The sequence below is a fragment of the Nyctibius grandis genome, chromosome 4, assembly GCF_013368605.1.
Source record: "Nyctibius grandis isolate bNycGra1 chromosome 4, bNycGra1.pri, whole genome shotgun sequence".
Classification (NCBI taxonomy): domain Eukaryota; kingdom Metazoa; phylum Chordata; class Aves; order Nyctibiiformes; family Nyctibiidae; genus Nyctibius; species Nyctibius grandis.
Genome location: NC_090661.1, coordinates 20,357,266 through 20,419,416, shown reverse-complemented (window position 1 = coordinate 20,419,416; position 62,151 = coordinate 20,357,266). Strand labels below are relative to the sequence as shown.

Sequence of the window (62,151 nt, the reverse complement as noted above, 5' to 3'; positions counted from 1 at the left end):
AGACTGGTCCTCCCGTTGCCTCTCCCTCCACGCTTAGCATTTGCCGGTATTCCCATTAAATCCATCCTTTCCCTGGTGAAGCCACTGCTCTCGTCACGGCTTTCAGACAACTCATAACACCAGCTCTCTGGCTCCCAGGGGTGGTCCCTGCCCAGAAACCACTCCAGACCCACAAGCTGCGCTCAGCTCTGGTGGGTGCCCTGGCAGCCCCTACGGCTCCTGTCCTTCCTGGCTCATAGCCCAACCAGCAGCGCTAGGAGCTGGGACAGGTGGGTGGCCATGTCTTGCCCTGTTGCTCGCTGTCTCTCTGCCAAGCCGCGGCTGCGCTCCTCATCCTCCCTGCCCACCACCCGCGACCACCAAGGGCTCAGCAGCGCCGCTGCGTGCCTCCGCAACACACCAGTGAGTCAGCACTGAAAAACTGATGCTAAGTGGAGCCTGGAGCAGATCCAAGCCAAGGGAGGGAGCAAGGCTTTGTGCTGTTGGAGGCTCTGGTCCTGGGATGCAGCGTGGGGAGAGAGGTGGGTGTGCTGTGTCTGGGAGCTTTGCGCCCTGGCCTGTGTGACAGAGGCAGTGTCAGGAGTTCGGCTGGGCCTGGGAGTCTTCCTACTCTTCGGCCCGCTGTGCTGCTCACCTGATGCTCAGATGCTGCTGGGCTCGTTGTGTGCCGCTGTGCTGCTCGTGTGCTCCTCGTGTGCTGCAAAGGGGCCGTAGCAGCGGCGGCTGGGATTTGGGGAGCAGAGCGCAGGGCACGCAGAGCGCGGGGCACGCAGCCCCCAGCCCCAGCAGCCGTGGCTGGGGCCGGTACCTTGGCTCTGCTAAACCGCAGACCCTGTACTCAACCCATAGAGACAGCAAGGCTCACCTGCCCTAGGGGGAGGGAAGCTGCACTTGGGGCCAGCCCCATCTGCCTGTCCCAGTTCCCACCAGTTGCTGGTGGGCAGGATTTGTGCTGTCACACCATCCTCTGAGCAATGCCACCCCCCTCCTACAGCACATCATGGGGTATAAACCAGCACATGGAGACAATAACAGGCTGGCAGCTGAAAGACACACGTCTGACTCCTTCCCAGACCATCTCCCAAATCCTACAACCTCAGCAGCTGAGGAAGCCTGCAGGGCGTACACCAGCATCCTCCTGGCAGTGAGGCAATCAGGCTCACCTAACAGGACATGGGCATCACGACAGCGCAGGAGAAAAGCAAACCAGAGCTGAAACAACTCAGCCAACATGTCACTGGGAGACACAGCAGCTGGTCCCATCCCACGAGTGTCCCTGCTCACTGGCAGCAGTTACAAAAAGCCCAAGATACGGATGCAGATGGCTTTGAAGGCATACACAAAGGCATGAGTCCGAGGGACTGGAGTAACTAAAGCCTGGCTTATTTAGCCCTATTCTTCCACACAATAAAACACTCTTCCTAAGACACAGAGAAAGGTTAACTGGTAGAAACTTCCATCCTTGCACCAAAACTGGTATGAGGTTCCTGGAGGTACCTGTGGATAGATCAGGTACAATATCACAAGCCCCTGGTTTGAACCACCCCACTAAGAGCCTGGGCCATGCTGGTGCCCTGGAAGCCACTGGCACCCCCACCAGAGCACTGCTCCTGGGCTATCTAAGCCTGCAGCTCACTCAGGCTGGCAGTTGCTTGGGGAAGCTGTTTCTTGGGTGGCTTTGCTTACCTTTATGGCTCCTGGTTGGCCCAAGGAGAAGTGGTACAGCAGTACCACTCAGGCTGGAAAGGTCTGCAGCAGTGCACTGGACTGTAGTCCAGAAGGGAAACCTGGTTTGCTCCTCTTTACCCAACCATGCTGCAAGTGAGGAGGATGAGGCCAGCATTTAGCCAGGGCAGCTCCGTAAAACTCTGCCCTACAGCTACCCCCCACCTCGCCGCTCAGGTCTCTGTCCAGCAATAAGCCATTGCTGCCAGCTCCTGCAAACTCAACCCAGATGGTTGCCAAAGCCTTCAGCAAGCACCATGTGCTCAGCTGTTCTGGAGTCACCATCTCTGCTGGCTTAGGAAAATGCTTCGGTGGAAGCGCTCACAGACCAAAATGCATGAGATCTGCCCCAGCACTTAATCAGCATCTTTAAGGACTTGTAAGCAATTTTGTCAGCTGATTCAGCTGTGACATCTCTGGAGCCCCAACCCCTCTGTAATAGGGTGTGGGGCGCTTGAATGATGTGGGAGAGAAAAGCTTATACATCAGTCCTCAGACATCTGGACCTGACCAGACCAGACCTCCTCAGCTATTCCATCATTTAAGTGCAGGTTCAAAGGTGGCACTCCTCCATCACAGGAGATGCAGCCTCCACAGATAATGAGTACAATGCTGCCTGAAGCCTTCTCAGAGGTGGTGTTCACACTTGCCTGAGATCCATGGCACAGCACCAAGCTCAGTCCAGCCTTGCCATGACCAGCTGAAGAGATCACGGCAGCCAAACATGAGCTGGTGTGCCCAAATATAGCAAAAAGCTTACCTCTATGGACTTCTGCAGCTTCCAGCTACGCAACTGGAGCGGCTCTTCAGCATAACTGCATGTTCTGCTCATCTAAGCTCGTGCCACAAAGGAAAACTGAGAAGGGCAACAAACTCCTTGTCATAAGGGAAACGATTGCAGTATCCGAAACCCACATCTTCCAGTGCAGGTACTTCTAGAACAAATGCACCTTAAATAACTATGGGGAAAATCAACTGAATTGATTCCAAACCCAGCAATTCCTTCTCCAGACCCACATTCACTCTAATGAAACTGTAACCCTGGTATTACTTTCAGACTCAAGATCAGCTAGCAAGCACAGAACACAAGGTGAACTCACATACTGACATCCTGCCTGTCATGACCAGCAAGTTGCTATCCTGTACCCAAATTACCAGCACCAAGTCAGCAAGTGAAAATGCCAAGTCCAAAGTAACAGCTCCACCTGGGAGAAGTGATACGATCTGGTTTTTGCCTACCCCAAAGATCAGATCAGAGCTGACATATCTTTCTGCACACTGAAGATCTGTGATGACTCTCCTGAAGCCAACCTCCTGGAACAAAGATGCAGTACTACCTTAATACACAATTAATACATGATTTCAGCAGAAGAGCTGTGGTGTCAAGTTTTTAGCACCTTCTTTTGCTCTCAACGTACCTCCAACTTTCAGCATAGACTTGAACATTGACCTGAGTCAAGGTTGCTTGTGATCTTCTAACTACAGCAAAAAGCTAACCAGTGGTGCTTCCAGCTCCTGAGATGGCCATGTTACTGACCAGCACTGTTTGATAAAGGGTCCTGGCTGCCTCGCTTCTGCTGGGTGTAATCCACAAAAGGAATGAGACTGGTCTGCAACCTGCCGGACTCAGACCACCACCTATCAGCCAGGTCCTCCTAAGATGCTTGGAGTCTCCAGTTCCAGCTCCTACCTGCCTACTGGATTTCTGAAATGCTGTCCTGTCCTAGCACTGTCTGACCACCTGCACCAAGATGAAAGGGTACCCTGGCTCCTGAAGAACTTTTAGGTCCATTTGCAGAACCCTAGTGACTCCTAGCACATCTATGTCTGCTTTAGCCATACATAAAATAGGACTATAACCAGCCACCCCAGAAAGGAGACTGTCAATATCTGGAACCACTTGAAGTGTACAACAGATCAAAGCTGTGAAGTTTCAACTAGACTCTTCCACGAGGAAGAAAAGCCTGTCTGGTGCCTGATGGTGTGCTGCTAAACACAGATACCGACTGCTGAACCGCTGATGAAACAGCTCATCTTCAGCTCCTCTCAGTGCAACAGCCATGAGGAGCGGCCCAAGGAAGCAACAGTATTTTGCAACTAGAAGACATGCAAACAAGCTACGATAACACATGTGACTTGACCAGACCATGAGCTTTACTGAGCAAGCCAGAAAACATCACCTGAAGGGGTGCAGAAACCTCTCTGAAAGGGAGATACTTGTACTTTGGCATCCTGCTCCTAACCGAACTGCTGAAGGACTTTGTATTCTGGCCAGTGTTGCTCTAGCACATCCTCACCAAGACATGCCAGCCTCTTGCAACTGCAGCTGGTGCCTGCCCTGTGACGACACCTCACCCCTTGTGCTCCCCGGAGCTCCTCAGCTTGCTTGACCATGGCTCCTGGTCCTTGACTGTGGCTTCTGGCTCCCAACCAAAAATGAGAGGATACTCTTAGCGGTTAGAGCCATCCAGAGTCCAGTCCTTGAGAGAGCCCCAAACACTGAATATTAGAGCCCCAAACACAGTGGTACTTCTCATCTGAAGGCCTCCAGATAGAGCTATCCCAGCCTTCAGCAATGGCCTGCTGAAGGCTGGGATAAGCTCTATTGCGGAAAAAGAACACCAGGTTCCTAGTGCAGTAACACCACCTGGGAAGGGCCCCCACATCAACCCCATCACTAACTGTTAAGGCTTTTAGTCATCTTTTAGAAGGACTAAGTAGCCCTGCCCTCTGCCCTGCCTGCACATGCTGTCAACTTAGGAACAAAACCTGTACTTCCAGGCTTCACACTTGAAACAACTTAGGTTGGGAGGTTTTCTGGGAGCCTCACCATGCAACACCAGACTCAGCATCTTCAGCACTTCTCCAGCATGGGGACAGGCACTGCTGCAAACAGCACATCCAGCTAAAGGCAGGGCAGCTCTTCCCCCGGGTAAGTTCTCCCACTCGAGCTGGGATCAGCCCCTCTTCTGCAGGAACTGGGTGCCAGGCAGCTGCAGGCAGGGTGGGGGCTGTGCCCCACAGCAGTTCAGAGCATGCAGGTACAAAAAGCAAGCTGTTAGCACAAGTCCTCTCTTGCCCAGGCCAAAAGCAACGGCAGCAACTCCAGGCAGCACTGGAGTTTAATTCTGCTGCTGCCTGGCATGACGGAGGATGAGGAGCGGGACAGGAGGCTGCCCACATAGATGCTGGGAACCCTCAGGTGGGCTGTGGCTTTGTGCCAGGGGTGACTGGGGTCTGTACTGGGTTTCTGTACCGGTTTTGCTGTGTGAGGCATGTGAATCAGGCACTGCCCTCGCCACTCCCAACCCCTGCCAGCCTCGGCCGAACCCGGCGCCTCTTCAGGCCTGGGCTAGCCCGTGCAGAACAGCTCCCTGCTGGACTCCGCTGGATCACCTTCCCCCTTTGATGCTCTTAATTCTGGATGCCAGCTAAATTAGTTTCTGCAATAGCTTGGGAGAGGGAAAGGCAGCAAGCACCAAGCCGCCTGCTGCACTGAGTGCAACGCCTTGTCTTGGCTCTGCAAGTGAAAGGCACGCAGGAGAAGCCGGTCAGACCCCAGGCAAAAATCCCACAGCAGCAGGGCTGAGCGAAGACAGGCTTCCCAACAGATCAGCCCTTATCCAAAACACTCTTACCCACTCTAAGCCCAAGGACTGGAAGTCTGAATCCTTTAGTCTTAGTTATTGAGCAGCCAGACAGCTGTCTGCAGTGCCGGAGAGCCCTTCTGCTACGTGCTCACCGGTAATTAAGCCGTGCACAGGGCAGATGAGGATTTGCATACTATTATACACGCTGACAGACTGGAGCAGCCCAAGGTATATGTGCTATGCAAGTGTTAGCACTAGCTAGGTGCTGGAGGGGAGCAGAAAGGCCTAATTCTGCCTCTGGAACACATAACCATTTGGGAGGTGCTGTGCCAGAAAGAGCTGCCTGTAAAAAAATCAAGGAAGCAACAAACTGGCACCAGCTGAGGTGAACCCAGCTCTCAGATCTCCTCCCCAATGCTTCTTCCCTTCCAGGTATCGCATCTGAGGCCATAAAAAAAATCCCACCAGGACTAGGTTGAAGGCAAAGCACCCAGAGGAGCGCCGAGGACAGGCTTGGACTGGTTGCACTCTTCCACCCCACCAAAACTTGGGGCCAGCAAAGAGTTTCAGGTGGGCTGGGGGAGACAGGGACATGACAATGACTTGCTGGAGACAAAGACAGCTCATTCCCTCAAGGATACTCCACCCTGATCTCCTTCATGGTCTACAGCATGACCGCAGTCCATGGAGAGCAAATCTCAGTGCCCTTCCCTCCCTGCCATCCCACCAGCGATCCTCCTGGAGAACCAGCAGCAGCACCCTCTGGAAGGAGGACACAGCCATCAAGACGGTTTGTTGAGACCATCAAATAATAATTTACTGTGATTCAATCTGTGGCTTTGTACAGTTGCCAGGGCAGGAGGAGGCCAAAGGAGGAGGGGATGGGGAAAGAAAAAAAAGAAAAAAAGTCGTTTGCCGCAGGCTTGGGTGAAGTGTGAGATAGTCCTTGGAGGGGCTCATGCTCCCCCTGTCCTCTTCCTCCTCCTCCCCTATACTCCTCCCCTGAATCCATTTGCTTCTTCCTTCGCTTCACCTCTGTCCTTGCGCTCTGCACAGTGGGAACCTCTCCAAAACACGGTCCTGTCAGCTGAAACCAGAAGAGGACACTCATTAGCACCCATTTGCCATCAGAACCAGCAGAGGCTGTTTCCATTACCCAGCCCTCACATTTCGGGATGACCCTGCTAATGCCCACAGAGGGAAAGCAAAGGGCTACACAGGTCTTGGAGCTCTGGACCTGGCTCAGCAAAGTATCTGCATGTGTGCTGAAAGGAACAAGCAAATGGCCTGTGGAGTGACAGGTGAGCCTCAGGCATCTCACCAGACCTTCTGCCTCTGCCCAAACCTTGTTGTGGGAAGGGACACTGTTTGGCGAGATCTTTCTCCCTCCTCCAGGGATGATGGCAACCACAAAGTGAGTCCAGGACAAATGCAGACAAATATTCCTGGCTCCCTGGCCACACATCCATCCTTCTCCTGCCCAAACCCCAGTATGTCCTTGCCTTGCTTCTCCTTTTGTGCCCTGATGTTCTTCCCTCTCTGCTCTTGCCCACTGCAGCTAGAATAAGATGGGTTGTCTGGTTTCCAGTTTCTGCCTGAGCAGAAAAGGATGTGGGCAACTCACAGGGCATGCTCTCTTAACAGAGGGGAGTGTTTCCAAAAAACTCCTTCCCACCCCTTCTTGCCCCTCTTTTTGAAGGCACTGCCCATACTGGTGCTCACCACCAGGCTGTGGTGGGGACTGGGCTCCTGGCAGCCAGTGTAGGGGAGCAGCAGCGTCTGCTGAGCCCATGCCGTCAGCTGTGAGCCAGAGCAGGAAACCAGCCCCAAGCTCACATCCCCATCCGGAGGAAATGCTCCCGAACATCTGGAGGACCTGAACATCTGGAAAACCTCCCTTAGCAGTGATAAGTGTGCTGGGCACAGCATTCAGCTCGGCCCCCAGGAGACCTCATGCACCTCGGCTGGGAGCGGAGGGGTGGGGTGCTCGGGTGTTTTTTTGCTCATAGGAAGCAAACGCTGCCAGCGTTTCTTTTTTTTTTTTTTTTTTTTTTTTTTTTACAGGGAAGAGCTCTGCTGCGCTCACAGCCTTTGGCTCAAAAAGCGATGGAGGAAAACCAGCTGCCCACCTCCACCTTCAGCGAGACCCTCTTAGCATCATCTCTGGACACGATGTGCTTCTCTTTAGGACTCCAGCAGTTGTGTAAAGGGGTGAAGGGCCAGTCTGGGTGCTTGGGAGACTCCCCAAAGACATTAAGGGCAATGTTCGTGCAGGCTTTTCTCCCACACCCCAGTCCCACATGTCCTCAGATGTACACCTCCCTGGTGCACTCATCCTCAATTGCCCCTCTCTCCACTTCTGCCACGGAAGGAGCTGGCTACACAGCCAGATGGTCCCAGGCGTTTGGCTTAAGGCCACCCAGCTCACGCAGGGACACCAATAGGAGCTCTCCCTCACCGCTATCCAGCAGGATTGCAATGATCTAAATAAACTCATCATTAAAAAAAAAACAAGGAAAGAAAAAGAAAAACAACAGGCAAGTGAACACGGACAATCTGAAAAACACTGTTTCTGGCTTCAGCACGCACAATTTATAAAAGCAAAACAGCCCCCTTATGGCTAATTCTCAACATTGCATCAGTTCCAAATACCCCAAGGGATGTATCTAATGGAGAAAACTCTTCTGAGGAACACAGGACTTTCACAGTGAGACAGGTCTGCTCTGAAGCTTTAGGACAAGGCAATTTACACAAGTGCATAAGGAGGCAATGTGCTCACCCAGCTCTTCATCTGAAACTCTTCTAGGGCCAGTCTGGTGAGTGTGCAGCGAACCAAACACCTTCAACACCAGCTTAACTCCTCTTTCAGAGGGGCAGCATGGGAAGGAGCTTTCCCGGGGAAAGCACAACAAAACACGTATTTTTTTTATTCAGTTCTGTAAGATTTTGTTACATAAAATGAGGGGGAAAAATAAACAACCCTTTCCTCCTACACACTTCCTCAGGAAAGTAGGAATTTTGACTTACCTATGTTTTGACAGAAAAATGCTACTTCAGTCAAAAAAGTGTTCCATTAAAAAATACCCACTGCTGAAATTGTTTCTGCTGCATTTGTTCACAGACGAGTGCATCTGCAGTCGCCTCCTGCCCTGCTTCCAAGATGACCCCACTGCACCCCATCTCCTGCTTCCAAAACTCACCATGGTCACGATATCACACATTTACAGTTCATGCAGCCAGCACCGCTCTCATCTGGGGGATTCAGCTTGCGCAGCTTGTGCTGACGGATCTCCCGCACCAAGGTGTAGAAGGCATCTTCGACGCCCTGGAAGAAAAGCATCGCTTGAAGCAGCTGCCCAATTAGAGAGGGGATCGTTTAGAGAAGGGAGGGCTCTGCTCCCCAGCACGGTGTCCCTAGCGTTGTCTTCCAACAGTGCGGATTGCAGAGTTAAAGGCACGAAACCAAGCTGGGAAGACTAACGGATCCTAGCGTGGCCCCTGAACAGAGAGCGAGATTGAATGAGCAACTGCGAGGCCAAGGAGCTTTTAAGTCCTTGAGATTCATCAGCTTTCAGCAGCCTGAACGAGGTCTACCACCCAAGAGAAAATCCACCACTAGACCACTGAAGGTATCGGCTGCTCCATTTCCACCTTTGTTCTCTGGGAGCCCCACAGGGTCCTCCCAGCACTGGTATATTCTGCCTGTAGGTCTGCCAAAATAGACCATGGATGAGGTTAGCCAAGTCGCCTGAGCTTAGCTGACCTGCAGTGACTATGGGGGTTATTCCAGAGCCTTGGAGAAAGCCCTGAGAAGGCATCTTCCCTTCACTGCTGCCAGAGCATGAATTACACACTTCTCCAGATTGGAGGCTCAAGCCTGGACAGGGGAGGGAACATCCTGATGGAACATTTAGCCTTGAGGAAGCAACTAACCCCAGCCCAGCAACTTGCACCCATCTGTCCGCAAGGTGGTGTCTGCCCATTCCTGCCTCTCTAGGACAGCACTGGAGAAAAGAGAAAAATAAGATTTTGTTTAAAACCCTCCTCCTACCTGTCTGGTTTTGGCAGACGTTTCTATGTAGGGGATCCCATAATTCCGTGCCAGGTCCTGCGCTTGCCGGGTCTCCACTGTCCGGGCTGGTAGATCACATTTATTTCCCACTAGCACCATGGGAACATCATCTGAGTCTTTCACCCTCTTGATCTGCTCCCTGCAAGAGTAAGAGGTGCCAAAGTGAAGGGAAAAGAGGCATCAGGGGCAGCTCCAGGACACTCCCCACAAAGAATTGTCAAGAATTAACAGTTATGCTTCGTTCCTGCCAAGTGCCTTGTGTTGGGCTTTCAGGAGAACGTAAATGACAACAGCACATGAGTAAACAGCAAAATAGCTGGGGCACTTTTGGTAACGAAAACTAAACATACTTCTGCTCTTTAAATGCAACTGTTTACAAAACGCAACTTGAAATTATTACAATCTATATTAAGACATAAGCTTAAGATAGTTTAAGCTAAATAAAAATGAATACTCAAGCAGTTCCCTGTGTTATTTCCAACATTTTAGATCAAGTAATCCCCTTGAATGGGGATAAAAAAAAAATCACCTGCAACCAGAATTTGCTGAGCTGATAAAGCAGCTTTTGGCAGCTATAACCTTTTCTGCAGATGTACAGGCAGTATTTGCTTCCTTTCAGTTTAGTTCAGGTCACTCAAAGTTGAGAAACCAACTGGGAAGCAAAAAAGCTGTAATGCTCTCTTCTTCATTCCAACCTCGGATTTAAAACTAGGTGGGCGAGGACGAGATCTACCACTTCTAAAAAATCTTAAAGGCCATTATGACCACAAACAATCCATTCAATTCCCTCCTGATATATAACAACTTCCTTTACTTAATAAATCATTTAACTTCAGATGCAAAACAGCTTTTTTTTTTTACTTGCTCATGCATCCAGAACATTTAACATGGTTTTTATTTAACTAATAAAAGCATTATTTCAAATGCTGATTTCTGCATTTTAATTGAATTCAAATTTCCATCCAAAAGCAGCTGGACATGTACCACATATAAAAAAATCAATCATCTTTTTTTAATGTAGTAGAACATTGAAATGAAGTCTGCCTATATGTATGATATGCCATAAAGCCACTTAAATGTTCCATGTAACATCCTGATCAGCAAACTAAGTACTAAATTTAGTGCATGGGCTACACTTAGCTGAAAAGAGATACCTCCTAATGGTTACTAACCAGGGAGAGCCAGCGTTTCTCTGGGGAGTATTTTTTTTAAAAGTGCAAACACAAAGAGCACAGGCAAAACGAGATGAAAGCCGGTGATTTACATCATGATTAAAACCGGGGCTTGAAATTGAGCCATCCTGCGAGTGATTCACAGGCACCAGCCCCAGCACAAGGATGAATGCTGATGAATCCCTCAGGTGCTTTAGGAAAATCCCACCCTTTGTCCTCCAGTTCAGCTAAAACAAGCCACATTAGTCCAACCGTACAGTTATTACGCTGAACACGCCTGCTAGCCAAAGACTGAGACATCTCGACAGCTCGGAGCCGCACCTCTGACTACAGATCAAAGTAGGGCTGTGCCTGTGCTCGGAGCTACAGGATTATCTGGGACCCAGGTTTATGATGAGGGACTGAGGGACACGGTCCCTTGGTGGGCACTGGACAGAGCAGGGACAGGCAGAGCCATCTCTTGCATCCTCTGAAACTGCCTCCCATCACAGCCAAGCCTCAAAAAAAGGCATAAAGCAGAGGATCCCTCCCTAAGCTAGCATCAGAGTAACAAGGGAAGACTCCTGCTGCATTTGTGTCATCTACTTGGCTCTCCAGCTCTGCAGGGGTGATGGCAGCAGGAGGGAGAAGCAGGATGGGTAACCTGGGTGCAGCCAAAGCAGGACCACACTGGGATGGGGTCCCTGCTCTGCCACTGCGCCCCAGTACTTTCTCTCGGGCAAGTCACCTCACTGGGGCTCTGACTCTCCTCCTGCTCTGTCTTTGCCCTGGTTGAAACCAAGCTCCATCGGGCCAGGACTGCCTCTCCCCACGTGCGTGCAGCCGGCAGACTGCAGCCTCGCTGCAATGGCTGCCCGCAGGGGAAGCAGCCCTCCCTGCCCTTCCCAGCCTCCTCTCCCAGCTCCGGGCCCAGCAGAAGTCGCTGAGATCGATTGCACTAACAAAGCAATTCCATTAATTAGTGAGGGGAGGGAGGGGGTCACAGAGGATCAGCTCTCTCTTTAGTCACCATAAACACTTAAACATTACATTACCAAGTCCCCAAAGGCCACAAGCAATCCCTTCGGATGGGTTTTATTGGAGTCACTGACATTAGCCGTCTGCTCCGTCTCTTCCCTGGGGAATGGCCACTTGAGCTAATTGTCTTTGCTGGCAGCCAGCGCTTCCACTGCGGGGCCTGATCTAAAAGGGAGGGCAGGAGGGTGCAGCAGCAAGGCCTCCCCTTTGCCCAGGGCAAGAGGGAAGGGGTCCTTCCCAGGATACTGACCTGTACTGGTGAATATCTTCGAAGGACTTGGTGGTGTTGATGGCGAAGACGCAGAGGAATCCTTCCCCCGTTCTCATGTACTGGTCTCTCATGGCACTGTACTCCTCTTGCCCTGCGGTATCCAAGATGTCTAACAAGCAGGTCTCTCCATCGATGACGACTTGCTTTCTGTAGGAATCCTGCAGGTCAGGAGAGGGAAAGAAAGGGAGGAGGATGTGTTATGGGAGAGCTTGAGTCCGGCCAAGCAAAGGGATGCAAGTGAGTGCATCCCTGGAAAGATGACAGGTCATGCTCTGCCCGGGTTTAGGTCCCATTAAATATCCAACTCAATCAGTTTCAAAAATGGGAGGGAAAGGAAAAAGAAGAAAAAGAATGGAAAAAAAAGGAAAAAGGGAGCAGCTGAGCAGGTTTCCCCTTCTCTGGCGGAGCCACAGAGAACATAGCCCCTGGCTTGCTCTCCCCATTCCCAGCCCTGCCTCTGGCAGACCAGGGGTAGCTTTGTCTCTACCACACCGCATAGCCTTCAACAACTATTTTCCTAAGCTTTATTTAGTCCCGGCTAATCCCTTCTGCTGCCACCCTGCCCGGGTGCTGGAAGGGGAGACCCAGGAAAGGCAGCTCCAGCCAGCCAGGCTTCCAGCCACTGTCTGCAATCTGTAGGGCTGGAAGGTGTTTAAGATCACCCGGAAATCCAGCACATCCAATGCATCTCAGATCAGGCACGAGGGGCAATTTGCCACCCGTAGGGCTGCAAACTGGGCTTGATGGTAAACCTCTTCTTCAAACATGAGAAGAAAAATTATATCACGCTGTGAGGAGGGTGTTTCCCACAACCAGTCTGTGCCTACAGGGCTCCAGAAGACGTAAGGACTATCCAGGCAGGTCCTTTGAAGTTGGGGGTTTTCCATGCAGCAGAGGCAATCACAACTTATCGCCGATGTGAGAAGGCCTGGAAATCACCCAGAGCATCCCTCAAAAGGTTTCATTTTCAAGGCAGGCTCCTCAAAGCACTGCTCCTCCCCACCACGCCTCTCCCCCATGCCCGGTCTCATCAGCAGGGATGCTGCTGGAGCAGCCCCTGCATGGAGGAACAGCCTTATCCCTCTCCAATAGCCATCCCCTGGGTACAGTGCAGCATCCTCAACTCTCAGCAAGAGAAGAAAGCCAAACCCAAAGGCATGGAAAAGGTGCGAGTCAGCAATATGACCACAACAGCGCTTTGCAGCCACTCGCAGAGGCTACAGCTGCAGTTTAAAATTAATTCAAATGTCTGCTGCTCTTCCAACGACCACAACAATGTTATCAGATGAGCTTTGCAGGTCTGCAGACAAACAGCCGACGCAGCAAAGGTCACCGACAGGACCAGCAGCGGCACGGAAAGGGAATAGGGCCAACGCAGCCTCCACCCTTTGGTTCATTACAACAACAACATCATCTACTGGGGCTAATTAAAGTCTTTCCTCACCTTACAGAGGGCCACGAAATCACAGGAGATGAGATCTGCTCTTCCACGACCTTCTCAGCCATGCCTTCCCAAAAAGGAGACTGCTGACCCACTGGGAATAAGAGTGGAGTGAGGGGCTGGCTTCCAGCCAACCGCTCTGAAGGCTCAACCCAACTGGCAGCCTGCCCTGCAGGGGTGCGCTCCCATTTCTAATACATTTCTAATCAATAATGTATCTGGAGCCTCCTTGGTGCAAGGCAGAAGAGCACTGGCTCCACCTTCGGGGTCCCAGTGCCTGGCAGAGACCAGCAAAGGGGACCCCAGTGCCTGCTTTGCCCGGCAGAGCATCCTCCCACCCCTGTGCCCTGGCCTGCATCCAGCAACACATGTCAGCATATGCGTTTGCAATTACTAGCCAAGTCCCCAGTTACAGGAGGTGTCACCAGCAGACAGCACGCCTATGGAGAAGCAATCGCACACCTCAGCTCAGGTCATCAATAGGCTGCTGGTAAGACCAGCCAGCTCGCTAACACAGCGAAAGCATTAACAGTCTTCCAGAGGATGCTTTGCACCCCACTCCCCAAAGGAAGGGGACAAGCTCTCCCACCCCTGCTTTGTGTCCAGCTTCATCTTAACCCCCCCGGGATGGCGGCTCAGCCATCCCTGCCACACTGCCAGGTGACCTGGCTGCCACTGCAGGGCTAGCTGCCACCAGCCCACATGTGCAGCCACCAGCATCCTGCAGCCTCAATGCTCCTCTGCAGCCCCCCCATGTCCTATCCCACCTTCTTGCACAAGGGAAAGTGGCTGGACCTGGCTGTGAACTGCCAGGTGGCAGAAACAACGTCCGCGTGGGGTTCAGACTCAGGGTCCCAGATGGATGCTGGGAGCACCTCAGGCATGCTGGGGGACCAGGCCAAGAGGTCCATTTGTTAAATGCTATGCTCAGGATAGGACCAGAGGCTTGGGAAGCCCATTACTAGCTGCCTGCTAAAAGTTGGAAGACAAACGGAAGAATTTCTCAACACAACCTGACTCTTTACTCCATCCCCGCTCATTCACCACGGGACGCTGCCAGCGGCACACATTTCCTTGGTGCCTTGGTCCTTCTGTTCCCAAAATAAAGGTCTTTAGGCTCCTCGGCAGCCCAAGAGCAGGCGTGCAAGCGTGTGCTGTAGTGGGTCAGCCAGTGTTGAGTTACAAAGCCAGACATTTGCACTAGTGAATTGGGAGGGCAGGAGGGGAGCAGGCACTCAGTCGGGGTCTCTGTCCCAGACAGCGGACAAACTCACTTCTCTACCCCTCCTGCCCTGGGGAGCATCTACTCAGTGCACCCCAACCCGCTCGCACCCACCTCTGCAGGGCAGCCTGCACTCAGTTCATTTAAGGGACGGGTAAAGCCTTTGCTCCATGCACGTACACTCTTTTTTTCCCCCCTTTTATCCTGCTCATTTCAGCATTGCTGTGCTGTTTGTTAGCCAGCTGAACAGTCAGAGTCAGCTCCTGGGCATGATCCAAAGCAGTTTAGTCACAGGAGGGTGGTTTGTTGGTCACATTCGGATGGCTGGCAGGTAACTCTCTGTGCGTCCTAAAGCCCCATAAAATTAAGCATAATTAAAAGGAGTCACCCTGGAATCAGTGAGAAGATGGCTGGGGTGGGGGGGTATGTGGGGCACGACCAAGGGAGCTGCAAAGGCATGAGGGCTGGTGGGACCTGCAGGTGGAAAAGCACCAGGGGTGAGAGGGGTGAAGAGCAGCTCATGGCTGCTTTAGGAAGAGAAGAGCAGAGTGGGGCTGGGGGGAACAGGGGAGGAGAGCAGGCTTCTCCTGGGGCACAGCAGGAGCAGGCAGGGCAAGGAGGGTGTGCTGGGAAATGCCATGCAAGGTTTACATTCCCTGCTGCCTGTTTACATGGAGAAAATTCCCTGCAGGGTACATACAGGGGGTAGGCGGATGGAGACAAAAAAAAATGGGATGCCAAAACCCAACACGTCACTGGGTCAGAGCTGCTCCTGTCCACCCTAAGGTCCAAGAGAGGACCCATCCATGCAGATGTCTCCCCAGGGAGGCTGCTCTCCATCAGCAGCTCTTCTGCCAAAAACAACCTGGAACGGGTTTCTAAGAAAAGCGTACAATGCTACTGGTGACGAACATATGAGGGGAGAGGAGCTGGGGAAGAAGGTAACTGCATCCATAAAAGCAAGGTGCAGCACTGAGACTCAGGAGCCCTTAAATTAAATTCCAGTCTCTGCTGCAGACTTTCTAGGTGACCTTGGCCAAGTGACGTAATAGCACGTGCTTTTAAGTGCTTTCTCTCCTTCCCATCTGTAGGATTGTAAGACTATTTCTGCCTTTCTACAAAGCCTTGTCTTGGTTGTTTATTTAAGTTGTATGCTCTTCAGGGTGGGGACTACACATACAACACCTACCGGAATAGATTTCTGATCCCAGCTGGGGCCTTTTAGCCATTATGATAATAACTGCAGCAACCACAGCTGCATTTATACACATCTGGTAGAGAATCCTTTAGGACTGCAGACAGCGAGGTTATTGTCCAAGAGGCATGACAGAGCTGTAATTTGCCTTCCCAGGGTGGACTTACTCCTGGTGTAGAGCAGCTGCTGGTGCCCACATCTCCCCTGAACGAAGGTGTAAGTCATGCAGGGGGTAATTAGCATCTCACTACCAATGGTGAAAGCAGTCAGAGAATGGAATATGTTTTTAAAAAGTAAAAAAAAAAAATAATAGCGTAATGGATATTGAAGACCAGACCCCCTGCTCTGCACTGCCTGGAGGAGCACAGGGTCCCTGCCTGCTTCTCCAGGCAGGGTGCTGAGCTAGACAGGCCAGTGCTACCATCCATGCCAACTATGAGATCCATATATCAACCTTTATCTCCTTGTGATGGAGCAGATGCAGTACTCTGGGAACCACAACGGTTCAGCTGCTCGGCACGTCTCACTCAAACTGCAGGACATACACAATATAACCAAGCTCTGATAAAACCCATTTCATCAGTAAATCTCAAAACATCCTGCACGAGAAGTCAATATATTTACTCTGATTTCACAGGAGGAGAAATGGAAGCACAGGCACAAAATGGCTCTTCAAATCTTTAACCCCTCCCTACACTGTCATCTCATCAGAAAGGAGGACTTTTGTGCTGCCTCTCAGCTCCCTCCCTGGCTCTGCCGGCTTCTGCTGCCTCCCCCTCTGCCCGCTTTTGCTGCCTCCCTCACTATTTCTCTCCAGCAGACACTGCTGTCCTTCTGCAGGAGACACAAGTTCATCACTGTGACCTCCAAACACATGTGTAGCAACTCAAAATAGCTCTGCGAAGCAGAGAAACATCCCTGCTCAAGTTCAAACTTGAGACCAAGCCGAGCGTGCTCTGGGTTGGAGTCAAGGTGAAGAAGAGCAAGAGGAAAACACAGACAGACAGACCCCATGCCCAGAGCCACTTACCTCTATTGTGGGATCATACTCATCAACGAAATGGTTCTGAATGAGCTGTATCGTCAAAGCACTCTTCCCGACACCACCAGCTCCCACCACCACCAGCTTATATTCAGTCATCTTCCAGCCAACCCCAGCTCAGGACTTCCAGGAGCACCACCACCTGCAAGGAGAAACATGGCTGCCACATTAGGAGAGGGGGTCCCTCCCCATCACCGCCTGCTCTGCAGCAGTGCTGAGCAGTCATCCCCCCTTTTCTGCTGGGAAAGGCAGAAATCTGCAAAGCACAGCCTCACTCCTCAGGTATTGAGTGTTCTCAATGTCTCCTGCACATCCCAGGAGCACCCAAATGCTGCGAGATAGAGAGACCGAGGTCTGGGATCCAGCACATTGTGACACAGACACCCCTAATTCTGCAAGGCAGAGGTGAAGGGATGCACTCCTTAAGGTTTTAACAGTCTTTTAAGTTGCTTGACTTCAGTAGGGATTGAGAATGGGACAAAGTAAACCCACTTCAATGCTATTCTGGATAGCAGAGCCACCCCTCAACTCCTTGGGGTGAAAACCATCAGGGACACAATGTGCTTTTAATGTAACTTTATGAACTTGTCCATGAAATTGCCACCGCAGGGTATTCTGCTCCAGGACTACCCTGGTCTCTCATCTCAAGCTCGCAGACATACCACCCTGGTAAGCCTGGCCTGGAAACAGGGAGATAGTGGGATGGCCCATGTGCCCCAAGGGTCAAGGGCTTTCTTACCTTCTTTCCACCCAGCATACTGACTACCCTGGGAATCTGGCAGAGAAAATTACTCTTATTTCAGTCTGTCACTGTACACCCATACTGTGCCTCCAGGACCCACTGTCTTTCCTTAGCTTTTACGGTCTGATGCTCTGGGGTCTCAAATGTGAGACAGCCTCAGCTAAAACCACGAAATTTGGTCTAGAAGTACAGCACAGAACTGCAGCATCCAGCTATTTAACCTAATACTCTCCGCTAGTAATGAAGGTTACTTTAAAATGGGCAAAATAATCCATCAAACTGAATATAAAACTATGTTTATCCTGTGATATGCTGCCATCCTTCACCTGACAGTCTAGATGCAAACTTCACACGTTCCCCAAGCAAACCTCAAGAGGTAAGGGAGTGTCACTGATAATTAACAGAGGTACAGCCTGTGTAAATCATAAGTAAACCCTAAAGTAACCAATTTAAGATGTCTGATTTTCCAGAAGGGCTCATCACTGTCTCCGATTTGCCTTATTTCAAGCTGGTGATTAGATTTGAAAGCCTTGGCCAACGTGGTATGGATGTCAATGCCCACAGGAGAGGGGAAGAAGTCCCATTCCCACCAAATATGCTGTTAGCTCCATGTCTTCACCCTCAAGGCTGTGTTAAACCCCAAACCACAGGGCAGGTTTGAGATGGTGGCACATCCACACCCTCTGCCCGTCCCACTGTGCTGGCCATCACAAGAGGGAGGAGGACTTGGAAGGGGCACCCCTGCTCCCACGAGATGAAGCTGGCATGCCCCACAGGGAAGCAAGAGATGCTATCACGAAAGGTGCTAATTGGGAATGATGACTAGGGTCAGGACAAGCAAACCATGCTTCTGCAGCACCGTGTACTTGCCATGGCCTTTCAGCAGGAGAAAATTCATCCCCTGCACCTCCTCCCTTAAATTTCTGCTCCAACTCTGCTGAGAAAGAGGAACTTTAACTCAGGAAGATTACAAAACCCCAAAGGTTTAAATAGAAATCCACCCTCACTGGACTTCAAGCCCTGCCCACTGAAAGTCACCCCAGGGTCAGATACTCATCCGCAGCCGTCATCTGTGAGCTCTGGGGAAGCCACCCGAAACGCAGCGGGTAGCGGGAAGATGAGTTCACCGTTCCCCTGGCCGGTTGCCATTCGACGCAGCCTGCAACACCATTGCATGGGGATCAGACCCCCCCCTCCCCTGGACAGTTAAATCACTCCACCCTCCTCCTCAGGCTCACCAGCCTTGCTCCCGAACCCCTGGAAGCTAGTACAAACTGTGCTGGCAAAGGCCACTCTAGACCCAGTCTGCATCTGACGCCTTTGCTAACGCAGCAAAGATCTAATGGAAAGGAGGCCAGAACTTTCTGCCTTCAATCCCCACCTGACTGCAACCTTAAACCACTCAGACAGTTCAATCACCCACTCGAGCTGGGAGCAGTCAGACACAACCGCCTCTTGCCAAAGCCCTTTTCTGAACTGCTGTCTCAGTAGCAGGAAGGCAAACAAAGCTCATGCCCTTCTCAGCATCCAGGATCCTGAAGAAAGGCAAGGGAGGGGGTGCAAAAGAGCAACCAGAGTGGACACTGTCAACCTTTTCCTTCCCCAGAGGGGAAAAGGAAAGAGAAAAGGGAGAGAGACTTACAGGTTGGAAAGTTAAAGCAGTTTTAATAAAAAATAACATGGAAAAGAACAAGTATAATAAACAATGAACTACATACGAAACCGCTACTGAGCTCCCCCCCGATGACGACCACGTCCCCGCTGACGCTGCAGGGCCAGCGCGGGGCAGTCCCGGAGCACACGCGGCAGCAGGAGGGAACCGGGTTCAGAAGCAGCGGCAGGAGAGCGGGCAGGGTCCTCCCGGGATGTCGGCATAGGGGAAGAGAGCACGGCCCTCGTGGTCCCTCAGCTTTATACTGAGTACATCATGTGGGTGGGATGGAATACCCTGTTGGTCAGGTTTGGGTCACCTGTCCTGTCCACCCCTCCCCATAGGTGCGGCACTTTTACAGTCCTTTCACTTGTGGAACAAAGAGACCCAAGAGGGACCCTGGTTCCCACAGCAACAAGCCCATGTAGACAACTTCAGAAAGTGCAGTCACTTAAAAGAAACTTAACCGCAAAGTCTGTCCTAGTCCAAACCAGGACACAGAGCACAAACACGATGCCAAGCAGGACCTCTGGTTGCTGTGCCATTCTTCACTGCCGGAGCAGCTGAATATCGTTAAACTTGGTGGAAAAGTGGCGACGGTGGGGGAAATGAGGTGCAAATAATGTGATACCCCAGGTCCACACCCGAAAGTGCCACTGCTTCCCTGAAAAGTCCAACGTGCCTCTGTTCTGGCAGCCAAGGAAGAGATGCAGGCTGAAAGCAAGGCTACAGGAGACAATCTAAGTGATCACACTAATTGGCCACGTGCACATTGCTCTGCTCCATTAATGCATGTCCTCACGTATATGAACTCCTCACACACACTGCTTCTCTTGGACAAGAGAGATCCCCACCCCAGGCTTCTCATCTCTCTTGGATGGGAAGAGACAATTACCACGAGGGACAGTGACACGCTGAAACGGTGACTGAGGAGCAAACACTGACTGACCGTCTCCACCGATGCTGCTGGCCAGGAGGGGATCGCTCCTGCAGCAGAACAGCTTCACAGCTGAACGCAGAGGGGTCTTGAGGGTCTGAAGAAACTCTGCAACCAGCTCCCATCTTTCATACAGAGCAGGGAGATCTGCAACCCCTAGCAAAACACATGGTGGCTGCCAATAAAGGCCTGCAGTGGCTGCAATGGACCTTGCTCTTTATCTGATGCTGATGATGGAGCAGCTGCCACAATGATGCTCAAGGGGAACTGCACAACTGCCCAGGTCTATGGGACTGGCTAAGGCAGTGAGAAAAGCCTAGACTCAGTATGGGAAGAAGACATGAATCCTCAAGGAGGGAGTCCTCCCTCGAGACCACCCGAGTGGAAGGCACTGCTTGGCCTATCCCTTCAGAAGACCCCCAGCCCACACACCCACACCAGCCTCCTGGTCCACACTGCAGCAGGAGGCAGGAGCTGAGGCAGTCACCCATGGCAGCTTAAGGGTCTTCCCCTGCTCCAGACCCCAGCTTGAGCCGCTGAGCTCTGCTGCACAGCAGAGGGGCAACCACACACCAGCAGGCCTACACATCACCACCGCAGCCCAGAGCTTTGAGCTCTGGCTCCTCCAGAGAAATAAGGCATTCGACACTGTCTCCCACAGCATCCTCCTGGACAAACTGGCTGCCCGGGGCTTGCATGGGTGGACTCTTAAATGGGTTAAAAACTGGCTGGATGGCCGAGCCCAGAGAGCGGTGGTGAATGGGGCAAAGTCCAACTGGCGGCCGGTCACTAGCGGTGTTCCCCAGGGCTCAGTTCTGGGGCCGGTGCTGTTCAATATCTTTATAGATGATCTAGACGTAGGGATTGAGTGCACCCTCAGCAAATTTGCAGATGACACCAAGCTGGGTGGGAGTGTCGATCTGCTGGAGGGTAGGAAGGCCCTACAGAGGGATCTGGACAGGTTAGATAGATGGGCCGAGACCAACGGCATGAGGTTCAACAAGAACAAGTGCCGGGTCTTACACTTCGGCCACAACAACCCCATGCAGCTCTACAGGCTGGGGGAAGAGTGGTTAGAAAGCGGCCCGGTGGAAAGAGACCTGGGGGTGCTGATCGACAGCCGGCTAAACATGAGCCAGCAGTGTGCCCAGGTGGCCAAGAAGGCCAATGGCATCCTGGCCTCTATTAGGAATAGTGTAGCCAGCCGGTCTAGGGAAGTGATCGTCCCTCTCTACTCGGCGCTGGTGAGGCCGCACCTTGAGTACTGTGTTCAGTTCTGGGCCCCGCACTTCAAGAAAGATGTTGAGGTGTTGGAGCGAGTCCAGAGGAGGGCGACCAAGCTGGTGAAGGGTCTGGAGGGTCTGACCTATGAGGAACGGCTGAGGGAGCTGGGGTTGTTTAGCCTGGAGAAGAGGAGGCTCAGAGGTGACCTTAGTGCAGTCTACAACTACCTGAAGGGAGGTTGTAGTGAAGTGGGAGTTGGCCTCTTCTCCCGGGCAACTAGCGACAGGACAAGAGGACACATCCTCAAGCTTCGCCAGGGGAGGTTCAGGTTGGACATCAGGAAGAATTTCTTTTCAGAAAGGGTTATTAGACATTGGAACAGGCTGCCCAGGGAGGTGGTGGAGTCACCATCTCTGGATGTGTTTAAGAAAAGACTGGACATGGCACTTAGTGCCATGGTCTAGTTGACAGGGTGGTGCAAGGGCAACGGTTGGACTCGATAATCCCTGAGGTCTCTTCCAACCTGATTGATTCTGTGATTCTGTGATACAGACCCACATCTCCCTGCTCCGCATCCACCCAAGAGGCAGTGGAAATGAGGAGGGTGAAAAAGCTATTGCTCCCCATCACTCACGGCCAGCACATGGACAATTTACATACGAGAACTCTGCAACATTGGTGTTTGCTTACTCACACTGTACCTAGAAGGTGCTGGTGCCTCGGCTAACTCCACTGCTCTGCACACCATCCTCACCTTGGCAATGGCAGAAGAGATTCCGCAGCTTGCAGAGGATGGTGAGTCCAGCTCACCCAACTGTTTCATACCATCACTGCAAAACACGTCCTAATGTAGAGCGAGAGTGTGGGGAATGATGGATAGCTCTGGGTGCGAGAGCTGCCCCAATTAACATGTGCTAGAATCAATGTTCAGATGAGCTCGCTTCCTTTCCCAAAGGATCCACGATGCAAGCTCTTCACAGGGAGCGTGCAGACCCAACCACTCATCATAGGATGTGCAAATGCCACGGGAACGGGAGCCTGGCCAAAGGCTGAGGGGAAAGCAGGGATTTCCATATGGCCAAGCTTTGTTAGAGTTGGGCAGCTGGTCTTATCCCTAAGTTGACCTTACCAACACCATCTCATAGCTCCCCATCACGCTCTTTGCTCCTGAACATGGGAAGAACAAGGCTGCTCATCAATGCACACTCACTTTTCGACGTAGGGGTGGCTGTTTCTCAACGCCACGTGACCATCACCACCACTGCATGGGCTGGTTCAAGGAACAACCATCCCAAAGACAATGTTTCTGGCTCTCCTAAAAAACACCGGCATGGAAGAGAGAGTGGCGGTCCTGCCGGAGAGATGGTAACATACCGCAAGTTTTCATGCTCAGTCTGGGGACACACCAGACGGAGGTTTACAGCCTGTTGGTTGATGTGAAACCTTCTCCTGATGTGAGGATTTCCAGAGGAGGATAAACAAGGGTTTCTATTTCTCAGCAGCTAACACAGAGCCCAGACAGAGCTGACCACAAAATAACAGAGGGAAACACAAAAGCACAGCCTCCGAGTCCCACGCTGAGCAGGAACAGTGCTTCTTCCATCCTCTGGAAGCTCTTCAAGATCTGAAAGCCTGACCCAGGTCGTCGTCTGATGTTTTCCCTGCATATCCAAATTTATCATCTCTTCAGTACTCAACTGTTGCACCCCCCAAAAGCCGTGCAGGCCTATTGAACAAATAGCTGAGTGAGACAGCGAGGAAAGCCGTTCAGGAGCACCGTCCAAGAAGAGGGCTGGGATCCGCGTGCCAAGCCAACAGCCCCAGCGTGGAGCCGGAGCTGCTGCTGCTGTATTTCCTGACCTCGTGGATTTTCTCCTGTAGCGAGAGGGCTCCTGGCTCCCATTCAAAGCTGTCTAGGAAAGCCTCGCCGAGTGCTTCCGCCTGGCAGCGGCAGCTGCTCCCAGCCCAGTAGCCAGAGCCACACAGCTCCAGCAAACAAGAAACATCTGCCAGCCTTGTGCAGGAAGCTGGGAGAGCAAGCGCCCAGCCCTGGTGGGCACAAGCATCCTACCTTTGTCTTGCAGGGAGGGGATGAAGGTGTAGGTGAGGGCAGAAGGCACACCTGCTTATCTTCTCCCCTGCCTGTGCATGCTGGGCAACACGAAGGCTTTGCCCGTAGAAGTGAAGACCAAGATACTTGGCACAAGCTTTCACGGGGCTAAGGCCTAAAGCAGGTGCAGGCATCAAGGTTACAGGTGCTACCCAGACACCCAGCTGTGTCCTGCAAAGAACAACCTGACACTATTCACGGTCCCTCTTCTCTAGCACAGAGCTTCATCTGGAGGGGCACAGGTTGTTTTGGGGACCTGTGAAACCTCCAGAAACTCACTCAGCAGAGCAGAGGTGAGGAACTCAAGGGGCTTGGCCCCATCAGTACATTCCATCACACCACCACAGTTTCAAGAAAAACTCAGGCGTCAAGCAAAAGGGATTTGCAGTGGGCTTCCGATACATTCACCATGAGGGAGGTTCTGACACTCTTCCAACAGAGGATCACTGAAGGAGCTTTCTCTGTGTTCTCCCTTTCCTCCCATCGCCTTGTTTCTCCCTCAGGATGGACACCAAGCCATCTAAACAAGCCAAGAGACAGAATTTTGTGCAGAACTGCTGCACTGAGGCCAGCCACGACAGAAGTTTTACAACTGTTCATTACTGTATGTTTACCCTCTACCTGTCCATTGGGAGTCTCTGCATTTAAAGGCATCAGAAGTCAGTTTCACCTCTGCAAATCTCTTTGGACATGCCTCAGACTGCGCGCCCGTTCCTCCAAAAGCCCTGTCCACATGAACAGAGGAGCCCTTAGACCACAAACGCCGCAGTGTTTGATTTTATTTCCCTTCAGCAGAGATGCCCTGCAGGCAGAAGTGGTCTGCAGTCCTCTAGGAGAACAACGCTCATCTCGGCCTTTTACCAGCAGTCCACCACACTCACAAGTCAGGAATTCTATGTGGTGATTTTAGAACATTGACAAGGCAAACCTTGCTGGCTCAGCCCGGTGACTGTCCAGGCTCCTCCATTTGCTCATGCACAACACTGCCACCAACGTCACAAAATACAGCCTCTGGAGGGACTGAAGGAACTTCTCCAGCGGTGTGAGATGCCACCTTTTGTTTTCACTCAAGGGTCAAAATGCTGATGTTCTCTGTGGCCTGCTCAGCCTGAAAGAGATGAGGGAAACAAGGCTGGCAAAGCTGGTGCTCTGTTACGAACCACAGTCTGTCCAATGCTTCATTTTCATTTACTTGTTGCTCTTTAAATTAACAAGTGGACTGCAAATCTAACCCAACGTGCTTGCTGGCTGCATACCCGCAAACTCAGACAATGCAGCCCACAGATGAAAAAAGAGAGAGGGATGCCAAAGATTGAATAAAAGTTGCAAATGGTGGTGGCCCTGCTTTGGAGAAACAACTCTGATAATAAATGTCTTCTATTAGGGAAAAAAAAGAAAAAAGCCTAAGAAGAACAGAATAGCTTCTTCCATCCTCTGCAAGCTCTTCAAGATCTGAAGGAACAGGCAGCCTGTCCCAAGAGACTGAGCACAAAAATATTGCTCCAGAGGGAAAAAAAGAAAAAGGGTAAGGAGTGACGACATGTAGGAGTCTCAAAACACAGGCACATATTCAAGGAGAAACCTGTGAGGAAGAACAGCAGAAAGCTGTGGGCAGGTTCGAGGCACAGGCAGGTCTGGAAGAGAGGGATTGCCTCTCCACAGCAGCCATAAACATGTCCCAGCAGCAAGGTGCAAGCCACGGCTTTGCACAAGGTCTTAAACAGGCATGGACAGGTCCTTGCACCAGGCCCAGCCCTTGCACAGTTTCCAGTTGAAGCACCTCTGGCAATACAACCCCTCTGCCAGAGACTAGCCAACCATGAAGGGCTTGTGAAGTCCCTGCTCATCTTCCCTCTCCAGAAGAGATGGAAGGACAAAGGAAAACAAGGTAGTATCATCCTCACCAAAGCTGCTGCCCATTTCTGTTCCCTGGTTCCTGCTTCAGCTGTCTGATAGTTGAGTAAAAGACAAAGTTGTGCAATCACTGGCTGTTAGCAATAAGCAGGCCCAGCTATGCTGTTCTTGCTTTCCCTCTCAAAAAATAAATATTCTTAATAAAGTTCTTTGTTGCCACCTTACTCTAAGAAAAACAACTGGTAGGCAGCTATGCCTAAACCACCCAAACCAGCAAACAACCTACACAAGGTAGGAACACAATAAACCCAAAGAACAAACCAGCTACCCAAGAGCTTTCCCTCTGGATGAAGGAATTGCCCCTCCAGCCCATACAGGCCACCAAAATTACTATACTCCAAAGAAAGATTAGCAGGCCCCTTATCTCAGAAGCCTATAAACCAGGACTGCTCGTGCTCATGTCTCCAGCATCACGCATGTGGCATGGGGAGCAGCACGCCATCAGGAAACTCTGGCAGGTGCTGGGATGTGCTTGTGAATCGCAGTGGGATCTTCAACTCCCACCATCACCACTCTACCCTTCTCCCTGAAAGCAAGGAGCCTGTCCCACCAATGCAGAAGAACCAATCTTCCAAGCTAACTTCCACAGAGAGAAGTCATGCTGCTCTGCAGGTTACTTGCTGCCAGTCCATGGAAAGGTCTGAAGGAAACAGGCAAGCAAATGATACCTCCCATGCCACTGCTGACACAGACCCTTATAAACATCACAAGCAGATAGGAGAGACCACCTGGGCTAGCACCCAAGTCACTAGCTGAAAACACCAGTTGTCTGCCATCTGGCAGGGCCAGCGGTTTGAAGTAATCAAAGACAGTTTTTAAATCACGCCTGTGATTTATGATCTAATATTTAAGTGCTGTTTGAGACTTTACATGAGCAAGAGTAGCCTGTGTAAGAAAAGAGGAGACGGGAGTTTTGTCTGAAAGCCTGGTAAAGGTGGATGCATGAAGACACGAACACACCACGAAGCAGGCTGGGACAACTCGGGACAATTAAATAAAAACTGAGCTCTTATTTTGCAGTCAGGACTTAGGACCTAGTGTTGACTCTGCCAACGCAAGTAGGAAAGTGGTGCGGGGGAGGAAAAGCTCTCGCTGCTGAGATGCAGAAGACTGCAAACTGCCAGGGCTCCTCCGCTTTCATCTCCTCCCCAGCCTCCCAGGGCCGAGCAGGTGGTTCAGAGGCAGACGCTTCCCTGCCTGGGCTGGCAGCTCTCCACCTTGCCCTGGAAAAAGAGACTTCTCCCAGGCCTCCCAGCCTTTTTCAGAAAAACAAATGAAGAACATACTTTGTGCAACAGAGAGGCCAAGGAGGAGCTCAAGAGAAGAGGCAGCTTCTAACCTTTCATTGCATTAAAATCCCACCTATAAATATAAATGGAATGGGTGAAAGGCAGCATGATGTACCTTGAGCATACGAAGAGATGTACAGGTACCCAGGAAAGCTTAAAACAAGACTCACATTACAGATGATGATAACTGTAACTGCTAAAATGTGTGGTAGGCAACCACGAACCCAGGCTCTGAGCAACCTCTTGACTTGCTAGACTTGGCACCAAATTGTATTGATTTTCCCACAAGATATAAGGTGCAATGAAGTATAAACTTGGACCAGACAAGTACGGAGCGCCAGTGTAAGTGGATCTCTTTAATTACAGCTATTAACAGGGACAGAGAACATCAGGCTTTGGGGCAAATGCTGCCCAGTAATGGGGTGGGATTACAAGAGATGCTTTCTCCAGGCTGGTTTCCTAAGGTACCTGATGTCTTCTGCCTCGTCCTCTTGGTGATGAAAGGAGCAGGCGCAGGCAAGCTGCCAGGGAAAGGTACAGCCTCTCCCAGGACCCACTGGTCCTGTCATCATGCTACAGCAGGTCACAGCCACCTGGCCCTCTGCTGCAACAGCATAAGAAGGGAAAAATTCAGATCTCAACACCAAGCTGCAAGAGATGGAGCACCCAGTGCTAGAGCTGGGGGTGGTGGCCATGCATGAACAGAAACACCATCCTCCTCATTGTACAGACAGGCAAGGGGATGCAAACGAACTAAGGGACTGGCCCAAAGTCATCAGTGGATGGTAAAGCTGGGAACTAAATTCAGGCAATGTGACTTCCCATCCGAGGTCTTCGTGTGAGACAAAAAGCTCTCAGTAGAGGTTCTGGATGGGAAAGCTGTCAGTCTCCTTCTGGGTCTTTGTGTTGGGCTGTCAGAGCTGGCAGCTCCCCTCCAGCCCAGCTTCCCTGGGCAGAGATGGTTGGGGAGGAAGAGTACATCAAGTGGGAAAGCCCAGAGTGCTGTTAAGAGGCACCCTGCTCTCCAATTATCCTAATGAAATCACAACTGGGTCATGCGCACAGGTGGCTGGCAGAGAGGTGGATGCTCTAAAGCACAGATAAGCAACAGGAAACATAGGTAGGGCTGGGAGCAGAGGGGCAGGCTGAGCACCACTGCTGTTTTCCCCACTCAAAGCCCAGCTACAAGGAAGTGAGAAGCCACTGGTATAAGCTGGCCTTGTATATCACTTAAGAAAAGGCCCAGTCCCAAGCTGAGCACCACTGATGCGTATCGGGCCAAAAAAACATACCCCATGGTCAAGAAATGCATTCCCCCTATGAGATTTCCGTTCTCCTCTCCCTTCCCATCCTTCCCCTGTTACTCCCAAACAACCCTTGACAGGGAAAAATTAGGAAGCTAGTTTCAGGAAACACATCCAAGCCATTTTCACTGAGAATTTCAATGGAAATAGGTCTGGCTGTTCAGCTTCCTGCTTGCTTCAAATCCTAACACATATGTATTTTTATAGCAAATAAATGGATAAGGAAACAGGGTATTTGCAGCTGGGAAGTTTCACGGATTGTTTTGATAATGCTTTTAGTTTCTTAACTTTTTTCTTTTAATATTTAATGGGTAAGAGACTTTTTAAAACGCCAGGTTTTGGAGCAAAACAATATTACAAGAGTATTACTGAGCTCGGGTCTCTGGGAATGAAACTGTGCATGCAGCACATGTCCTGTCACAACTACAGCTCCTGCAGCAGAAAGGTCCAGAAAGTGAGACAGCGGCATTGGGATCAGGCGGAAAGAAGTGGAAGCTGTTGGCCAGCAGCAGAGAAGCAGACAAACTAGTATCTTGGGACAGCAAGAGCCCCATCTGCTCCTGCCCATGCAGCACTCACCCTCTGGATGGCTAACCAACCCTGCAGAGAAATAGGGTCCTCTTGTCTGGGGATGGCTCAAGTCCCCCTAGAAGGAGAAGAAACACAGAGGAGGAGTGAGAGGGATCCCTCTCTGCAGGGACAGCCAGCTCCAGTGGGGTTGGACTCGCATAGGCGAGGGTACCCTTCGGTCAGTACCCAATTTGACTCCCCAGCTTCCCTGGACAGCACCTAGGAGCTTGTACTGGAAGGGGAAAAGCAGAGTCAACCCCCATCCTTCCTCTCTCACATGTATACAACAGGCCGCTAATCATATCCTCCAAAGTTTTATCTTTTCCAGGGAAAGGTGGTACAGCATCTTTTTTCCCCCCTCCTTTTTCAAGACAGAGGGTAGAGCAGCACAGGTAGCAATAGTGTCATCTCCGCAGGCTAGTTGTGGATGAGGGACAGTCCATCTTGGGATGACAGAAGAAGACTGAGTTTCCTTCTTGCCTTTCCATTCCCAGTGGGACACCAATAAAGAGCATACAGTTCGTTCAAAGACAGAGCTCAAAAGAACAGCTTGAGTGACCCCAAACAGCCAAAATCAGATACTTCCAGCGTGTCTCCTTTATTAGTAAGCCATTTAATTTATGTGATCAAATATAATGATCATCCTTCTGCATTTACTTAGCCCTTGCAGCACCTTTGCAGACACACATCCTTACTTATTAGCAGAGCAGGGATGAAGGGGAAGAAGGCACCACAGCTAAAAGCTCACTTTAGCATATCTGGGAGAAGGAGATGGAGAAAACGCATTAGAAAAGCAAGTGATGGGGCGTCTTAGGGAGCCAACGACAAGGGGGCAGTGGGAAGAGGTGATAAAAGGAAGCAAGCAGGCACCTGCTGCTGGGACCCCATCCCTGCTTTCCTTCCCACCAGGACATGTTATTAGCAGGGTGACACAATGCTGTCGAAAGCATGAATATGCATCAGTCATTATGCAGCATATATTCAGGGACATGCTGCTGATTTACAGACCCAGCAGCTGCAGCACCAGCCAGCTGCAACCTAGAGGGATGGGGACACTGAGCATGGTTGGCAGAGAGGTCTGGAGAAGACCTCCAAACCCAGCCCTTCAACAGCCAAGGTGAATGAATTCGTCACGACCAGGTCTGAAGCCAGGCAGAGCCAACCAATGCATTGTGTGTGCAGTACTGAGCAACCAACACACAACACTGACGGATACAAGAGAGGTGGAAAGGCTAAGGCGCAAGATTTACGTTTGGATGAGCAGACTTTGTTAAGTTTGGGTTCTGGATTACCCAAACCTCACTTTGCTACTCGTGGTAAATCTCAGCCAAAATAGGCTTGTTAATGTGATGCTCATGTCCCCTTCCTCTGCAGCAGTCTGGATTTTAAAAAGATCCAAGCAGTGTTGCTGTGGGTGGGTTATTTAAATGCATCACTGTAACAGAGCAGATCTGCTGCAAATAAGACTGAAGATGTACGGATTACAGCTCTCCATACGGAAAAGGGAGGAATCTCCCTCTTTTGGGTCTGGAAAGACAAAGGGACACTGCACAGGGACTCATGCTGCCCGTCTTGCAAGCATCACAGCATGGAAGCAGAAGACATGCTCCTTTGACTCCGAGTAGCCCCCACGCAGGTTCATATATCCCACCCCCCAGGAACACAGAGCGTGGCAGTTCAAAGAAACAGTAACTCCACCCTGCAACAAGGAACCCACAGCAATTAAGTGACTCACTGATGGTCACACAGGAAACTTATGGTAAAGCTGGGGATTTCTGCTCCCCCACATTCAAGCTTTTGCCGCAAGACTGTGCTTCTCAACAATGGCTGCGGTTGATTATGCCAGGGAGAGGAGCACAACGCCTACTCCATCACCTCCGTCACAGCCTCCAGCATCTGCTGGCAGACCTGCACAATCAGCAGAAGCAAGGGAGGTTTCCTTCCAGAGCTTCCTTGGGTGCCCACAGCAACGATGACATGCAGGATTTGGGTGGGGTCACAGCCATCATCCACAGGCACACTAGGGCTGAAAAGAAACCACAGAAAAGCAATACAACAAGCCTGTGTGAGATATGGCTCCACCTCAACACTGAAGCCTGACAAGCTGATTAACAAATAAGCAAAGCCTCTGAGAGCAGCAGAACAGCTGAGGTCCCTCTGATAATGCCTAAAGGTTAGGTGTACCTACATCTTCTTGCAATCCCTCAACTGATCCCCAGTCCCTCAAGATGTCCCTGGTAGAGGCAACAAGGAGATCCAGATCTGGCCTTAGCACTGCTCTTGACAAGGCCATCAAGCTCCAGAGACCCTGCCCTACCTCTTTGACTCAACTTAGGTGTTCCTCTATACAGATCAACAACTGATGCAGAAAAGGGCAACGCAGGGCTCTGATCCTCACTTGGACCAGCATGACAGCACTGGCAAGTGCTCCCTCTAGTCACATTAACCAGATTTGCTTTTTTGAAAGAGGTACAGATAGGAAGCACGCTGTGCCCTGAGCTTCAGGGATGACAACTCACTGGGGAAGAGTCAATGTTCAGAGAGTGCTCATGAAGTGAATAGACAAAAAGATGCAAGGGAGCTTGGACACGAGCTCCCAACTGCGAACAGAAAGAAGAAAACCTTCAAGTCTTTAGAGAGAGCATGTCTTTAGTAGGAGGAGAAGTCAGCCAGAGACCAGCACCTGCCTACAGTTGGTACCACCCTGGCAGGTACCCAGTGACCAGACAAAGCTGGTGCTTACAACACCCACAGACAGGATTTCACCCTGTTCTTCAGCACCTGGTTTCTCCTCAGAGTACACAAAGAAAGAGACCATGCAAAGTACAGCCCAAAATGTCTGTGGCATAAGCTGGAAGAGTCACAGTTTGAGGAAGGTAAAAGAGGGCAACATGAGCCCACAAGTGCCCTTCTAGAGGAAGCATCCTTTTGTCAGGCATGGCAATGCACCTCCATCACAGATCAATCTCTGCACAGCAAACTCCCCAGGCAAACCCAACACAGCAGCAAGAAAAGGTCACACACATTGGGAGGGGGAAAAAAAAAAAAAAAAAAAAAAAAAAGAAAGAAGGGACTTTTGAACTTTGAACTGTAATTACTGTAATGTAACTTCATTAGGGCAGTGTAAGCAACATCTGGGCACGAAAGATGTTGTAGGGGATTCTCACTCAGCCCAAAACCTTCTTTTACTCTTTCCAGTGGAAACCATCTTCGGTCCCAGAGCAGGGTCTCATCCTGTCAGATGATCTGCAAACAAAAAAGGGGGCTCCTACACCAAAGTTTCCACTTTGGAGAATTTCTTTCTTTAACTCTTGTTGTCCCTGCTGTCCATACAACACTCAAATCTTTATCTTCTGAAGCCACCAACTTCCCTAACACCTTGCAGCAGCGAGGTCCGCGAGCTATAAACATCACTTCTTTTTACCGGGCTTGCATATATGGTTTCCCATTTTCTTTCCTGGTGTCCAGCCATGTCTCACTAGCCTCTCAGACTTTCTGATCCTGCTGCCCAAGCACAACTCTGCAATGCTGGGGAAGCACACTTTGCAGAGACATTTAAAAATGAAACACAGCAGCATTCATTGGATTTATTCTTGGACTTTATAAAGCTCGTGCAAACCGTTCTGTATTTGGCCTGAAAAAAAACAAAACCACAAAAGGCAAACTTAAAACTTCAAAGCTCACTTCTCCTGACAGCCCTAAGCCACTGTGCATGTGTAGTATGGACAAGGTTAAGATTTTTTAGTTTCCCAAAGGAAAGGAGAAGACAGCCCAAGATGAGGAGTCAGACCCAAACGCCTGAGTCCCAAAACTGAGATCTGACCTCGAAGTATCACCTTAAGGAAAGCATAAAAAGTACCGTCCCTGCAGTGAAGCCACTAAAGCCAAGACAGTCAACACTGGTTGAGGACCTCACTTGGTCTATTTTAATTTTCAACCTTAGCCCACTTGGAGCACTTATACCTCTCAGCATCTTAAGACAGTAGCAAGGTAGACTGAAATTTCCTGGGAAAGGAAGGGTTAAAAATACACCTTCATTCACTCGTGGAGGCACAGAGAGTGCCTACAGAGCAGCTATAAAAGTCAGCTAAAGCTGAAGAATGAAGGTGACTTGAGTTGTTTCCTCCTGCCTGAAGATCTGCCTGCCATGAGGAATTGCACATGCAGAGAACTTGCTCCTGGGATCAGCAGCTGAGTGCCTCCCCATGCCCCTCTGCTAAGAGGCACAAAGCATCCCCTCCGTTCCCCTACCACTGGCTCCTAAGGACACGCAGAGCCTCCCTAAGGAGTTTCTGAAAGGGGGGGGGGGTGACAAAAATAAGCCTGCACATGTTATATAGCAGTCTCTGGGTTCATCCATCCTAGTGGAGGTGCACGTGCCTGTTAGACAACGCCTGGGGACCACAGCGGAGGAACTGCTGCAGCAAAGATCAAGCTGGCTCATGGTTCTTTGGCTTTGGTTTAAAATAGAATAAATAAAACCAAACCTGAACCTCCCTTCAGCCCACTGGGAAAAATCCAAGCATCTGGCTTCAATCCCCCAGTGTACAATAATACAACTTCATTATTATAAGTAAAATTTATTATATTTTCTATATGCTATTAGATTGGGGGGTTCGGAAGATGTTACATGACCCACATCACTCTCCAAATCACTGACTGCTAGTAGCATTTCATGCTATCACCCTTTGCTGTCAGGTCCCCGCCACCAGCAAACCAGTCCTGACCTTTTACTCTATTGGTTACCACTGTGTTCATCATCTGCCCTCTCAAACACCAGCAAAGACACAAGAACTGAAGCTCTGATACTTAAAGCCATGCTTTCTGGAAAGGGGCTTGAAAACTGGACCTCAGGGCACCAAAAACCTCATACAACTATCTCTCCTGCTACAGCAAATACCACTAAAGGAGTTCCAAGCAGGGCTGGTGGGACACAGAGATGGATATTCACCAAAAGACTCCAGTCTATGTGCTTGCTCAGACTAGTGGCTGCATCCCTTTTCACACCTTCAGGCTTTTTTTGGTCTGCTCCTAGAAATACAAATTGCAACAGCTATGAAGTCACTGTTCAAGTGGTAGGAGCCTGGCCTTATGCATGGTCTGGGGCCCCTGTCCAGTTTTGCTCACCCATACCCACAAAATCTATCCATGATGCCTTTGCTGACCATTCAAGACTGCAAGAGTGTTGAGTAATGCTAAATGTCACAAGGCTGTTTGGGGTTTTTTTCTTCCTCCCAGTGGTTAGGAAAAAGCAAGCAAGGAAATGGACAGGTGATATGAACTGGCACTGTTAAAGATGATCCAGTCTAATCAGATGATGCAAACTTCCTAGCTCTTGTCACAACATGATCTGTCCTGTGAGCTTCGAGTTGGACTCAGAAATTACTCATAAGATATGGAAATGATCCCCCTGAGGAAACAGTCACTAGGAGCAACCAGAGAAAGTCTTCACTTTTGAACAAACAGCTCTTACAGGGTTTTGGTGGTTTTTTTTTTTCTTAAAGGGAGCAGAGAACGACCAAAGGATCTGCAGTCAGAAGCTCGACTTTATGGGTCCATTTCTCCTCAAGTCCTCAGTAGGACAAAATTCTCCTTCCTTAGAAGAACACATTCAGAGATTAAGCTTGAACTCTGAATTTTTACAGTCTTGCCAGTACTGTGAGATCTCAAACATCATCATGTGCTTTCACAGGAGCCTCACGGAGAGACAAGCCACCGGTGAGATTTTGGAAAGGGGTGATGTGCTGATAAAGCCTCCCTGCTTCATCTGGCAGCAGCGGAGCTCACCACTGCTGTTTCTCAGGGCTCCTAAGGCCTGCACAGCAGTTTCTCACTCTTGGATGTCATTCACACCTAACTGGAAATAAACTGCTGCTTGATTTCCCCCTTAAATCCTCCTATTTTCAGAAAGCAACTCCCTGAGGACCACGTGTGTCCCTACAACGAACCTTCAAGGCCATGGCGCGGTGTAGTGGGTACGGTTCCAACATAGCTCTCACTGTTCCCACACAGGAACTTCAACTGAAAAAATAAATTGAAATTAAAAAAAAAAAAACAACGAATCAAATGTTTGCAAAAAGCTTTTTTAAAAACAGAAAAAGCCCACGGAAAACCACCAGCTCATATGTCAAACCAGCCAACTTTAACCTGAAACACTACTTAAGCAAAAAGAGATGCTGCAGTGTTTTGTAGAGAGTAGATTAGCACAAGAGGAAAATTCATACTTCAACAGCAAGGCAAGCAATGAGCTCTGAAAGCTGGAGTTTGTCAACATACTCTCACAATCCATCCTTAAAAACTTGGGGTAAAGGTTGTTTTATTCTAAATTAATTCCCTCCCTCAGAGGCTGATTAAGGTCTAGGATCTGGACTCAAACCCCTACTAATCACAAATATTTTGTCATGTCATATAACGATTTTTGCCTTTCACCTGAACACCTAAGATAGGACAGAGAGGGTGTACAACCTGCATTGAAGAAAAGTGTCTTTGAAGGTAGTATTTTTTACCCAACTGGAGATCTACCATAAAGAAGCTTTTCTAAGTGGTGGCTGCCATTCCACCAGCTTCATTTCCCCTTACTTCCACATATTTTTGATCAAACTCAGGACATACTATGTCAACTCAAACCAGGAAATCTGACTTAAGCTAACAGTCAAAAATCTGATCAGATACGAAAGTTCGTGTAGTTGGCCTTACCCCCTGCACCAGAAAGACTTCCACATGGCTGCAAGGCTGAAGAAGACAGTGATGTGATCAGCTGAGATCACTGTGAAACACACAGCCCATGGCACATGTTAAGTTTTATAGGGTTACAACTCCTCCACACCACTTTAACCACATGCTGCTTTTATTCTACAGCACCAAAGGAATTACTGCTCTTGAAGAGCACCAAAAAAAAAATACAAGTTCAGAGAGTCTGGAAAACACAATGAACCACAGACTTCATGAGGTTTACTCGAAGTTTTGCTGCCATATCTAAAGATGAAGTGTGCTCTCCAGGTCTAAACTAGATACCTCTTCTTGAACTTGTACTAAAATGGAGGGAATTTACCCTCTAAAGGAGCCAATTTTCATCCAGTAGCTCAGGAGAGAATGTGCATGAATATCTTTGTGAGCTGTGTCGGTTCCTGGCACAGCTGTGACAAGCACTCTTCATACAGCCCACTTGAGATAATGCTGCCTTAGCTGAACGAGGCGGAGAAAAGATATTTATTTGCAACGCACCAGGTTCAGATTCCTCTGACAACATCCCATGGTGTGAACTTTGCTGCTCATGCACGATCTGGGTGACGATACGAAGGAGGGACGCAGGTCTAGCATCTCCCAGCCACCGCCAAGCGAGTGTGGGAATGTACCAGGGAAGGACCATGCCACTCGGCTGGGCCGGCATCCACTTCGACCAGACCCAGCTCGCAGTCTGGGTACCCACAGCACTACATATTGTCTGTACCTTGCCCGCAGCAGCCGCAACGCCAGCAGACAAAAGCTCCCACAACCTCTCCAAAGCTGAATTTGCAGCGACACGTTGCTGCTTAAGGAAAAAACCACAGCGTGCTCATTTCAAAGTAGCCAGCTGGTGAGGAACAACAACAGGGAGAGTGGAAAAAAAAAAAACCTGCCTAGCACCACTTCCCCTTCTTTCTCTCACGCAGAGTTGAGAAGCTTATATTAATTGCAACCTTATATTAATTGCAAAGCATGAGAATCTGAACAAACAGCCTCCTTGGGCAACCGGGGCCAACCCCATGCAAATATTTGCATCTATGGGATGTGTGAGTTGTGCAACTAGCAAAATATCAAGCCAGATAAGGCAGGGACCTTTCACTAGGCTCTACAGGGGCATGCTCGCAACCCCGCGATGCTGACTCAGGCTAAGACAAGTTGCTTTAATTTTCTCTCCTTCACTCTAGCCTTCACAGGGGAAATAATACCAGCTGACTTCATATCCAGTTTGAAGCCACTAGACAGTATTTGCAGAGCTGAATCAGAAACCAAAGCAGCCTTTGGTGGAATACAGGATGGAACTGGGGTTCCCTGCGATGGGTTTTGCACATGAATAACAGAGCAAGCAAGGCACTGCAGGTATTTTGCAAACCAACACGCTGCATTAACATCTCTTCCTTTCTGACTTGTTTTTGCCACGTGGAAGGATTAACAGAAGGAATTACCTTGGGTGAGCAGGCAAAAGGGGCAGGCACACGCTTGCTGTTCAGTGCCACTGATGATGCACTTACTGACCAGGCAAGAGGCTACGTGCTGCAGAAATCACAGAATCAACTAGGTTGGAAGAGACCTCAGGGATCATCGAGTCCAACCATTGCCATGACACCACCATGTCAACTAGACCACGGCACTAAGTGCCACATCCAGTCTTTTCTTAAACACCTCCAGCGATGGTGACTCCACCACCTCCCTGGGTAGCCCATTCCAATGCCTAATAACCCTTTCTGTGAAGAAATTTTTCCTAATGTCCAACCTGAACCTCCCCTGGTGAAGCTTGAGGCTGTGTCCTCTAGTCCTGTCGCTAGCTGCCTTGGAGAAGAGGCCGACCCCCACCTCACTACAACCTCCCTTCAGGTAGTTGTAGAGAGCGATAAGGTCTCCCCTCAGCCTCCTTTTCTCCAGGCTAAACAACCCCAGTTCCCTCAGACGCTCCTCGTAGGACATGCCCTCTAGACCCTTTACCAGCTTCACTGCCCTTCTCCAGACTCGCTCCAGCACCTCAATGTCTTTCTTGAAGTGAGGGACCCAGAATTGGACACAATGCCGAGAAGCTGCAAGGACTCGATGCTGAGCTAGATGCCTCTCTGCTGGGATGCTCTTCAAACACGGACGCTATTTATTGTACCAAAGTTCAGAGCGGAAGGACAATAAGGAAAGTATCAGAGCAAAATGTATGCTGTGGGTCTTAACTACAAGGTCCTGATATACCTTCCTTCCTGAATTAAAAGCCTCCTGAAGGTTTTCATACACTCTTCTCTTGCCCCCTCTGTCCCCTAGAAGCATGAGTTGGAAAGTAAAAAAGCTTGTGGTGGACACATGTAGCCGGGAAAGAGAGCAGGGAGAGCTCAGATGCATTGTGAAGCGACGAAAATACACTATATAATGAAATACAAGGTATTTTTTTTTTCCTTTTTCTGTAGCACAGTACATGTGGTTCCCACCTAGGGCCAGTCAGAAATTTTTCCCGTAATAAATTCCCTGCTATTGCAAAGTTTGAAGTGACCGTAGTGCACACAGTAGACTTCCAGAGCCTCTCCAGAGCTAGCCACCATTTTATGGGTGTCTGAACTGATAGGAATTATAGCATGAGTTTCAGTAACAAACAAAAAGTGCGGTACAAAACTGACTCTGGTTTTCTTTGGGTCCTAGGATTTAATGCTGACTACACAGGCATGAGACGGAGGGTAAAGAGCCTGGCACAGCACCCTCCTCTGCCAAGCAGGCTTGCAACCAGCTGTCAGCAAAGGGACTTGAAAGCTGAGTTCACGCGCTGCAGGCTCTTGCTGCGGACAGGTTTTTCGCTCCCAAAACACCCGCTGCATCACATTTCTGCCACCGGGCTAATTCTTCCCCAGCAAAAGACATGATGGAACAAGTGCTCCCAATCAAAGGGGAAACTCAGGCAGTCAAGAAAATCCTCCCCAGGCTACCAGGCTTTATTCCTTCCAGTCAGCTCAGCTTTGTTCTTCCCATTGTTTCAAGAACAGCTCTGGGTCTCCTCCAGCCTGCTGTCTGAAGACCACGCCAGGGTCTTCAGAGCAACCATGAAAGGTGCAGCTCAAGTGGGATACAAAACTACAGAAACTGGCTCCATCACCCCTGAAGCCCCATTACAGCATTTAATAGCACTTCAGTGTCAGGGAAAAGCTCTTTTTCCCCTAACAGAAAGGGTTTTACCCACCAAGGCTGGAACACCCAAATGTGCAGCCCTTGTGCAGAGGCACTGCAGGGCTCCTGCTGCTATCATCTGTTAATCCACAATCTGAAGTCCCCATGCCCTTGTATCAGCTCTGAATTTAGAGGTCTCATGTCCTTCCCCACTGCAATACAAGACTGCTGTTCAGGCACATGCACAAGGTCAGGAGTTCCCGAGAAGTATCCAAGTAACTCCTGACCTACGCTAGCAGCTCCTTGGCCTCAGTATGAAAGGATGAAACAGGTACAAAACTGTCCCATTCCTACCTACGCTTTCTGCCTTCACTTGGTTAAAATGCCCCTTGGTCCAGAGCTCAACGGGCTTGGAGCTCTGCCCTAGTGTCTTTGCTAGGAGAACCTCTGAGAGGTGTTTAACTCTGTCCTCCAGTTGCTGTATGGATGACATCCCTCCAGCTCTTGGCCAGCAAAGAACCAAAATGAAGAGCAGCTTCTTGAGCAAAGGAAGAGGCATAGGTTTACCAAATGAGACAGCACACAGCTAAGACAAGGACAGACTACTCAGCACTGTCTTGCTCTCTTTTGTGCTACCCCAACCTACAACACAGATGTCTCAAGGAGAGACCATCACCCAGAGCCTCTTTATCATCAATGAGAAGAGACAGGCAGAATCTGACCTGTTTCAGGCATCTATCTGCATTAGGATGAGATGAGAGTGCTTGTTTCCTCTGCTGCTTATATAGGGGGACTGAGTGTAAGCAGCTGGGATGTTAGATGTCAACGTCTGGACAGGTGAATTTCACCCTGACGTCCCCCATCTTGCACTTCACTCCTAAGCTTTTCAGAGAGGGACTATGTAACACTGCACCTAACATGAAAGCACTTCCATTCCCCAAGGCCCAAAGGTAACGCTACACTTCAAGTGGTAGATGAGAGGCACATGCCCTGAAGTATCTACCACTGAGAAAATGTCACAATGTTTCCCCTGTAGCATCCAAGTGGATCCAAGTCATTTTGGGGGCTGGCTGAAGAGAAGTCAGAGCTGCACATCTCAATCTGCCTCTGTGTCAGCACAGAAGAAAGGGAAACCTCCCAGGCACAAATGCTTTGTGCCATGAGAACAGCATTGCCCAGAGAGCCTGCAAAGCTCACTTCATGCCCATCAAGAGATGCACCAGGACAGGCAAGGAGGGATGCACGCAGCAGGGCTTGGGCAAGGACATGGGAGAGGAAAGGATATAGCACCCAGACTGCACATTTCTTCTAGCAGAGAGACTTGGGATTCACAGACCAACCTTGAGGATTCTTCTCTTTTTCATGACTTCTGACACACGATCCTTTGGGGCAGGCAACACTGGAGCTTGATGCAGACAAATGTAAAGCAATGAGTCTAGGGGCAGCAAGCCAAAGCAGATGGCATACATTAAATGGAGCTGTCATGCTGCTAGGCTGGCCAGGGGAGAGACTGAGGAGTTGTTCTAAGATTTGTGAAGCCATCAACCCTCGTGCTACAGAAAATAAGAAAATTAAGCTCAGACAGGGATTGCAGGCAGAATAACTTCCCTAACAACAGGGAATGAGGAATAAGTTATTACAAAGGGCCCTCAAATCAAATAGGGGAAAAAAAGCATGGAAGAGACTGCATGACATTTACCCACAGTGGAACTGAACTGAAGGGTTCAGAAGAAAAGAAGTTCAAATTAACTCCCTGAAAGGGTGACTTACTGGTGGCAGAGCTGCTTCTTCCACCCCAGCGTAAAATTGTTACTGAGTTTTCAGGCTCCTGCCTCAGATTTTAAACATTACCTCTTTGCATCCTAATCCCAACAGGTTCTTGTTCCCATTGCCTGCACAGAGCAAGCCACGCTGAGGAAGTGTGACTGGTGGTTGTCCACCTCCACGCATCGGCTGCCAGTCACATCCCAGTTCCACAGCACGAGGTGTTTGATTATTCCAATCTGTTTGTTGTTGGTGGGATTTTTTTTCCTTTTTCTCCTCCCCTGGGATTTATTCTGAAGTTGCTCTAAGTAGTGAATTAAATAAACTCACTCATAAAGGAGATGAAAACCTGAACTGACCTGAGAGATGCCTGTCAGCCCATGGTCACTGCAGTCAGTATAGTTCAACCAACTTCAGCAGAATTTGAACAAGACCCCGTAACCCTGTTGCAATGCAATTGCAGGGCTTGCCAAAAACTGTGTACTCAGTAGCGCACTCTAAAAAAGCCCAGCCCTCTGCTAGGCACTCAGCTTCCCACCTCTTCACAAGGAGCACACTTCAGACAACGCTCTTCTTGAAGTCCCTAAACAGGGCTACAGAAGCAACTCCATACCTCTTTCTTTTCAAATTTTACATCTTCCTCTAAAACTCGGGCAGGCTTTCCTTTGCCTTCTCAAGTGTATCCTGCAATTGCCTTGTTTTCTCTTTAAAATGGTAGAGATTGCAGGCCAGCTTTACACAGCTCAATTTGCACCCATGATCAGTGACTACAATATCCGGCCAGCTGCCCTGGGCCTTTAGAGTCCCCAGCCAGGGACTAGAAGGTACAGGGACCTGTGCCTTATGTGCTGTAATCTTCCACCTTTTCTTCTGCATCCTCTTCTTCTGCATCTGCCCTCTAAAGCTGGCCAGTACCAGAGGGTCTTCCCTACCACCTGCCCGAGAGAATCACCACCAAAACCTCCCTTGCTGCCACAGCAAGGACACGTGCAAGGACTCAGCAACAACTGTCCTGTTCAGAAGATGTGAACAGACTAGACCTCCATTAGAGTCAAAGGAGGAAGATGATGAACCTAAATTCCAGGAATTATACTTCTGCATGGACATCTTCCATCAGCAGTTTCATCTGAGCAGCCTCCCTTTACTCACCTCACATCCCGAAAGGGTTTATCATCCACTCCACAGTTGCTGTGAATTACCCCAGAGGTGACCGTATTTCAGCAAATTAAACTGTCAAAATACATTCCTTTCTACACTGTTTTTTCAAATATGTGAGCCCTGGCTGCCAGATAATTGTTTTGGAAAGATTAGATTAGGTGCCTCAGAAACTGCTTTGAGAAAAAGTAAAGGGTTTTTTTCCTTCTTGAAGAAATCTACCTTTTTTTTTTTCCCCAGGATTTTTTTTTTATCCTCAGAAACTTGGTCAATTAACTGCATCTTGTTTTTCAGATCTTTCCACCAAAAGTGCCTTGGTGCAGGTGACCAAAAGGGAGATGGCTCATTTTGCAATCATCTGCCGCCAACACAAATCAAGATCCTAAAGCCCTCTGGTTTTTAAATCAATCCCCATCCAGAGGGCTACTACATCTCTTTTCACTTGCCCAAATTTTCTTACTGTATTTCCAACCCACAACAAGCCAAGACACTCTGTTTTACCACAGGTTATCTACACATTTCTGCAGGCACAAGCCCCTCTTACAGCCTGGAAGGCTTACATGGAAAGGACGGCTATTCCAGCCCTCCACTCACATCACTTTTAAGACTGAATACCTAAAATATTTAAAAAAAACAGACAAGACAACATTCCTTGAAGTGATAAAAGGAAACAAAATCCCACCTTTTCAGGGCTCATTGCGATGAGAAAGCATTTCACTCATCAGAAAATCAGGTTAGCAACATGTCAATAGTTGGTGCTGAATCTTTTGACGCTGATCAGTTACCAAAGGAATGTGGAAGCTGATCTTGCAGTCAACGGACCAGACTAGGGCAAAAATTTGTTCTCAGCTCTTCTCCAGGCTCCTCCTGTTAACATGGATTTCCATTCCTCAGTTCCCCAGCCGTAAAACAAGAGGTCGTAATTACGCCTCTCCTTTCCCTGCCCAGCATCTGCCCTGGCTATAGGTACTGGTAGATACTCGGGGTAGGGACACGTTACCCAAAAGCAGTAAGAGTGATCATATCTACCAGCAAAACGCTGGGAAGGAGCAAGAAGAAAGAGAGACTCACAGATTAACTCACTTGCCACAGCCAGAACTCGGCACTTGGAGTGTAGTTTTTCCACTTTCTAGCAGATATGATGAGCAGCCAGGCCTGAACACTTCATGGGTTGGAAGAGGGTGGCTGCTTGGGACGTACCCCACAGGCGAAGAGGAACAGCAAACATGTAAACTGATGCGAAGCAAGTATTCTCTCTTACCCATACAGACGAACGCATTCATTGAAGAAGGAATGTGCAGCAGAGGACATCTTGTCTGGCCCCTGATAGTCATGTGCAGTAGTCGTGGGGATCAGATGACTAATTATTAAGCAAATGTTATTCAGCGTCTGAAAGCCCTAGCTTTCCTCCTTGCAGGACAACTGCCCAAATTCTTGCCTGGGATGGCAGATAGGAAATGTTCTCAAGAAGAAAAACCATGGCAGTAGTTGCTGCAATCAGACAAGAAAGGCCATTTTCCTCCTATTTGTATCCTCCCTATTTTGTAGCAGGCACAAGGAGAGAACTGCTCTCACCCCACTGAGGCATTGCCTTGTTAGACCCACACCAAAGGGCTGCTGACATGGTCTATTGCCCCATGGCAGGAGGACCGAGGTGGGCTTATGACGACACTCTGCCTAGGATCAGCCCTAAGATCCTGTGGTTGGCGGGGGAGGGGGGGGGGGGTGGTAGCAAACCAATCCTTTGGAGGCCAAAGTTAAGCTGCAGTGGTATGCCTACAAAAAGCACTTTGTTGCAGCTCTGCACTGTCACTGGTTTAAAAAACCTTATGTGCTCCAAAGCACCCTTGATCCTCAGCCACCTACCACAAGTCAGCATGGTTGGCAGGGAAACAGCAACATTTACAAGGCAGCCAGCTGGTGGACCTCCCAGTCCAACATCAAGTGATTGTCTCTATCACTGCATCTGCTCCACAGCCCCACACAGATCTTCTTCATCTGCACATCAAACCCAAGTTGCGCTCTACACAGCCCCACCTCTCTGCACAGGCTACAGCTCTGTCTTCTTGCTTTCCTTGAGTCTTGGTCAATGTTACCAGAGTTTGTGGAATGACTTTGGTCTCTGACCAACTGAGACACATAAAGGGACAGTATTTTCAGAAGACAATGCTTTTCACACTTGAAAACATCTCTAATTAGGTGCCTGACGTCTTTAGCCACTGATCCTTTGATACTGGGTGTATTGCAGGGATGGAAACACAGAACTGATCTAGCACCAGACAACACGTCTGTGTCGACTTTGCCAGCCACTCTCAGAAATATCTCCTGATGTTGCCTCTGCAGTGGCTTTCTGGGATGAATACTGTAGCTTTTGTCCCTTCTGCACAAGGAACCGTGGTACAGTTGCATGAACTGTACCAGATCCATCTTGCACAGGGATCAGCCAAGAGATTTCCACCCTCACCCATCCACCTCCCTCCTCTGCCACAGACCCAGTGAGACCCTGCACATGCCTCTGTGACTATAAGCCACACCAGCCTCCTTGCTTCTGTTGAAAAGCAGGAGCAGAAGCACTTTTCCAGATCTCAGTCTGACTCTCCCATCTGTTTCCCACCTTCACCATGGTCATGGTGGTCATTTCTTTCCAGCGAGTATGCGTTTTGAGAATGAATACCTTGATGTTTGGAAATTCATGGGGTCCACCAGAATAGCCACAGAGCTGTCAGCTGCAACTGAGTACAGCAGGATGGAGGACATACATCTGTACTCTTAGGAGTAGAGAGAGCAGATCTGACCCTCACAGACTCAAGTACAAGTCACAGCCACTGCATCCCCCAGCAGAACAGTACATGCAAATTCCTGCTCCACTTTCTGCCTCATCGTTCTGCTGGACTCCAGTAGCTACGCTGACTGACAGATGGGAGGTCACACCACCAACTGGCACAGCAATGTCCTCCCCCTGCCTAGCCCCCCAGCACTTACCCTTACACTCCCTCCTACATCAGCAGAGCAAGAAGCCAGCACACGCCTGTCGGAGCAGGTCAGGGAGCAGACCACTTGCCCAAGGCTACCTGCATGGAAAGCAGGACAAGCCCTCCAGAAAAAGCTGTCTGGCCTCATACGATATCATGCAAATCAGGAAAAGGCTGGGGGAAACAAGCTTGGGAGAAACCTTGCATGACCAAGGTTATATTATAAGGTTATATACTCAGCTTCCACACACAAGCAGGGGAGGTAAGGGGTGCACACAGGCAGGAGGTATCTCCTGCCTTCACTAGCCTTCGCTGGGTCTGCGTGCTACAAAGGAGAGAGTCGTGCTGTTCACAGCAGGAGCCTGACACAACGGGACCCAAAATGAGCCATTGCATCCACAGACAGAGATCCAAGGGGAGACAATGGAAAAGCTAGTTACAGGATTAGCACACATACAAGCTGGGGTCCAGCAAAGCCAGCTGCAGTGAAGGAGCAAGGATGTTACAGTCACTACAGAAATACAAGAGCTAGTGCCACACCAGGAGAACCGCTCTGGCTGCTGCAGCGGCTGGCTGGGGTAGGACAAGGGACAAAATACATCATTTGCAGACTCCAATTTCATACATTCAGGCTTATTCTATACACATGGTTTGGAGCAGGCTGAACAGAGCTGGATGCAAGCCACAAAACTGCTGAAGACAGCATGGAGCGTCAGAGCAGACTGAACACTGATAACTGGAGCAAACCTACATGACGGCAGCCTGTTACCCCAACAAACCATGGATGAACAGAGCTCACTTCTCAGCCAGCCTCTAAACAAGATCCCACCTTGCCTGGGGCGCAAGCGCTTGCTAGCCAGACTCTCCTTTGGAGACTTTTCACCAGTCTGCTTTTCTCAAGGGAGATGATCCCACACGCTCCCACTGCCGGCTGGCCATGCTCCGATTCAGCCTGGGCTGGCAGGATAGCCAACACTCCACCTTGCACAATGACAGCCTCCACAATGCCTTTTTCCACTGATCTCCTCCTCGCTTCTCTTCCTGCAGAGCCTTCCCCAGTGAGAACAGGGCAGCCTGGAGCAGACCCCACTGTGCACACCTGCATCTCTCATTCTGCTCCTACTGCCTGGCTTTTTAGATCTCACTCCTCTCCTTTTCCCAGTAAGAGGGTGACATTCTCTTCATTTCACAGGCCACAGTTTCTCCCTCACGTCTGCTGGTCTCTCAAGGATGTTAAACAAGCAGAAGACGTACAGGCATCTTCCCAGAGACTGCAGCAATGTTTCTTTTTTTGTATTCATCAAGTTTGTGCTCCCACACACGTGCATCTAAACTCAGCTCCACCAGCTCTTGAATTTAACTTACATAGAGCAGTCTGATCTGTAAGGGGTTTAGCTACGCAAAAGAAAAAAATCCACTTCTAGTTTGGCCCACAGCACTATATTATGCAAGCACCTGGGCTGCTGATGCCTCTGCACCATCAGAGCGCCCCTCACCCAGGACACCGCACCCTTTTAGCAGTCAGGCTGGGTATCTGCTGGGTCAATATCACTCCTGCAGAAGAGAGCTCAGTGAGGTAAGGCAACCAGCTCAGCCAAGATCAGAGACATGGGGCAGGACTCCCGGTTTCACGGTCCTGCACTTCAACCACAGTCACCTTTCAGCACAGAGATGAGCTGTTCCAAGAGCCATCGAGATGCTATCAAGGTGGGCACCACGGGCAGGTCATGCATTAAGACAGCAAGCACGGAAATACTATTCCCTCTGTAGGCATTCAGGCTATTCTGCATCACACACAGAAAGCTGTAAAATCATATTCCAGAAGTGAGAAGTTGATAATGAAGTTTTGCTTTTACTGCACCGGTCATTAAACAGTGCTGGTCTCCTGTTATAGAGAGACCAAGAAATAGGTGGCAACACACAGAATAAAACAGATCATCTTGAAGCACTTTCCTCTGGATATCTGTAATTCTAAACCAAACATCATCAGCTTCCCTCTCTTCCTGCAGTAAATAATTAACTGCAAAAGAATATTCCTCTTGGCCCCAGTCTCCCCAATCAATTTTGCTTCACAACGACGTGCCGCCTGCATTGCTCGCTGTGTCAGTGCACCCGAGTGTTACCCAAAACGTTTCACAAGACACAGAGGAGTGGTGTAACTGTTAACTTCAGTACAGCAGAGACCTTTCCTTACAGGTACGAGAGGGCATCATCACGTAACTCACAGTACTTAAAGCAGACAGCTATGACATACACAGCTTAGCTCATTCACTGCAGCAACATCACTGCAACCATCAGCAGAGGCGAATCACGCACTCTGAGCACTCACATCCCTCTCCTCTGGACTGCCTGAGCTTTACTGCCAAGGCACAGCAAATTTCCTCCCCTGAAATACAAAGTTTTCTACTCCTTTCATCGTTTTTGAGAATATCCCCCTGATAGATTTCATCCAGGGGAAAAAAATAAGTCTTCTCCATAATAGCACTTTTGTTTTTAAGAGACTTTAACCTTTCAATACCAGATCTAAGTTGAATATTGTGACTGCTCAGTCATGCACGATAACCTGTTTGCCCTCACAACCTGACACTCATACAGGCTCCAAAAGTAACAGGTAAGCCAGAAAACCTTCAGAGCACTCATTCCTTTTGCCCTGCTGAAAGATACCTCCTGGACGTAACCCCAGAGGGGAGGAAGGATGATGCCAGGAGGAAAGCAGGACTGCCCAGCAGGGAGGCTGGGCTTGGTCGGGCAGCAGATGGAAGCAGGCTCCTACAGATACACGGCCCATGAACAACGCAAGGTCTGCCATTTGATGCTAGTTGTTTTCTTGGGATACAAAATCAAATTCACTTTAAAAAAAAGGCATAAAGAGAGCACAAAAATGAGAGCTGGGAAAAACCTCCAGGATTGCAGGAACACCCTTCCTGCAACAGCCAGAAAACCTGGGGAGAGGCAGAGAAGCATTACCACCAAGCAAACATCTTCAGACTTACTTGCAGTTTGGATTTAGTTTTACATTTTTATGGGTTTAAAAGCATACCAGGTTTAGTTGAGCTGGCTATGAAGTGTTCAATAAAAATCTCCATCAGGAAGGTGGAGAAAAAGAGGAAAATTGGCTAATTTAGACTCAAAAAGCATGGAAAGAGAGGTTGAAGAAGGAGGCAGTAGAAAAGAATGAAAGGAAAACCATGACACAAAAGAAATAAAGAATAATATAGGGAAAGGAAAAATTAAATGAAACAGATACTGAGGACAGTTCAGGAAAAGATAAACCATGAAAAAGTGGAATGAAAACTGGAAGGGAAAGATAAGAGAAAGAGGAACATGTCATGGCAGAGCAGTTGAACGGCAGTTGGCAAATAGATCATTTGTTTAATCTCATCCATATTTGTCATATAATTTATTTGATTAATACTCTTTTGTGGCCTTCAATCAGCTATACAGCTGATCAAATATTTCATAAATATATTATTAGATTAATACAGGTAAAATTTAAATACGTTCAACATTTTTATCTGCTGCTTAATAAGCTCTGGTTGTAAGTTTACACTTCAAAAATGTTAAAATAGAAAGCAGATAATAAATTACAATTAGATAAAGAGCGCTTGGAGCACAATCATTTTGCTTTTTCCTACACCAACAAAAAGTACAGTGGCATAACACATCTTGAAAGACAGGAGATGAGACACTTCTACCTCTTCCCTTCACCACCCTCCCACAAGGAACCCCTCTCTACAGGCAGTATGTTTTGTCTTGGGTTTTATTTTGTTGAATATTCCCCCATATTCAAACTTTTTACTCCATAAAGCTTTTTTACCCCAAGAAAAGCCAAGCAACCTCCAAGGGCAGCCTAGCAGGAAGGTAAATTTGGGTGCACCAACAGCAGGAGGGGTGGCGGTGGGTGCTGTCTCCAGCCTGGAAGCAAAGGTTTACATGTGTGAGCTGAGCTTTGCTCCTCTTAAATGCAAGGGAAGTGAAAGATGGCCACGTGGACAAGGATGCCTCAGGACCTCTGCTCTCACAGGGAAAAGCTTCCCAAGTACCAGCAGCCTTTTCCAAACCTCCCTAGGAGAGCTAGGAAAAAAAAGGTCTATCGACAATTTTTTAGCCTGTTTTTTCCCCCCTTCTCTGGCCCAACACAATAGCAAGGGAGTCCCCTGGAGAGTCTTCAGACCACAGAGTGAAAGCCACCAAGGCAGACCATCTCCATGCACGTGGTGGCAGGTCTGCCAGGGAGCCCCATGAAGTGGCACTGGACCCGATGAGGAAGCTGTGGCCATCGCTTTCTAGGTCAACATCAGAGAAACCTGAGGTTACTCCCACTGCTGCTCTTCCTTCACCACTGACAGCAGCCAAGAACCAAGCTCACCACAGGAGAGAACCACACCAAGGGTAACTCCTTGGGACCAGAAAAGTGTCCCTCAGGTCATAAATCTTGTTTAAATATTACAGCGATATCCCAAACTGAGATAATTATTGCTAATTACAAGATCATTTTTATGTAAACATGGAGGGTATAACCATGCATACTTCATCTCGTTTTAATTAAAAGAAATAAGAGGTTCACTGGGACAAAAAAAAAGACATGCTGACAGCTCCCACCCCAAAGCAGACTTTTCTGCAGTGATAACACCCATCAGCCTCCAGACCCACTGAGGAGACTGAACAGGGAAATCAATCAGCATCGGCCTCCCTGGTGCTGAAATGAAGCAGTTGGCATGTTACTAATCACACAGGGAAAACGTTTGATGAGGAGAAGGAAAGGACCAGACACACAGAGGGGGGACACACATGGATTCAAAGTCATGGCTGTGTTACAAACACTTGGGAAAATCATATGCGAATCACCAGCTGCAAAATCAAAATACTCTGGAGCTCTGCAAGGACAGCAATTCTGCATTAGCAATTCTGACCAGGAGAAACCAACATCCACCATACAACCCCCTAGCAATTCTTTAGTTGAACCTGCCCAAAGGCTCATGTGCCTCTTCAAAACCAGTTCCTGCTCCAATCCACAAAATCTACCCGTGCCAACCAGACTGGGGCACGTTGTGACAAAGCCTCACCAGGAGTTTGTACCCCTTCTGCATCTCAGAGACCTACCCAGGAGCAACTTTGCACAGCACAGGCTAAAGAGACATGACTTAGGTCACCGAAATAGTCAATGGCTTGACTTGGGTCAAGCCATTCCTGCTGCGCCATCCTCCTTATTCCAGCCATCCTAAGCATTTCTCCAGCCGCTACAGAGTTTGCCAGTCCTCTCTGATTTTTCATCGGCTCTTTTGTCTCCAGGCACGCTCCATTGTTCGAGGCAATTAAAACGCATCCCCAACTAGGACCCATATGGGCCAAGTGAGCCACCAGATGCACCTGCTCCCACTTGGGGTGAAGGGGTTGCACCCCCAGACCCCGTGACGCCCTTGCATGGCAGGCAGGGCGCAAGCAGCCTCCCCATGCCGCAGAGCCCAGGCGGCGAGCATCCCTGCAAGGAAGGGAGGTGCTGCCAGCTCCGCAGAGCCACACGCACACAGGAACGGGGGACCTCACTCGCTTGCTCACAGATGCACGTACCTGCGCACCCCTCCGCGCCTCGCCCCTGGCCTGCTCATGCCTGGCACTGCTGGGAAGCTGGTCTCTCCTGGGTGGGTGCCGCTCTGATGGGGTGCAGCCAGAGCCCAGCAGGCACCTGCTTTGGCAAAGGGTGGGGGGTCCAGTGGTCCCCCTTGGGAGTGTCACACGGGCAGCATGGGGGATGCAAGGGGATGAGGGAAGGTGGGTGCAGGGAGGTGCAAACTGGGGGTGCAAGAAAGAGGAGGGAGAGGGGAGGGAGAGGGCTGCAGCTTCGGGACGTGGGGGGCAGTGGGACGGGAAGAGGGCTGCAGCTTGAGGCGGGGAGAAGGGCAGGAGGAGTGCAAAAGGGGGTCCAGGAGGAGGAGGAGGGCAGGGGATGGAGGGCAAGAGGGGTGCTGAGGGGATGAAGACCAAAGGGGGTGCGGAGGCTGTGGCTCGGTGGGACCCCACTCCCCCCCACCTCGGCAGCCTGCCCAGGGCGGGGGTCGGCAGGTAGCGCCCAGGCAGGAGAGTCGAGTCATGGCGCGGCCCGGCTAGCAGGTGGGTCCGCGCCACCGCCCCCAAACACCCCCGGGCTCCGCCGCCGCCCACAGGCCGGGGATCCCTCCCTCCCCACCACCTCCCCCGGGGCACGGCGGGGGGCACCCCCAGCACAGGGCGGGTAAAAACTTCCCAGGGGGGTGCAGCCGCCCCGCTAACAGGTGGTGGCGGCGCTGCCGGCCCGTCCCCGCCAAGGCAGCGAGTGCTGCCCCCCCCGACGGCGCGTCCCGCCCCCCCCAGCCCCAGCCCCGTCCCCGGCGGTCACTCACCGGCTCGCCCACCCGCCCAGGCGGGATGCGCTTCCTGGAGAGCGGGGCGCGGAAGTTTAAAGCGGGATAATAATATTATTTGTTTTTTCTTCCACCGGAGGAAAATCAAACAAGACGAGGCGCCCTCCGCACCGCTCCGCTCCTCCCCGCCCGGCCCGGCCCCGCCGGGGGCTTCAGCCGCGCGTCGGCCCGGCGGCGAGGTGAAGTTTCCACCGCGGTGGTGGAGGCGCCCCCGGTGTGCCGCGCCCGCCCCGCATTGGCACCGGGCGCCGGGGCGCTCTGCCGCCGCCGCCGCCCGGACAATATGCGTGCGGCGGGGGGGGAGCGGAGCGAAGGGGAGCGGAGCGGGAGCGCGCCCCGCCGGCGGCCGCGGCACACGCCCAGGCCCCGCGCCCCGCCCACCCGCCGCTCAACGGCCGCCCACCGCCCCCGATAGGCGGCCCCCGCCGCCACCGCCCTCCGGGTGGGCCGCGGCGCCTGTCAATCAGGCGCCACTGCCCGCCCGCCGCGGCCTGGCCGCGGGGCGGTCCCTGGGGCGGTGGCGGCGAGCGGCTGTGAGGGGGGAGGGCGCTGGGCCGCCGCGTCGCCCCGTCGCCCCGCCGCCCCGCCGTGTGACCACCGTCGCGTCCGCGCCCTTTCCCCCGGGAGCCGCGGAAATCTTGTCGTCCCCCCTATGGGCCGTGTTTCTGCTTGCCGCCCCGAGACGGCCCCTGCTCCAGAGCTCCCCGCACCCGGGGTGAGGGAAGGCCTGGCGGCCGCTGCGCTACAAGCGCCAGCCGCCGCCCGCCCGCTCCTCTCAGCCCGCCTTTCCCTGCGGCCGCAGGGGTGCTGTACCCGCGGGGGGACCGAGAGCCGCCGCGGCTTTACCCGTAGCCAGCGGGCTGGCAGCAGAAGCTGCCCCGGCACGGCGAGCGAGGTGGGAGATAACCTCAACCCTCCGGTTGTCCCGCGGCCTGCGAGCAGCCGCCCGCCTGCCTTTGGCCGGCCGCGGGCCCAGGGCTGCTGCCGTCGAAAGGGCACGGCCCTCCAGGTAACGCGGCAGGGAGAGCCCTGACCCTGCCCTCGCCTTGCAGGCAAGGCCCAGCGCCGCACGCCGCAGGTACTGCCCTGGGCTGAGCTGCCCTTCTCGGCTCCCACGGAGGCCCAGCAAACAGCACGTTTTGGGGAAGGAAGACCAGAAACTGCTGAAACGTAGTGTTTATTGCCAGGCACAGTCCCTAGCTGATAACCCGTGGGCTAAACCCAGCTCATAGCGTGCTTTTATCTGGCCCCTGGAAATGCCTTGAAAAACAGGTGACTCCAAATTATTCAGGAGCGATTTAGACAGGGCACAAAAGAAAAGGCACCTGAATTGGCTCTGTATAAGATGGCTGGGGTCCAATTAGGCTTAGCAGCAGAGGTACCGCATGAACAGAATTACTCCAACTACAGGCAAAGGTCTGAGCATGGCCAGAGGCTCTGTCTGATCCTATTTGGGTCCCACAAGGAGCACTGCTAAAACGGAGCTGGTAAACCTTGATGGACTCAAGCTCCATTCTATGGATCGAGTTCTGTCAACGCAGCACTTCCCATCCTGTCACAGCGCACCTAAGTTACCAGACATTTTCTACTATTAGGCACCATGATTCCCCTATTTGGAAAGTGGATAGTGGATTGCATAGTCACCTTGTTATCCAGGAGCATGCAGAAGTGATCGAGCTTGATGCTGAATAAAGTATGCATTCCTGGTACTGGAAAAGCACTGTTCACTCTGACGTTTTAAGCACGCTGCCACAATTTATTGTTTCCATTAGAAAAGTATCTAGTAATCTGAAAATGGATCTAGAAACCATTGTTCTAGATACTATGCTTGACACGTAATAAAAAGAAAGCTCGTGCCCTGCAGAGCTTGTAACGAGAGTAGATTAAGCGAGTTCTAAGGATACCTGTTGAGAGAGTTGTGCAGGTTTTTTCAGGTCTCATAGGCGTGTTGCACCAGCACAAACAAACCTGCCAGAGCACTTTCTAAAAGCCAGCACGCAAACAGACAGTTCCAAACAAAACAGCTGAAGCTTTAACCTACCTTGAAGCTCTTCGCTTGCTTCTGACAAGCCCTCCTGATTCTGAATGACCTCTCAGTTCTCCACAGAAGCAACGACCACAGCTCACAGAAACATAGCATCTCTCCTAAGCAAGCCAACAGTAGGAGCAGCAGCACACACAAAGGTGATGGGTTTCTTCACAGGCAGACACACGTACACATGGCGCACCGCCTCTCTGCGCTACCTGTCTCATCTTGTTTTAGCCGTTTCTGGCAAGCAGGCAGGGTACCGGAGCATGCAGAAATCTTGCTTTTTGAAGCACCCTGAAAGCAGGCTCATATCTTTCAGTACCTAGGTGGCCCAGAAGAATTTATCAGGGAGCAAGAACCAAATAGGTAGTGTAATAGACACTGCTATGGGTGAACCTCAGTTTCATGCTTCTTGGGCTTCTCAGCGACCTACAAGAACTAAGAAACACCAGAAGATGGGACCGAAACTGCCTCTTTCTTGCTCATTCTTCAGTGCCAGATCACATCAGGATATAAGATACCTGAGGAGTACTTGTTGTTCGCAGACTGCTGGAAGACGGAGGCATAATCACCTATTGGTGAGTCATAACCACACAATGCATAGGGGTAATGACACAAACTTGCGACAACACAGAGAGCAATAGGTTAAAGATGGATTCTCCCCATTTCTATTTTTGTATAAAAAAAGCAAAATATTGGGACAAGATCCTCAATTGTTGCAAAGCAGCATAGCTCCATTGTTTTTGGCACAGCTGGGCAGATTTATGCTTGCTGAGGTTGTAGCCCATTCTGTCTGTAAAAAGTCATTCTGCCTGCACAGATTCTTCCTTGCTTTCTCTAAACTGAATTTAATTCTAGGAAAATGTCTGGCCTATCTGAGGCCTCTGGAAGACAGAACCCTCTTTTTTAAACATGGGACGTGCAGTGCCACAGCAACAGCAGCACAAATGCCGCTGCAAGAAGGGAGTTCAGTCTACTAACTAACTACGCTGCTAATTCATCCCATGGTGTCTCCAGCTGGACTGGCAACAAATTCCTCCAGATACCCACCAGGCATCAGTGCAGCTCCTGTGCTTTATGGCAAACCTTAAGGCAGGCAAAGAGAAATGGAGGGCTCTAGAAATCCTGCAGTACTACTAAGTATCGCAAGCCTTGCTTGACAGGAGAGGAAGGCTAGTCAAATATTGGGCTCACTCGCATGCAAGCAATTAAAAGGAAATTGAGAGAATCTCAGAAGATCCTTACAGCCACAATAATACTGCCAAAACAAAATCTGCAGTGGTGTTGAAAAGCTGTTCTGTCATTCCCATGCCTTCAGTTTTTCCTGATTGTCTTCACCAAACTGTATGTAGCTTACAGGTGAGAGGCCATAACTCATGGACATGCTTATCCCATCATGGCTTTTTGTAACAGCACTCTAAATTCAATCTGGGAAGGTATGTCGCTGATTTTTGTAGGTGCTGTGACCCAAAAAATAACTCCTTGATATTGCCATTCCCTCTTTAACCTCTACAAGAGGGGAGTCGTAGACAAGGCGTGATCTTAGCTCTCTACTGCGTGACATACAAACATACGCCAAGAGCTTAGTTAGCAACTGAACTTGCTCATCAGCTATAGATCAAGGCTATCGCTGACATTTTTGAAACATTAATCTTTTTTAGAGTTATTTCTAGCAGAAGCACCCAGGTGATGGCCAAGTTGAGCTATTCTTTCTTTCCCCCTAAAGAAACGCAAAAGAACATGAAAAGTTCTTCTTGTGATCATGAAAATCATCAGTAAAGTAAATAACAGTAATTCTTTAGCTTCACAAGGATGCGTAGTTGAATACATCCAGATACGCATCACATATTTTTGACATACTGAAAGGTATATCAATTCTCGGCAGACACAGAGGGTAGATTAGTGATGTCAGTTGCTTTTGTTGTTCTGAGTCTCCTGTTACTTCGTCATATCTACAAGTTCACCTGACTTTTAATTATGCAGACTGCTTCCTGGTTCTTTCCATGGCTTTTGAGCTCTCCCATCTAGTCCATTTTCCTGGATGCATACTTTTTCTGTGTAACTGAAACTTCTTTAAGTGTTTGGAAGACTATATCGCTGTGCCCTCCTTAACATTGTCACTGAGAGCGTACTGAGAAAAGCAGAGATCCCTGTGAGTTTTGCCTCCCCACAGCACCATATTCTTCATTAGTTTTTAATTTATTCCTCCTGCAGACACACCAGACTCAAGAAACCTGCAGGTAATTTTCCCATACTGGATGTTTTTCTTGCTTATCTCTCCCTGAGCTTAGAGAATGAGTAGTGTCATGGCAGAAAGCAAACCAATACACAATGGATTTTTAACATTTTGAGTTTTCTAGAGAACGCAAATTGTTTCCTTTTAGTATCTGACAATGCCAACACAAGTAACTTGCCATGGAAACCAGCTTATGAAACAGAAAAAAAATTATCATCACAAGGTGCTTTGTTGCTATAGCAAGGAAAGAAGCTGAGACCTTATCCTTTTTGTTCACTGGTGGGCCATGCATTATCTAGGTAGCAGAACCTTTCAGTAGAAGTTTACGTTAGATTTGGGACAAGTCAGCTGCCTTGTGGGCCTATCTGATACTTGAATCAAAAATGAAGTGCAGTCAGAAGGAAAGAAGGAAGTGTTCAGAAGAATTGAAACAAGGCTGGATTCTCAGAAATACAAGGCCAAATCCATTTCCGCAACAAGCTGACGCAACTCTGCAGATGCCAGTAAGGGATGAACCAATTTCTTCTGAAATTAATTTGGCTTCCATTCTCTGACAGTCTCCATTCTCGCCCCCACCTTTCTTTTTTTTTTGAAGTGGAATAAATCTCTGCAGATCTGGGAGTATTTCGGAGTTACCTGGGACAGAGGATGAAATAGGCTCGCAGAGTCTGTCTTCAAACCCATTCTCTTCACAGGGATGCTTCTGGGAAGGGCAGACCCATTGCTACGCAGCTTACTTGTGCTAGTGAGAGAATTTAGAAATGGCAAAGGGAATTGGCTAAGGGCAAAGAGGGGAAACCCTCATAATTATTGCTGTGGGAGGAAATCAAAACTGAGCTTTGTTGGCTCAGAGGAGGACAATTTTGAGAACTCACATGTACAAGTAGTCACAGAAGCCAGTGGAACCACTCTGTTTAAGATAGGCTCGTTTGTAAATCTGGAGTGGGTCTAGGGTATGCGCAAAATGTTTGCTTTACTCCCAAGCTGGAAAGGATGCCTTCTGCAGGATAGTCTTGAAAAGTGAAGGAAAAACTGAAAGTTTCTTAACCCCTAGACTATTGATATGAGCTACAAGTAACACGGCTCCAACTGTGTGATGGAATTAAGTATATGCTCCCCCTTTCTATTTTAAAAACACTTTTGCCTAGTTAAAGTTTAGGCTGTTGATGTAGTAGTAACAGGCTTGAGAAACAGTGGCCTGCCTTTTGAGCTGGCTGTGGGGCCTTAGCTGAAGCTAAATTGTTGTGACTCATAGACAATCCTCTTCCAGCTTCCTGGTGAGGCTGTAGAGAAAATACTGATAGATAACAAGCCCCAGCAATAGCACGACTTGGAAAGCAGCCTTTGAGAGATGCTCTTAGTGTATCAGATAAATCTACGTGGAGATGCAAGACTAGAGTTTACTCCCAACAATGAATTGCTGTAGTGTGAGTGACTGACTATAAAAAGACTGCGGGGAAAATCTGAGTCTTCTGCAGCACAAAGAAACCATGAGATAAATGAAAGTCATCTCAAAGAAACCATGCTAAAACTATTCAACACTATAATTTAACACAGTCTCCTAGAGACTGGGAAAAGTCTGTGGGCTAATCCTTACTGCAGACTGCACCAAGAGAGACAGAGCCACAAGAGACATCACGGCTTTGAAATTCTGCAAGCATGTACCATCATCCCAAGGGCCTGAGACTCTCAGAGGTACCTAAGACTTGGAAGCAGAAGTCCAACTGAGAGACCACACAGAGATAAAAAGAAGATTGGTCAGTCCTGGTTTCAAAGGGTTTTTTAAGACAGACACTGAACTGGAGAGATGTCCTGCAGTAATCAATTAACAAAACCTTGAATTAATTAATCAACCCTCAATCAATCTACAAAATCTTCCTCTATATCATCTCTGAAAACATCACATTGCTTCAGATGACCCAGCCACTGATTGGACCCAACCACTGAGTGGGACCACTTTGTTTTTAATCCCCAGAATAATGGCATTAAGATTGGGTTAAATTCTACTAAATAGAGTGCTCAGGCCTCTTCAAACCAAACCATTTGAAACATTGCAGACGCTTCTCGGTGAGCAGAGCAAAATCATCAGACCTGGAGGATTATATAAGGCCTTTGACATGGTCCCCCATAACATCCTTCTCTCTAAATTGGAGAGATATGGATTTGATGGGTATACTGTTCGGTGGGTGAGGAATTGGTTGGATGGTCACATCCAGAGGGTAGTGGTCAATGGCTCAATATCCAGATGGAGAACAGTGACAAGTGGTGTCTCTCAGGGGTCCATATTGGGACCAGTACTGCTTAATATCTTCATCAATGACATGGACAGTGGGATCGAGTGCATCCTCAGCAAGTTTCCAGACGACACCAAGCTGAGTGGTGTGGTTGACACACCTGAGGGATGGGATGCCATTCAGAGGAACCTTGACAAGCTCAAGAAGTGGGCCTGTGTGAACCTCATGAGGTTCAACAAGGCCAAGTGCAAGGTCCTGCACCTGGGTCGGGGCAATGCCCAGTATCAACACAGGCTGGGGGATGAAGGGATTGAGAGCAGCCCTGCTGAGAAGGTCTTGGGGGTACTGGTAGATGAAAAGCTGGACATGAGCTGGCAATGTGTGCTTGCAGCCCAGAAGGCCAACCGTATCCTCGGCTGCATCAAAAGAAGCGTGTCCAGCAGGTCAAGGGAGGTAATTTTGCCCCCCTACTCCCCTCTGGTGAGACCCCACCTGCAGTACTGCATCGAGCTCTGGGGTCCTCAGCATAGGAAAGACATGGACCTGTTGGAGCAGGTCCAGAGGAAGGCCACAAAAATGATCAGAGGGCTGGAACACCTCTCCTTTGAGGAAAGGCTGAGAGAGTTGTGGTTGTTCAGCCTGGAGAAGAGAAGGCTCCAGGAAGACCTTATTGCGGCCTTCCAGTACTTTAAGGTGGCCTATAAGAAAGATGGGAACAAACTTTTTAGTAGGGCCTATTGCAATAGGACAAGGGGTAATGGTTTTAAACTAAAAGAGGGTAGATTCAGACTAGATGTAAGGAAGAAAGTTTTTGCGATGAGGGTGGTGAAACACTGGCACAGGTTGCCCAGAGAGGTGGTAGATGCCCCATCCCTGGAAACATTCAAGGTCAGGTTGGATGGGACTCTGAGCAACCTGATCTAGTTGAAGATGTCCCTGCTTATTGCAGGGGTGTTGAACTAGATGACCTTTAAAGGTCCCTTCCAACTCAAACTATTCTATGATTTTATGATTCTATGCTACCTGATCCAGGGCAAGATCTTTCTCATCACAGATTTCCTTTTTGAAATAAACAAGAAAACCAGGCAGCACCTTGCCAAGTTCCTGGCCCGAGCTACACCAAAGCTAGAGAGAGGAAAGATTCCTGTTTACTGACATGAATTCTGCTACCAGTTGGATTTATTCAATTATGAACTGAAAATAGAAACTTGCAGAGATGAGATACTCTGGAATTGCAGAAAGGAAAGGCTTTGTAATGAGAGCTTGGAAGTAGAAGGAGGTCTGTGTTCCACAGTGTAAAAACACAGACAACTGCTGATTCCTTTTTTCTATTTAAAAAAACTCAACCCAAACACACACACAAAAAAGATGTAATTCAAAGACTGGTCGTCTCCACTGAGTCAGCCTCCTTGTGGAGACACCATAGGAATGAACAACAATTATATCTCCCTGTACATGATATGCAGTAGTTAGAAACGTGAAGGCCTCACCTGAGTGGATGGTGGGATGTTTGGACTTCAGTTTTTGCAGGTGGGAGGGAGAGATGAGATATAGGTTAGATCTCTGAAACTCTATTTACAAGCAGTGTCGCCTTCTACAACTGCCTGCTAGTTTCAATCTGATCTAAAGCACACTGCCCTCTACAGAAAGTGTCCTGTTTGTTCCTGTGGATGTTTGCTTAAGTCCCCAGCGAATGTTCTTTTTTACTTTTCGTGCTTTTTCCTGGGAGCTATAGCTGATCATGTGGTGAGTCTAGAGCCTGAGTTACTTAGAAATGACACTGATTCCTTCATGAAATGCCCCCACCTGACCAAGAGTGGCCAGGGTTGTTAAAGTCCTGTGTCTCCTTCCACTCTGCTGAGCCTGCCAGCGTAGATCAGCAAGGGTCACGTAGGGTAGGAGGTCTGGTAACACAGAAATCTGCAAGTTGGGAGACATGCTGATATTCCTGGCAGTGGTTTGCTGGCATATGTACAGGAGCTTTTGTTAGCTGTCAGCTTGAATTGAATGTCAATCATTCCCTTGGAGCCTGGTCCTCAGATCACTGCGCTCTGAGGGAGGTTTTTGCCTTGTCTTCATACAGCAGTAACTCAGGTTCTTTGGAAGCTGAAAGCCTTATTTTTTGTTAAGAAGCCCTCGCGATATTTAGGCCCCGTGTGATTTTCATTTTCAAGCTCTACAGAAATGCCTGAACACTTTGCAGCTTGCATGCTACCAGTTTCTTTATGGGACAGTTTGGATCACTTATGATGCTCTGGGTCATCTGTGTCACTTTTGCTGGCAGGAGCCAGATTTCCAGGAGTGGAAACTGGATGAGTTGCTAAGGGATGTCTTGCGCTCTGTGTCATTTCTGCATTCACTGATGTGCAACAGATTTATCTGTGTAGTTCAAGGCCGCTCTGTACCAGATGAGTTTGTACTGAAATCTCAGACCATCCCATGTATTCTCCTGGAGGAGACACTAAGATTATTCTTATTCTTTTTAAAGGACTCTTTTTGCTTCTTTGTCAGCTAATGCTGATTTTCTTCCCCTCAGCCTCAAGGAACAATGGCTAACTACATCTGTTTCTTGCAGAAATTTCAAAGCAGTGTTGCGCAGCATGATTCAGGCATGCACACATGGTACAACTAGATAGAATTAAAGACATTTGTGTTTATCCAGTTAAACTACTGGTTTCTTTTCCTTTGATTGCTTTTTAATGTACTGGCTGCACATTGTCTCTATCCCTGCCACGCAGCCCTCCTTCTCATCATCAAACTCAAGCTGTAGAGCCTTCTCTTCTGTTAAGTCCTTCACTAAATTCTGGGTTTCCTTCTTCTGTAAGGAGCTGCCCTGAACCTTGGTTCCCACCTTGGTGAGTGAGTAAAGCTGATGCAAAGCAGTACTCACATAAAATGTAGCTACCCTGTAGACTGGACAGGAGAATGGAATCCAGCCTTCCCACCATCTCTCTGCTTCTTGGTGCTTTTGAGTCTCAAGTGTACGCTCCTATACCCAACCTTAGTAAAGCTTGCTTATCTGGTCCCTTTCCATTACGGACAGCTGTTTTCCTCTGTGGCAGCCTCTTCCTGATGCTCTTGTGGAGCATTTCCAGCTCCTCCTTCATCTATTTCAGTGATTACCTAAAATCTGCACTGCTGTAGTAACAAAGTCCATTGGTGACAGCCTTCATGTTATTTATAGCAAAGGTAGACTCTCCTGCAGTGCAGCCGCTTGCCATCAGAGCTAGAGATCCTGAGTTATACAGCGCCCTGGGTTATCCAGCTTATGGTGGTAGCGGTATTCCCACATCAAGTGAGATTCAGGCTAGATACTGGAAGATCTCCTTAACAGTTAGGCTATGATCTTGTGTCACTATCCTATCTAGGCTGTCCTGGGAGACCCCTAGTAATGGTGAGGGCACAGTCCTCCCATGCAAATGCCTTCAATAGCAGCACAGGGGTAGAAATCATCCCTTCAGTCAGAGAGGTGGTATAGTTGATCTCTCCAGGTTACTTCTACACCTATTTCACACAGATTCTCTTTTTGCTGGCATTTGTCTCCTTCCTTATTAAAGATCTTTCCCACACTAAAGGTGTAAAGTGGACCACCAGCATCATTTTTTTGTCTTCAGTTCAGTCATCCCCTTTTTTCTGCTGCTTCTCCATCAGGGAAGGTGAAATACAGAAGAGGACCTGCAGTCACTTGCATCTTGCAGGACTGATGCAGGGCCATTGCATGTTTCTAGGTAACTTTTCAGGCAGGTGTTCATGAGCTCAGCAGTGATCTAAGTGTGCGTGTGTGTGTGGGCAAATCAGTCAGATACTGTCTGATGGCTTTCAGAGGGCCAATGCTAAACATTTATGAAGTCTCCTGCAAGATGCCTAAGCTGAGATGCCCAAATCAACATGTTGCAAATTTTTTCTCTGGCCTCAGACTCTTGCCTTTGCCTTTTCCACTTCCAGTCAACAGACTTCAGTTGGGGAAATACTGAGGCTAACGTACTGAAACACTGATCAGAAATGTTACATGGATCCGAGTAATTGATGGAATTTCAGCCATTGACTATGAAAACATGAGTAAGCTAATGTTAATCTACAGATGTTGTATTAACACTGAGTGATTTCCCAGTCCTCATTAGCAATACGCTTTGATAAGGGTAGAAGGTGTTAGCTATAGTTTCCCTTCAGTAAGCTGTTTAATCACTGGAGCTGACTGGCAGTGTGATTTGGGAGACTTACACGATCACAAAGTGAATTAAGAGTAATACAATACCCTCCCTCTAGCTTCTCTGGGATAGCACACAGGGGAGGGAATGGGTTCAGAGCTGCTCTGTTCCCCCATTCAAGTGGCACTGGTGTGCTCCAGTGAAGACTAAGCAGGAAGCTGCTGCCTCCTTAGTCAAGATCTTCCTCGTTTTCAGGAGCACACTTATACCAGCTCTCCTGCAGTGATCAGCACACGCTGTTGAACTTGTTATAGCATGTTCAGCAGCACGTTCTCACTGGCTTACTGAGGTCTGATCCAAAGCTTACTGCAGATATGGGGAAGATTCATGGACTTCTTCAGTGGCCTTTGGACTACTCTGTGGAGGCAAAAATACGACTACAGTAGATACATGGGTGAGAGGACTCTACATTACCATCACATTTCACTCTGAAGAGATGGCCAAAGAGATTCTGCAGCCCAACCCTGTGCATCCCAGGGCAGTAAAATCAACATGAATTCTACTTAATAAGTAATTCAAAAGCACTTTCTGGTTTGTGAATCATCTGCATCCCAGCCTTTCTGAGGATCTTGGGTAATGAGAAGAGTGCAGCTTCTGTGGTCATCTCTACCTGCTCACAAGGCTGCCAGACTGCTCTGGCCCTAATTTCCAGCTGCTCTTTTAAAATGGTCTCTGCCACTGAGCAGTTCTCTTCTAGAGATCTCAGACATGAAGTAATCCTCCTAGCTTCTCTAGAAAAAACCTGACTACCATTAAATGTGTTTTACAGGTGGGTAGGCTGAGCTCCAGTCTGCCTGAGATCACAAAGCGTTATTTAGGGCCAAACTGCCTGG

At 49.5% G+C, this 62,151-nt stretch overlaps 1 protein-coding gene across 2 annotated transcripts; it reads right to left on the bottom strand.

The window, feature by feature from the left end:
* Window positions 1-6,106: 6,106 nt before the first annotated feature.
* Window positions 6,107-50,944, bottom strand: HRAS (HRas proto-oncogene, GTPase). 2 transcript variants are annotated; one of them, XM_068398252.1, is made up of 7 exons: window positions 50,591-50,944; window positions 28,498-28,564; window positions 16,736-16,889; window positions 11,827-12,005; window positions 9,367-9,526; window positions 8,516-8,640; window positions 6,107-6,402 (listed from the first exon to the last, which is right to left on the bottom strand). In XM_068398252.1, the coding sequence occupies exons 3-6, from the start codon at window positions 16,844-16,846 to the stop codon at window positions 8,521-8,523; spliced, it is 570 nt and encodes a 189-aa protein (XP_068254353.1). In that variant the 5' UTR covers window positions 16,847-16,889; window positions 28,498-28,564; window positions 50,591-50,944; the 3' UTR covers window positions 6,107-6,402; window positions 8,516-8,520. The 2 variants fall into 2 exon arrangements, with proteins under 2 accessions (XP_068254353.1, XP_068254352.1); XM_068398251.1 differs by lacking the exon at window positions 28,498-28,564.
* Between the last annotated feature and the right edge of the window lie 11,207 nt (window positions 50,945-62,151).

Bases quoted from the DNA above. Each gene is read 5' to 3' on its own strand.
- HRAS (XM_068398252.1), bottom strand. From the start codon at position 16,846: ATGACTGAATATAAGCTGGTGGTGGTGGGAGCTGGTGGTGTCGGGAAG. The intron at 12,006-16,735 runs GTAAGTGGCTCT...CCTGACCTGCAG, and splicing joins AGTATGATCCCACAATAGAG to GATTCCTACAGAAAGCAAGT. The intron at 9,527-11,826 runs GTCAGTATCCTG...TTACTCTTGCAG, and splicing joins GAAGATATTCACCAGTACAG to GGAGCAGATCAAGAGGGTGA.